The sequence below is a fragment of the Oryza sativa genome, chromosome 12 (genome assembly GCF_034140825.1).
Source record: "Oryza sativa Japonica Group chromosome 12, ASM3414082v1".
In the NCBI taxonomy this organism is placed as follows: domain Eukaryota; kingdom Viridiplantae; phylum Streptophyta; class Magnoliopsida; order Poales; family Poaceae; genus Oryza; species Oryza sativa.
The window spans coordinates 26747616-26817313 of NC_089046.1; the positions used below are offsets into that span (position 1 = coordinate 26747616).

At 41.6% G+C, this 69698-nt stretch overlaps 8 protein-coding genes and 4 long non-coding RNA genes across 18 annotated transcripts in view; 5 read left to right on the top strand and 7 right to left on the bottom strand.

The window, feature by feature from the left end:
• Nucleotides 1–2104: 2104 nt before the first annotated feature.
• Nucleotides 2105–3699, bottom strand: LOC107276612 (phospholipase A1-II 7). The gene has a single exon (XM_015763843.3). It carries the CDS (start codon nucleotides 3650–3652, stop codon nucleotides 2456–2458), a length of 1197 nt encoding a protein of 398 aa, XP_015619329.1. The 5' UTR covers nucleotides 3653–3699; the 3' UTR covers nucleotides 2105–2455.
• A 10373-nt stretch (nucleotides 3700–14072) lies between these two features.
• LOC107276650 (phospholipase A1-II 7) lies at nucleotides 14073–15272 on the bottom strand. The gene has a single exon (XM_026022223.2). It carries the CDS (start codon nucleotides 15270–15272, stop codon nucleotides 14073–14075), a length of 1200 nt encoding a protein of 399 aa, XP_025878008.1.
• An 8363-nt stretch (nucleotides 15273–23635) lies between these two features.
• Nucleotides 23636–25417, top strand: LOC4352785 (protein kinase PINOID-like). The gene has a single exon (NM_001423626.1). The coding sequence runs from the start codon at nucleotides 23726–23728 to the stop codon at nucleotides 25178–25180; it is 1455 nt and encodes a 484-aa protein (NP_001410555.1). The 5' UTR covers nucleotides 23636–23725; the 3' UTR covers nucleotides 25181–25417.
• A 15414-nt stretch (nucleotides 25418–40831) lies between these two features.
• LOC112937500 (uncharacterized) lies at nucleotides 40832–45317 on the bottom strand. 4 transcript variants are annotated; one of them, XR_010738485.1, is made up of 4 exons: nucleotides 44998–45317; nucleotides 44810–44922; nucleotides 41724–42688; nucleotides 40898–41221 (listed from the first exon to the last, which is right to left on the bottom strand). It is a non-coding gene; the product is annotated as an uncharacterized lncRNA (long non-coding RNA). The 4 variants fall into 4 exon arrangements; XR_003240151.2 differs by lacking the exon at nucleotides 41724–42688 and having other exon boundaries at nucleotides 40832–41221; XR_003240150.2 differs by lacking the exon at nucleotides 41724–42688 and having other exon boundaries at nucleotides 40832–41231.
• LOC4352786 (wall-associated receptor kinase 2) lies at nucleotides 41739–44789 on the top strand. Its single transcript, XM_015764032.3, has 3 exons — nucleotides 41739–42696; nucleotides 43065–43247; nucleotides 43442–44789. Exons 1-3 carry the CDS (start codon nucleotides 41739–41741, stop codon nucleotides 44614–44616), a joined length of 2316 nt encoding a protein of 771 aa, XP_015619518.1. The 3' UTR covers nucleotides 44617–44789.
• Nucleotides 45318–50198: 4881 nt separating the features above from the next.
• LOC4352787 (uncharacterized) lies at nucleotides 50199–55260 on the bottom strand. The gene is made up of 7 exons (XR_010738486.1): nucleotides 54871–55260; nucleotides 53611–53768; nucleotides 53372–53512; nucleotides 53133–53246; nucleotides 52409–52458; nucleotides 51538–52320; nucleotides 50199–50541 (listed from the first exon to the last, which is right to left on the bottom strand). It is a non-coding gene; the product is annotated as an uncharacterized lncRNA (long non-coding RNA).
• Nucleotides 51501–54592, top strand: LOC9266348 (wall-associated receptor kinase 2). The gene is made up of 3 exons (XM_015764046.3): nucleotides 51501–52466; nucleotides 52919–53101; nucleotides 53203–54592. Exons 1-3 carry the CDS (start codon nucleotides 51554–51556, stop codon nucleotides 54375–54377), a joined length of 2271 nt encoding a protein of 756 aa, XP_015619532.2. The 5' UTR covers nucleotides 51501–51553; the 3' UTR covers nucleotides 54378–54592.
• Nucleotides 55261–55436: 176 nt separating the features above from the next.
• On the top strand, nucleotides 55437–59074 carry LOC4352788 (wall-associated receptor kinase 5). Its single transcript, XM_015764030.3, has 4 exons — nucleotides 55437–55583; nucleotides 56201–57059; nucleotides 57183–57365; nucleotides 57700–59074. The coding sequence occupies exons 1-4, from the start codon at nucleotides 55452–55454 to the stop codon at nucleotides 58866–58868; spliced, it is 2343 nt and encodes a 780-aa protein (XP_015619516.1). The 5' UTR covers nucleotides 55437–55451; the 3' UTR covers nucleotides 58869–59074.
• Nucleotides 59075–62065: 2991 nt separating this feature from the next.
• LOC136354738 (uncharacterized) lies at nucleotides 62066–63068 on the bottom strand. The gene is made up of 2 exons (XR_010738490.1): nucleotides 62930–63068; nucleotides 62066–62326 (listed from the first exon to the last, which is right to left on the bottom strand). It is a non-coding gene; the product is annotated as an uncharacterized lncRNA (long non-coding RNA).
• LOC4352790 (wall-associated receptor kinase 2) lies at nucleotides 62066–66140 on the top strand. Of its 3 annotated transcripts, XM_015764034.2 has the most exons (6): nucleotides 62066–62289; nucleotides 62392–62524; nucleotides 62639–62697; nucleotides 63024–63890; nucleotides 64393–64575; nucleotides 64782–66140. In XM_015764034.2, the coding sequence occupies exons 4-6, from the start codon at nucleotides 63059–63061 to the stop codon at nucleotides 65960–65962; spliced, it is 2196 nt and encodes a 731-aa protein (XP_015619520.1). In that variant the 5' UTR covers nucleotides 62066–62289; nucleotides 62392–62524; nucleotides 62639–62697; nucleotides 63024–63058; the 3' UTR covers nucleotides 65963–66140. The 3 variants fall into 3 exon arrangements, with proteins under 3 accessions (XP_015619520.1, XP_025878081.1, XP_015619519.1); XM_026022296.2 differs by lacking the exons at nucleotides 62392–62524; nucleotides 62639–62697; XM_015764033.3 differs by lacking the exons at nucleotides 62066–62289; nucleotides 62392–62524; nucleotides 62639–62697 and having other exon boundaries at nucleotides 62707–63890.
• Nucleotides 66141–67340: 1200 nt separating this feature from the next.
• Nucleotides 67341–69229, bottom strand: LOC136354739 (uncharacterized). The gene is made up of 3 exons (XR_010738491.1): nucleotides 69091–69229; nucleotides 68917–68998; nucleotides 67341–67476 (listed from the first exon to the last, which is right to left on the bottom strand). It is a non-coding gene; the product is annotated as an uncharacterized lncRNA (long non-coding RNA).
• Nucleotides 69230–69510: 281 nt separating this feature from the next.
• The window catches only part of LOC4352791 (2-methyl-6-phytyl-1,4-hydroquinone methyltransferase 2, chloroplastic-like), a 2446-nt gene continuing 2258 nt past the window's right edge, over nucleotides 69511–69698 (bottom strand). For both annotated transcript variants that reach the window (NM_001404741.1, NM_001404740.1), the window contains exon 3: nucleotides 69511–69698. This exon is cut by the window's right edge and continues 275 nt beyond it. The gene's annotated coding sequence lies outside the window, so the exon portion shown is untranslated.

Genomic DNA, 69698 nt, shown 5'->3' on the forward strand with positions numbered 1-69698 from the left:
ACAGTCCACCGTACCATGCCTATTTATATAAATATTGTAAGTCATCACCATGCATGGACACAATGTACATGCGTGTGAGCTATCAAGGTTGATCAAGTAACGGTGAATCAGATTAAGAATAACTAAACACGGATATTCATGATAGTGGAAAATCATGAATGATCAAGGGGATGTACCCTTTGTAGGATAAAAACACAAGAACTAAGCCAATTAGAGAGGGATGAATGGTTGGTATACCCAAAAACCCAAACTTTTTGCGGAATTAAAAGTTACCCTCAAATTTGACGGATCGTAGTCTGACCGAAGTAGTCGCACCGGTCTGACCGCATGGATACCACCGTCTGACCGAGGTTGAACCTTCGGTCAAACCGCGAGATCAACCGATGTCGCTTGTATAGCTGCCGCCGGTCTGACCGCCGCAATGCCGCCAGTCTGATCGCCGGTGTTTCGCCGGTTAGACCGCCGAACTCGAGAAAACATAAATCGAAGAACTCTCAAAGTAGATGACAACTTTTTTACTTCTCTCTGTGTTTACAAAGTGCAACAACAGCACTCCTCACGAAAATCTCGACTAAACTCGAAACCCTAACTAAACTCACAACTCAATGCTCTCAAAAGCGATACCGGGAAACCTCACGCTCCCTCTCTATTTATACATGAGGTAGGCAGCCTAAAGCCACGAACCAAACTCATACTAGAAGTTCTAATCCACCTAGGAAACCTTTCCGTACAAGAAACAAACTTTACAAACTCGGGGCACACAATACCTCCATCGTATGCTATATGGAATCTTCACCAACCACGTGCATTGAACTCTAGCCTAAGTATCCCATATGATATCTGACCGTCACGGACGTCGCCTTATCCCCAAGTCAACTCCCGATCCATCACCGGCAATACTCTCCCGAGGCATCAAGTCACCTACACATGAATCAAACAAAGAAACCATATTCCGAGACCAAGCTATCTCCAACTTGACTCATTAGTAGCAAACAACAGTATTACATACACATAGTATCCATCTAGAAGTCATAAACCCGAAACAATCACGGATATCCAAACAAACAAACTGAAACTAAAACCGACACAGAGTCGGCCGGTCAGACCGTGGGCTAAACCGGTCTGACCGCTCGCATAGCGCCGGTCTGACAGGCAACCACTGCCTGGTCTGACCGGACCTGACAAGAAACAGTAACCCTGTTTATCACCTGAAAAAATCAGTCATCTCCAAAACCACTTCGCCAATAATCTCCAAATATCAAAACCAATAAACACAGATGTCAATTGTTCATCACAGAATAACAATAAAAAACGCTTTGATTTTACACCCTCATTTCTGGTATGAAATCCAAACTGTTATATATTAAAAGCTTTTGAAAGAAATTGACAACTTAGATAAAAAAATTGATATATCATCATATGTAAGTTTAAATATGTCCTACGATAAGTTGAAAAAAAAGCTGAACTAGTACATGCACTATTTATAATCACATTCGTTTCTTTTTTTAATTAACTGAATAGCTGAATTGAATTTATACTTACATTTTATGAAGTGATATATTACATATTAATCTATATTGTGATTTTCTTTTAAAAAAATATAATTATTCGGATGACAACTAAGAATGAGGGGACATCGCCTGAAGGTAAAAGAACATCTCCTTGATAGGTAGCTACAATCATGAACTAACGTAGATGACTAAATTTTATAAAAACATCTCCTTGACAGTTGAAGCTGTTTCGGAAGCGTCTTGCCTGCAGCTATATATGTTGGTCTTGCAGCGTCGATCATGGGGAACATGTAACTCGTAAAAAAGGAACTAAACCACTTCATTTATTGCGCAATTCTTTTGTTAACTGGCCAAATGGTTGTAGGAACACTTGTCGATGACTCCCAACTGTGAAATTTAAGATTAGGCGTGGTACACTTTGAGATCAGGATTCTGGTTGGCATTAACAGTGTTGGATAATATATATCTAGAAATGCATTTCTCTGAGGGGAAATGGGTAATGAGAACATTAATATATTCTTCTATTCTTCTGTGTCTGTTAGCAAGGGAAATGGTTAATCTTCAGCCACTGAGAAATGCATGCAATTTTATTGTCAGACTGTCATTGACATGGTATGGTCACATTTAACTTTATTACAGAAAACATCACTGGAAATTATTCGCTCGAAAAAAGATAACATCACCGGAAATCATATAAAAGTACATTTTAAATAGCGATATGCGCCATTATGATTGAGAGGCCGGGTAATAAAAATAGTATGAAAGCATGAAAAATAGATCAGTACTTTTTGCAGGTGAATCGGTGGAAGCATATATATGGCCAAAGTTTGGAAAAAAGTTTTTTTTTCAAACCGTCGGGCCGTTGTCGACATATTTTATATAAAAGAAGAAGGTGTCCCATTTTAAAAAGCCAAAGTTTAAAAATTGCTACCAGTACCGACAGTCTATAATAAAGCGTCGTCCAGATCTGAGACTGGCAGACGCATGAAGCCGTCACCATTGTCTTCTCGCATTTTGATCCACTTGGGCTTGTCGTCGGCCTCGCCATCCGCCTCCGGCGCCTGATCGGTACTGGTCTCGTTGATCTTGAACATGGTGGAGTAGTAGTCGGTGTTCGGCAAGGTCATCAGGATGAGGTGCATGTACATGTCCAGGCTGTGTGCCTTGATCAGCTCCCGCGGCGACTTGCTGGCATCATGGTCGTCGAGCTCGATGTTGTAGTCGCCGTCAAGCACATTGTTCGCCGGCAGCTTGGGCACTATGTCCTGTTTGACGACGACGCGGGACACTTGGACGCGGCGCGCGGCGAGGGCGCCGTGGAACGCGTCGTCGCCGACGCGCGGCGCGCCGAACGTCACGGCTCGGACTCCGATCAACGGCTCGCTGCTGCGGCGGTGGCGGTCCTCGTCTGCCAGCGCCACCGCGGCGTCGTGCGCCGCCATCAGGGCGAGCGCGCCGCCGAGGCTGTGGCCGGTGATGGTGACGCGGATCAGTTTTCCGGGCTGCTGCTGCTTCCGGCGGAGATGCCTCGCCAGCCGCTTCACCTCCTCGACGACCTGCTGCTGCACGCTGAGCTCGCCGTGCTCCTTGTCCGCGTCGTTGGACCTGTACACCTTGTGGAACCCCTCGGCTACCTCACCGCCGGCGGGTTCGCCGTCCAACCCTTGGAACGCCACGCGTTCGACATGGATGTCCATCATGAAGTCGGCGACCGTCGCCGAGCCGCGCAGCACGACGACGATGTCGTCCCAGCAGTCGTCGCCCTGCTGCTTGCCGGCGCCGACGGCGATGTAGCCGAACCAGTACGGCTTGTTCAGGCCGGCGATGGCGGCCGGCAACGAGTCGACAACCCATGGCGGGAGTGGTAGTGGCTCGACGGTGGCGTAGAGGTGGGCGGTGACGACGTACCCAGCATTGGTGGCGAGGCGGCTGGACAAGACGGTCTCGTAGGACTCGCCGGGGTGCTTCTTCACCTCATCGAACGTCTTGTAGGCGGCGTCCACCATGACCGCGTACCTGAGGAGATCGGCCCGGTGGTTCTTATCCTCGAGGTTGATCACTAGGCGCCGCTGATGTACCACCTTACCGCTGCAGCCATTTCCGCCGTTGCCTTGGATTTGGCTCTGCTCACCGCCGACCATGTCGAGGTACGCTGGGACGGACAATCTCGATCTTAATTAGTTTTGCGTGTGATATGATGCCACACCGCAATAGAGATATATATAGGGAGCTAATAAGCACTTAGCGGCTGTTTGGTTGCAGTAACTAACTTTGCCACAACTAACCTTATTAGCTAAAGTGTGGCATGACAATATGATATAAAAGTGCAGTCATGAATTAGTAAGCCACAAATGTGCAGTACGTGGCATGTGGTTTGAAAAATAAAAGAGTGAATGATTTGTGAGCCCAAAGTATAAGAAAGTATGGTAAGCCTAAGTTAGTAAGGTGTGGCAGAGAAACAAACACCTACCTAACAACTGTGGTATGATGCACTGTCCCCTCAAACAAATCTCAACAATTCCTAATTAATTGTCCAAAATTTATAAATTTCATATCCATACTCCCCACAGCTCGGGAGCTTGCAGCAACTCCTAAGAGCAAGTTTAATAGTATAGCCAACTACCAGCTTCAAATCATCTATAGTCAATTTTATAGCCAATTCATACAATAATTACCTATAAACATATAGTACACAATCAATACCTGCTCCCACCTCTCATACACATATATATGACATCCTGGCCCAATTAGAATGAGGCATGTGTGGCCCATGTAAACTGTGTGCGCATGTTTAGTACCACCTTGCTAGTCTAGTAAGGGTGGAACCAATTTATAAGGCCTCATCCCTCCAACCATGTCACTCACAGGTTAACTCTTTTACACGAAGCGAAGACGAAAGTGTAAACAGGGTGGTGTGTGTAAGTGGGTCCACCTGTCAGAGCCCGTTAGATGGGCTGGCTACACAGTTCTGGAGGGAGGTCTGTTACATCACACATGCATCTTGTAGTCTGTGCTACATCTTTTATCTCCTTTGCTACATAGTTCTAGAGAGAGGCCTGTTACAGTGCTACATCTTTTATCTCCTTGGCTACATAGTTCTAGAGAGAGTGTTACATCACACATGCATCTTGTAGTCCGTGCTACATCTTTTATCTCCTTGGCTACATAGTTCTAGAGAGAGGCCTGTTACAGTGCTACATCTTTTATCTCCTTGGCTACACTCCTTGGCTACATAGTTCTAGAGAGAGTGTTACATCACACATGCATCTTGTAGTCCGTGCTACATCTTTTGGCTACATAGTTCTAGAGAGAGTGTTACATCACACATGCATCTTGTAGTCCGTGCTACATCTTTTATCTCCTTGGCTACATAGTTCTAGAGAGAGGCCTGTTACAGTGCTACATCTTTTATCTCCTTGGCTACACTCCTTGGCTACATAGTTCTAGAGAGAGTGTTACATCACACATGCATCTTGTAGTCCGTGCTACATCTTTTATCTCCTTGGCTACATAGTTCTAGAGAGAGGCCTGTTACAGTGCTACATCTTTTATCTCCTTGGCTACATAGTTCTAGAGAGAGGCCTGTTACAGCACACATACAACACATACATCTTGTAGTCCGTGCTACATCTTTTATCTCCTTTAAATATGTTTATTATGGTTCTTGTAGTCCGTGCTACATCTTTTATCTCATTTAAATATGTTTATTATGGCTGACTACATCTTTTATCTCCTTTAAATATGTTTATTATGGTTGGTTTATAGCATGCTATTGTACCTGCTCTAATAGATGTGCTACATCTTTTATCTCCTTTAAATATGTTTATTATGGTTCTTGTAGTCCGTGCTATATCTTTTATCTCATTTAAATATGTTTATTATGGCTGACTACATCTTTTATCTCCTTTAAATATGTTTATTATGGTTGGTTTATAGCATGCTATTGTACCTGCTCTAATAGATGATCGAGGTAGCCTCACTTGTTTTGTCTTAGGGAGTTAATATTCTAGGCAGTCTATTGGATAAAAGTTTTTTTTCTAAAATCCAAAATGCATATTAGAAATTCCTAAATGGAATTTTGGGATTTAGTATTTGAGTGAACTGTTGATGGTGCTCTTACAAAGTGTTAGGTGAAGGTACTTAATTTTATATAATTATTAGTTAATTAGTCATCATGGTATATTAATTGGCGTATAATATATATCTACCGAGAGAAGTAGTATATATATGCGTACCTTTGTGTGTGCTAATTAAGAGGTCGATCAGGTATCTCCTCGCTGGCTCTAATGGAAGACTTCGATCATGTGTTGCAAGATGGAAGTAAGTATATATTAATTAAGGCCTTCTTTGGATTGGATCTATAACTTTTGCCCTAGTAGAAAATAATTTTGAATTATAATTAATCCATTAATTTTTTACATGGTTTTAACTCATCATGGAACTTTTGGTTTAAAACCTCTAAGAATACGTGGTATACAAGTTACATTTTTAATTTTTGTTACGTAATGAATCCTTTAGCTTATAATTAAGCTGCAACTAAAACGCTCAAACAAGCCATAGCCAAATAGGCTCAAACAAGCGTCTATTTTTATCACCTATTATTATCCAAAAAAAAGACTCAAATTAAGAAGCATGTCTCTTTGATTTGTAGAAAAAACATAAAAACTTTAGAGGATGTCAATCCTACAGAAAAATTTCCTATAAAGTCTTTTGAAACAAATGATTAAATTATATCCTATGCTTTGAATTTTCTGTGGTATGGACAATTCTATAGAGATTTTTAAGAAAATTTAGTAATAACTTCAACCTCTTTAAAAGTTTTCTTTAAGTCTATTTTTCTCATCCGATTTTTATGGTCCAATCAAATTGTTACTCTTGCATACGTACTTTTCTATGTAAATGACAGCTGTGCGTACGATATAAACGTGCCTTCCGATCGACCATCGATCGCTAGCTCGTGCAAAGGAATCTTCATTATATTGTTCAGTTAATTACTTTTAGTTAACCTTCATATTGAGCGCTCATGCATAGGAATAGGATAATTAATTTTATCATACCAAGAGGTATTATATTTTCTAGTATAAAATTTAGTATCTTTAGGTACTAAGTATGTCAAGATAAAAAAAATTTAGCGTAAAATTTAGGTATGTCTGGAGAAAAACGTTTAGTAAAGCTACTGTAGTTGTTCTGTATATATAGGGCCTATTTGGAGAACTATCCCAGGGATATTTTTTGGGTTAAAGATTATCCCACCAAAATAGCCCCCTAACAAAATAGCCCTCTTGCTGTTTGGATCCAAAGGCTATTTAGCTATTATTGTACCATCCCAATCATTTGCCTCCACTAAAAGTATACAGCAGCCGGATCTTCTATGGCTAATCCAATACAGGCACATACAAGCATACACAATTCCTTACAAGCCCAAACACATAATTTGTCTCAAATATATAAGCAAGTATGTAAAACAATCATGTCACATAAAAGATACAATTCCATACAACAATCGTCTCACATAAATATACAATTACATAAAACAATTGTCTCACATAAATATTAAAGTCCATACAACAATTGTCTCACATAAATATTAAAGTCCATACAACAATTATCTCACATAAATATTAAAGTCCTCAAACCGTAAAAAAAAATTACAATCCATTAAACAAAGCATTTGCCAAGTCATCGCGGAAGAAATTCATGTTGCTATCCTCAACAAGAGGTTCATCTTCTGACCAGTCAGAGTGAGGTGATGTAGGCATTGGAAAATAATCTGCATCCGCATCACACCTAGCAAATTCCCTATCCCTAATTTTGCTCTCTCGAATGAAATTGTGAAGAACCATGCAAGCAACAATTATTCTAGTTTGTTTTTTTTCCGAAAACGATGGCATGTCCAACAACATCCTCCACTTCATCTTCAACACACCAAAAGACCGCTCTATGACATTCCTAATCCGGGAATGTGCATGGTTAAAGGTTTCTTTCATACCTTGTGGCGGGGGCCGTTTTTCCATTGCTCCACATGATACCTAGTGCATCTATACGGTGAAAGGTAGCCCGGGCAGTTTAGGTACCCCGCATCAACCACATAGTACTTCCCTGCATATACAAACACACAATGAGGCATATAGGTACAAGTTAAAATGATGGAAAGATTTGAAACAAAAGTTGCATTACTTTACCTTGTGGTGGATGTGGAAATTTGTGAGCATGAGTTGTCGTTGCATCTTTGAACACTCTCATATCATGTGCTGAACCAGGCCATCCCGATAGCACAAAGCTGATCCAAGTTTGCTGGAAGTCCTTTAAGCACCTTCTTTAGGTAAGGTTTGCCCTGCAGGAATAATCCAAACATAAGAACACTAAACGCAGACAGATAATAACCCAAAAAAACATGATCAGCAATAAAAAAAATGGTAGAAAAGTACCTCTATGTGACTACTCCAGAAATCAGAATCAGCATCGACTGTTCCATCAGGTTTTCTTCCTAAGCCCGTGTGCGTTTGCAAGTAACGCCAGAAGGAGTACGTGCTCTTGAGAATCCCAATTTGATTCTTTAGCTGCATACGACTGTGCATCAAACCAGTTTTGGCATGGTAGCCCTCGGCTATAGCATTATAGCCATCAGAATTCATTTGGCTACCATTGTAGTGGCCTGCTCTTACTTGCTCTATGCACAATGCTAACAAAATACTATTATAACTATCAGTCCAGTTAGCTCGGTCAGAAGTGCTCACCGGAGGGCCGCCGAAGCTGCCTAATTCCTCCACCTCATCGTCCCATGCACCTTCTTCGTCAAGGTCGACGTAATCGCCGATGGGTGCTTCCTGGGTGCCGACACTCCTCGACGCACACCAACCGCGGCCCCCACGTCCGCGGTCGCGGCCACGGTTGGTTGCCATGGCGCGTTGCCGACGGCGACCCGTTGCCCCTGATGAGGAGCTACCTCACCCAAGGCCGCCGCCGACAATGCCCGACGACGACCCACCATTTCCACCGTGTCCAGCACGGCCACCTGCCGCGCCGAAGTTGAGCTGGCGGGCGCGCGGTGCACCACGAGATGGCTCGGCACCCCCTCGACCAGCCCTCACTCCCAGAGAGCGTGGTGCACGGATGGGAGGGAGACCGGAGCCTCGGCCGTGGCCAGCTCCTTCCTCGCCGCCACCCTGGAGGAAGGCACCATACTCGTGGAGGTGAGGGAACTCCTGGCCCGACGCCGCCTGGGTGTTGAGGTCCAGCGTGTCCACGCCGGCGCGGGGAACGGATCCGTGGGAAGGGCCAGACGCCGACGGCTGCGACGACCAAATGTTGCCGGCGGCGGACGAAATGGGATCTTGGGAGAAGAAATCAAAGCCGTTGGGGTCCATCTCCGCGCGGATCCGGTGCAAGGCGATGCGTCGACGATGGATTTGATGGCCGGCAACGCGGGTGGGGTGAATCGCTGGCGTGGATGCCTCTCGGTGGATCTGAAGGAAGGGCCGCGCGATTCGAGGGAGAGGGCGGCGCGGGTGAAGGGCTGGGCGGCGGCACGGGTGGGGGGAGGGGGAGGCGAAGCTGGGGCCGGGCGGCGGCGCGGGTGGGGGGAGGGGGAGGCGAAGCTGGGCCGGGCGGCGGCAAGGGTTCTGGAGAGCGAGCGGGGGCAAGAGCGAGGGGTGAGAGCGACGATTTCCGCCGCAACTGGATCCGGCACAAGTGGGGGAAAGTGGGAATCGGTGGGGCCCACAGCAAATAGCCCCAATTAGCACCCCTTGAGGGTGATAATTTTTTGGGGTGGGCTATTTGCAAATAGCCCTCCTGTTTGGATCCCCTTGAGCTATTTTAGGGCTAAAAGGGGTGGGCTAAAAAAAAACCATAGGATCCAAACACCCCCATAGATGAGCACATGTATAGAAAACATCGATTATTTCTAGCTCGTAGGACTCTACATGTTATGTTGGGAATACTGTGGAAGCTACTAACCGTTTTCGTACGTAGTGATACATGATCTATCCATTATTTTTTGTCTGCTTTCTCTCTGTCGATCGATCTCAATGTTCATCTACTTAGATTCCGGTTTCTAAGTTGTACAGCGTGTTGCTTTTAATCAATTAAAGGTATTGTTTATGCATGTATTATTGTACGTACTTCTCTACATAAAAATGACAACCATCCATGTGATATGTACTAAATTCGTACCTTAACAAGTGAACTATCCACAAAGAATCTTCAGTAATTGTCAACGTTTGTTCTGGACAATTATAGTTATCCCTTCTTTGGTATGAGTTGTGACGTCACTATATATCAGAATGGAACGATCATATGGTGACGACACTGTTGACGAATTAATGAAACGAGTGCTGGAATAACCAATCAAGGTTGTCAGTATCCCGATTCGTATCCTAGTATCTTACGATACTATGATCCTACCAAGTCGAAATGATACCGATCGTATCTAGTATCCTAATTTTCATAGTATCTCGATCCTACTATTCATTACTACAATTACTACATGATCCTACGAAATCTTAGGTAGTATCCCGATTCTATGATTCATACGATACTACAAAATATTATTTAAAATAAGATGGTTTAAAAATAATGTAAATAAATATGCTTAAGTTTATATAAAAATCAGTTAAATATATCCAAACCAACGTGGTTTCTCTTGATAAATGTCTCTATTTGCATGACATATATTATTACTGCATTTTTATATAGACTGGCTATATGTAATTAATATAAATATTAATTAAACTTAAAAAATAAAATCTCATAGTATCCTGATACTACGATACGATACTACTTTGAGCAAAACGATACTACCTAGTATCCCGATCCTAACAACCTTGGAACCAATGCACCTGTTGGCTAAACTGATTTTGATTTTTTAAAAATTTAATATATTAATTAGGATTAATTTTAGAGACATTCTTAGTCACTTCCTTTGCATGGTTCACTTTTCATGATTGCTAAGAAGATGAGGGAAAACTCTACCTACAATTATTTCTAAATATAAAACTTTAAAATTCAAAATTGTTTTATCCGAATGGCAGGGCGAAAGTAGTTGAGTCAACAAGTAGGTGTGTGTCACAAGACTCAGTTTACTCGTATATATAAGGCCTTGTTTAAGTGTCTAATTTTCTTGCAATAAGAAGTCCACTTTATGTCACTATATATGGATCGAGTTTCATTCACATTTCTCAACCGAAAAAAATAGGTACAAAAGCATCCCCAAGGCCCCAACTGTCTTAATTGTCAAAATCGGTACAAATCAAGCTAGTTTAAGGCACCATTGGGGTCAACAAGCCACATAGACGCTGAGTAAACTAATACCCCTCAATGCTGCCAAGGTACTTGATTTGCATTGGTATTATAAGTTGGGGAAGTTCCATACCTAATTTTGTGTTTGAAGGTGCAAATGAAGTTTATTAACTCATAGTTGAGGGGCAAAAGTGGAATTTTCATTTCCTTGCTCATACTTGTAGGCTGTAGACAACCCTTGATTTTTGGCTTGTCAAATACTAGTAAAGACAGGTATCCGTCTTTATATGCTATAGTTCGAAGGAGAAATTCTTCAATTGCAAATGTTATGAACTTTGTCCCGCTGAGTGTTTCTTTTAGAAAAGCTTTAGTAGGTCAGAATCAATCAATAGAATCTTTTTTCATATTGCTTCTAGTTCTAGTTTAGTTTGTCCATCTTTGTCGATTTGCGCCGTAAATCATCCGCCGCCGCTGCGAGAGTGCGACACCTCTTTGTAGGTTTGTCCTGAAAACCTTCCGTTTTGCCCACGAGACAGGTAGTTATCTACGGTTTCATCTAGATCGGCTCCGCTAGCCGGTTTAGTTTATCAAAACCCATCTTGATCTAGTGCTTACTAGATTAGGGTGGTTGACGACTCTACTATTACCGCAAAGCGTTAGGTGCTGCGATCGTGCTTGTCAACTTGTCACAAAAAGTTGCCAACACTCTTTATCTTGTGTTGGCGTTTACGAGTTTGTGTTCGCTTTATGTTTGGAAGAGTTTTTTTTTAAGTTCTCTTTAAGTTGTACTCGTTTTGAGTGATTTCGTGTAATAATTGGCTGTAACTCGTTTGAGCAAAGGCCGGGATGAATTACTATTCTATTATCTTAAAAAAAAGATGAAGTCCAAAGGATGGTTAGGCACTTAGGTCGAAGAAAAATGGCCTAGGTTTGTGGATTAAGGCCCATAGAACTCCGCATCTTTTTGAACTCTTGGTTGGACCATGCACGCATGCATGGGCCTTTTGAATGGATTAGGTCCATGAATAGACGAACCTTCGAAACTGCACGACACCTTTCCCACAAAAGATATTCCCATGTGCTAACAATATAGAAGAGTATACATTTATATGTCTTATATAGTTGCTTTGCACTAACTTTGCCAGTTCCATTAATTTGAAAAACAAAATGATTTTACCAGAAAAGATCTAACAATGCAACAACTGTTGAGTTAAGATCAAATCCACTTACCAAAGTGACACATGGAAAAAAATTACATCCAACTATTATAAAACAACTGGCAACAAAATAAGATGTCCCCTCGTTTTGTGCATATCGTTTAAAAAGTCATCAAAGAATTTGGTAAGAGATTAAAATAGAGGAGAGTTAAGGGACGACACAGAAGGGGACGCTGGCAACAGATGAAGCTTGTGGCCTGACGGTTCCCGACCGGGATGACCAGCCTCAGCACGGTGACAAGGAGGCATACATGCATGCATACTGTACACGCGCACATGCACGTACAGATCGTTTAAACCAATCAAAGTGCTGGCCATGCGCCATCCCGTGCCGAGTCCTCCGTGCCGATGGTCTTCACCGAGCTCTCCTGCTGTCGTAAGCAACATCAACACACGTTCGTTTTCTCCGACACAACATCACCGATGGTCTTCATCAACATGGAAACACACGCCGCCGCCGACTCGTCCACATAGATGGACACCTCGCGTCCTCTGACGGATTAATCTGCAAGATGCTTCATCGATGACATCGACCGCGTCCTCTACAACGACAACGACCGCGACACTGACGGCAGCATCGATCACGTCATCTACGACGATAACGACTGCATCAACTCGGCGTCACTATTGTGATGACCGCTACACGGCGCGAAAGGACCAGCCAAAATGGTGGCCTCATTGCCAACGACGTCCTCTGACATATGCAAGACGTCTCCAATGGCATCCTCTAACATCTACAAGGTGCAAGATGCTAACAATTCCAGTTTCGTCTTCACACCATGGCGTAAGTATTTTTTTTTCGCCTTCGGCTATTTGCGGCTACATCAACTACCGCGACTACGGCTACTACATGATCGGCTACATCGACGAACGTCTATAACAAGAATCATCTACGGCAACTCCAGTTAAAACGTCCGTGTCATCGCTATCGTCCATGACACTCCCGCTATGACTGCGGGAGGAAATAGAGGAGAGTCAACTGACGGCAGCAGGAGAGCTCGGTGAAGACCATCGGCACGGAGGACTCGGCACGGGATGGCGCATGGCCAGCACTTTGATTGGTTTAAACGATCTGTACGTGCATGTGCGCGTGTACAGTATGCATGCATGTATGCCTCCTTGTCACCGTGCTGAGGCTGGTCATCCCGGCCGGGAACTGTCAGGCCGCAAGCTCCTTCCTGAGTAGATGCGTCCTGGTGTTGCCGTCGCTCGGGCTTCAATACAAGGACTTGGACGGTGGTGCCGTACGCGACGGCCTCGTCTTCTGCTTGATGATGCTGGTGAGCGACGACAAAATCGTCGTCGTGTTTATTTGGTGTATCTAATAGAAGAATCGATCTATGGATAATCTGTAGTGGCTAATTGATGCGGCGCCCCAGGGAAATTATAGGATTGATATCATCTCCCCAGGGCGACGCGGGGATCGAACGACGTTGGTCTCTAAGGCTCTGATACCATATGGAAAATCTAATATGTTATATTTTGGTATTTTCTCCATGTATTGCATCGACCCTCTCATGTGGTATATATAGGAGTATATAGGGATAGAGACTTGGAGTACAATACAAGTAATAGTAGATTTATCTCTAGGATTCTATCTTTAGGACTCTATCTTATCTCTAGGATTCTATCTCTAAGATATATCTTATCTCTATATTTGTATTTGACTCTTATCTCTAACTAACATATTATACTTCTAACAATCAATATGTGATATATTATTCTATAAACATACAAGTTCAAATGTGACTTATACAATTAGAACAACAATAAAAAAAAGACTGCAAATTACGTGTTCTATTCATATTCATATTCTTATTTTTTATTTGTATAAGTTAAATTTAAACATATATATTTGTGGAGTGACATTAATCTATCTTGCTATTTTTTTTAAAATAAAAGGTGATGTTTTAAGTAAGTAAAAACAATGCATAGGATATCTCCATAAGGGATGAACAGAGTTTCACTAAGTTAACAAGATATAGTTTCTTAAACACATATGATTTTAACCGGAGAAAGCACACGCAGGATAACATATCTTGTGTGAGCCTGGTACGTAGAAATAGTTCAGTTAATTTCCTGGGAAAATTGGAGCTTCAAGCCTTTATTTGGTGATGAGCTTGTCCAGCTCGGACAGCGGCAGCCGCTTGTAGCCGTCAGCCTCCTCCTCCATCTCCGGCCACTTGTTCTTCTTCTCCGGCGCCACCTCGCCGCCGTCATGGGGCGCCGCGAAGGCTTGCCCGTCGTCGTCGCACAGGCGCCTGAACAGGTGCAGGTACTGTTCCAGGCTGTGCGACGCCGACAGCGACATGGCGACGGCGGCGTCGTCGACGACGAGCTCGACGACTTTCTCGGTGACCTGCACGTACCGGTGGCCCGGCGGCAGCCGCGGCACCAAGTCCTGCTTGACGACGAGGGACACCACGTCGACGTGGCGGCCCTTGATCAGGGCGTCGCGGAACGCCCCGTCGCCGACGCGCGGCGCGCCGAAGGTCACGGCGCGGACGGGGACGTCGTCGTCGGCCAGCGCCGCCGCGACGTCGTGCGCGGCCATCAGGGCGAGCGCGCCGCCGAGGCTGTGCCCCGCCATGGTCACGCGGACGCCGACGCCGGGATCTTCTCGCCGGAAATGGCCGACCAATCGCCTCACCTCCTCGACGACCTGCTCCTGTGCGCTGAGCTCGCCGCGCTGACCCTTCCCGGCCTTGTCCTTGGACGCGTACACCTTGTGGAAGCCCTTCTCCACCTCGCCGGCGGCAGCGGCGGCGGCGGCGCCGCATCCGATCCCCTTATCCTTCGACGTGTACGGCTTGAACGGCACGAGGGGGAACTGGATGTTCATCGACCAGTCGGCGACGTTCACGGAGCCGCGCCACGGGACGACGACGTCCCAGTAGCCGCCGCGCCACGCGGCGGCGACGTAACCGAACCAGTAGGGATTGTCGACGCCGCGGAGGACGGGGAGCGCCGCCTCGAGCGGCGCCGGGACGGCGTCGATGGTGGCGTAGAGGTTGGTGGTGGCCAAGTACAAGTAGCCGCCGCCGCCGTAGTAGTGAACCTCCTTCTCGTCGTCGTCGCCGGCGAAGGCCTTGTAGGCGGCCTCCACCATGTCCCCGTACATGAGGATGTCGGCTTTGTGGTCGGGATGGTTGTGATCGATCGGCAGCTGATAGTCCTCGCCACCGCCGCCGCCGCCACAGATGAGCTGGAGGAAGGTGGCGAAGCCGGCGAGGAGGCTACCCTTGTCGCCGGCGGCCATGTCGTCGTCGATGCTTAAGAGTGTAAGATGACTCGGTACACCCATACTCCACCATGCATATATAGGGCTCGACGTCGTCTCTTCTCTGGCAGTAGATGCAGGTGCATGTGGGGAGTGGATTTTGATCCTCGAGAGTAGTGTTTGCAAGTCGTTTGAATAGTAATAAAAAAATTAAGAAGATATATTATTATGTGATATATCATTCCACAAATATACAAATTTAAATTTAATTAACTTATACATCTTGCAACGAAAAAACAAATTTAATTATAAATATACGTTAACTAGTTGTAGTTTAATTTGGTTTTTTTTATTACGAGATGTAGAAGTTAAATTTGAACTTGTATATTTATATAGTGATATATCGCATGTTAATATATATTCTTAATTTTTTATAATTATTTAAGTGATATGTAAATATCTAAGAGACATCCTCGAGAGATAAAAAAAAAGTTTCTTATGCATGTGTGCAATAATTGTGCATGCTTGCAGTATGGGGCGGGGTAGACCAAGTCAACGTACGACACACGTACATACACCGAACTTTCTTGGGGTTTGGTGTTTAACTTGACTGATCTCGTCATTATTTTATCTAATTACAGGACTCATATGATGACATTATTCCATCTAGACGCAGGCAGGGAGTACAGGTTATTTGTTTTTCTTGACCAGCATAGGCTAGAAACTGGACTAGACTTGACTAACCAATCATCCTGGGCATTTGTTGAGTAGTAACTGTATTTTATTAAGCACTTGTTTATATATACTCTCTTTTTTCCTAAATGTTTGAAGCCATTGACTTTTTTAAACATATTCGACCGTTCGTCTTATTTAAAAATTTTTATGAAATGTGTAAAACTATATGCATACATAAAAGTATATTTAACAATAAATCAAATGATAGGAAAAGAATTAATAATTACCTAAATTTTTTTAATAAGACGAACGGTCAAACATTTTTAAAAAAGTCAACGACGTCAAATATTTTGGGACGGAGGGAGTATATATTTGCAGATGTTTTCTTGACTAACCAAATCGGTGCATCCCTTCACTGTTCATTCACGCATTGCACCGCATTTTGTCCTTCTCATTGCCGCTGGTCGTCGTTGTCCTCCTCGCCAAACTTCGCTCATCATAGTGCCGATTGCCGTCCACCTCTCTCTCCTCTAGCTCTATCATCACTGTTGCCCCTCGTTCGATCATCCGTTCTCGTCGCCAACTGTTGGGGATTAATTACATGCCATACAAATGTATGAAACGAATGTTTCTTTATTTTTTTTCTCTATTATAAGTGATTTAGAATATATTGAAGTTATCTAAAATTTATATTTGAAAGTTTATTGGGATAGTTTTGAAATTTTTTTGGTATGATTTCGCTGTCATTTTATGATTATCTTTTAAATTTCAGTGAAACATTGTAATACAACCTTTTTCAACAAAAAATTTAAGAACTCTACTCAAACTTTGAAATTTTCAACTCAAATACCCATTTATTGTTTTACTATAGAAAGTGATGAACATATATATAATTAATCGTGACACTAAGCGCGTCCGCGAGCATGCGCAAACTAACCCAAAAGGACTGATTCGCGAACGTTCGCACACGGCGAACTCGCAAGAATACCCTACACTTTCCTTTTTTTTTTGGCACTGCTTGGTAAGTTTACATACTGAAAGTTTATACGTGATAGTAATTCAGATTCAGATTTTCTTATGTAAAGTATATAAAGTTTTTATATATAAAGTTTTATGTATAAAGTTTCTACGTAGAAGTATAATCTTTGGAGACCATCGTCTCATGGTGGACCAAACGTGTTCACGCAGGATGCACGTGGACATTCACCCATTAAACTTACCCAAAGTAGCCTTCTCCAGGATTTTGGGCTTCCAAAATATTAGGCCCTAAGAGATGAGGCCCAAGAGGCCGTGAACATGCTTGGGCCTTGAAAATCCATGGCTTGTCGAGTAGGATTACTCTACAAGGCCCATAGGTTCCCAGCGTCCAAAGTTTTTAACCCTTGGAGACTTTTAGACCAATGTACTGTGTTCATCTCTTTGAGTACAGTATCTGATAAATAATTAAATTTTACCATCTCAGGAATCATTGTATGGCCGAAATCCTGGTCAATCCAGAGTTAGGATTTTAATTCAATTTCATGGTTTATTTCTTTAAACCGGGATTAGGATCCAAAGAAGCTGATTTTTTTTATTTATCGACTCTCTTGGAAATTGAATTGATTTACTAATTACTGATCAAGTACTAGCAAGCATCCACGCATCCATGTTTCTCGCCGTCGAATGCTGCAATTTTTTGACAGTGCACACCTAGCTACGTGCCTGTCTCAAATTAATAAACACTCAGCTTAGTACTCCACCTCTTTAATTAAATTAAATTAATAATGCCCTCTAGCTAGTACTGCATCACTCTTAACATAACATAATCACGGCCATAATGTGGCCACTAATGCAACATCATCCTTCTCTGAATATTATAAGAATATTCAGTAATCTATACACATTTTTTATATTGTACTATAGTATATTTTCAGTGTACTAGTGTTCCAGCCATGCATGCAACCATTGTTTACATTTATATTTTCAAAAGAAACAGCACATTGTTATATAGGCTCATGTGAAAAATTAAACATAAATAAACAATACTATAATCCATATAGGAGTACTTGCCCTAACTAATATTAGTGTCACCCATGTGAGCATGTCAATAGCTGGCCAGGCAAGCAAGCAAGCTCGCTCTGAATGTGTCCTGAAACACCCAGATTAATTAATTAATCTAATCAAACAAAAGCACAGCAAAAGAGGAGAAAGCTCAAGCTGAGCAACACAAGATTCGTTCCTTAATTAGGGTTCCAGTTCAGCTCGAGACAATGGCGATGCTTTGCTTAGCGGCTGTAGGGTTCTTAGGTGATACGGCCTCTGCCACTGTCCCCCTCTTAATACTATTGATTTAATTTCAGCGAGCAGCGCCCTGTCTGTCTGATGACAAGTTAATCAGCTTCTTGTTTAATTAGCTTAGTTTTCTCTTGAGATTCTTCCTGGTTTCTTGGGCTTTGAAACCAAGAAATGCAGTGACGATGCATATGCACACACACTGTGATTAGTTTAATTAAGCTTGGCTTTGATCTTGCTCTCTAGAACAAGTTGACAGTGCATGTGATGCATCGATCTGCAGGTACTGGCTGTCTGTATCTAGATTCTGGAGTCTAGAACACAAATCAAGTTAACAATTGTTACTTCTAGTGTGCTACTTGTAGTTCTTGGAAGTTGAAACTTGTATCTGCAGGTTCAGAGATGTTCTTGTATAATTGTATCTTGTCCAAACTGAACATTGTGGTCCATGCTTTAACTATAGTGCTAATTAATGAAGTTTCAACGATGTTTTTGCTAGTGCTACATTAAGGGTCAGTATATGTAGAATCAGCTTCATTTTGATGATTAATTTACTGACTGAATTGGGTTTTCTCTGAACAGACTGGACTGAACTCTGCCACCGGAAGAGAAGAAAGAAAGAAGCTCTGAACTTTTGTGAACAAAACAAATGCTCTGAATATGATGGCATGATTACCTCCCTCAAGAGATTGGCAATCATGGCTACAGTTACCAGAGAGGTAGTAATTCAGTTACAGATGCTACTGTTAGCTTCTACCACATGAGCACTAATCAAAAGTGTAATAATCACTGGCCATTCATCCTACCTCAAATTCAGGTTCTTCAGTTCTTGGACATAAGAGTCATTGTATCCTCTGAACTTTCCTGCTACTAGTAATAGTACATACAGTATATGATGAAGTTTTGAATTATTAGTACTAACAATTTGTTGCTCAACAGTAATGATCATTCATCAAGCCCTAGAACACAAGGGGACACATGAGGGCCAGCATGCATAATTCTGTCCTTTGCTTGTTGATGACCTACTGACCCATGGGCCCGGCCTGCTCTGCTCAGAAAGCAAATTAAATTACTATTAGGTCCCAATAATTACCAACTGATACTCCCTGATTCACTTGCAGCTTCTTATCATCTTCAGCAGCTTTTCATTCCCTTACCTTTTATGCTGCACTAGAATTTGTCCAATGTGTTCATCTCCTCCCTGAAATTAATAAAGCAGTCAAATTGAAAGAACAGACAAAGCCAATCGATCGGTTGATCCACATGGTGATTGTGCACTATAATTGAAAATTAAGAGCTCTAATCTTTGTTTAAGAAAAGGAAACGAGCCCTAAACATATGTTTAATGTTTAAAGAAATGATCTAACTGTACCAAGCTATATTCAGTAGTAGCATAGATTAATCAGGTGAAAGATACATAGGTCGTATCTTTGGTTGCACAACAAGAATCTTCCAGAGTTAAAGAAGATGGAGAGAAAATAAAAATCCAGGTGAGTTCTTGGAGCGACTTGGGAGTACTTTTGGTTGGCATTTGGGCAGACAAATTTGCAGCAAGAGTGTTCCAACTAATGTTAGTTTAATTAGTTTAATCATCCTCTCTAGTCTACACTCTGCACTGATCACTGAAGAACAGCTATCTTTTTAAGTTAAGTGTGCAGGTAGTCCTACTTTGTCAGTTTGGCACTGCCGCTTGTTGCTGCAAAATGACAAAATGGAGCAGTAAAAAATGGCCCTAAAATTAGTACTATTTCTATTAAGAGGATAGCTGCAGATTAGTTAATCACCTGAATTTGCAGAGAACACTTTGCAAAAGGAAAAGAATTACACTGAAGAACAAATGGTACTACAGTTCTAGTATGTCTGAACTCTGAAATGCACTTCAGTTCTTGTAGCACTACTAATTTAGGCAGATATAGCATCACCTGAATTTGCAGAAAACACATTGAATAAAAAGAGAGGAGAAAACAACATGGAAGAGAAATAGTTTGTCTGAAATACACTTCAGTTGCTGCACTTACAATTATTTGTAGAAAGATCGTGGATAGAACATGCAAGGGGCCCATGCATGCTTAATTTGCTCCAGCTTTAGGACCAGTGGCGCTGATTAAGCTGTCTTAATCTTTCCGAACAGAGATTAAAGTGGGGTTGTGCTAATCGGGTAGGGAGAAATCATGAGCATCAGCAAATTAGTTAAATAATCCTGACCAAAATCATACACATCAGCAAAGCAAAGCCCTTTGATTAATTATCTGCCTTTGTATACATCATGCATGCATGGGCTAGCAAAAGCTAATTCTGACCGAAATCATTAGCTCTAATCTCTGTCATTAAGTATCCATCCATACATGCGTGCCATGTAGTACTATATCTATCAAGTAAGATTGCATATATCTGCAGAAAATCCCAAAAGTTAAGAACACAAAAGTCATGGTGATCCCGGTTTCTTCTCCGAGCATCAAGATACTAACTCTTACTTAATTACACTCTATTACTCTTACTTAATTACTCTCCAAGTTAATTACTATTCATGTCTGTCCGACAATAATTTGGTCCGGCACATGTGGCACGTGATCACAATCTTACTCTCCGTTTCTTCTTGATTATTACTATGAGAATGCTTAGAGTTTAACCTTTTGACACATAGACCTCTGAGTAAGCCTGCATATAAGCAAAAGGCTTGACTAATTAAGCCATTGCCAACTTGTGGTTTCGGTAATTGGAGTTAATTTACAGCCGGTCATGTTGACATTGTCGCCTCTACCCGACATGGTTACCAACCCACTGCATAAACTAATCACTTTGCTTACGTATCAAGCAGCCTTCGTCAACTTCTGATCATAATTAGTGGCGTCTAACCTTGACACCGGTTCATACTGTGTTCTTGAGCATCTCATGCATGCAAGAAAGTCGTCAAGATGGCAATGAAAGTTGAATCTTTTTCGTATATATAGTACTACCATATGCATTGCCAAACATGGGGAACATACTTGACTCAGTTTTTAGGGCTTGTTCGGATTATAGGATAGGAAAAACGTAGGATAGAAAAAGTATAGGAATGTAAAAGGAATCTAAGTATAAAACAGAGAAATGAAAAACAGAGAGGAATGAAAAACAAAGGAATACAAAAGTTGAGAGCATTCGAATCACAGGAAATTGATTGCTTATGATTTGCATGCAGGAAGCAAACAAAAGAGCTCAAGGTGGATGGATTTTTCCTGTACTTTTCCTGTGAAAACAGCATTAAAGGAAACTTTCCTTTAGATTTCCTACAACCAGTTTTTATGACCCGAATGATAGGAAAGGGAAAATTTTCTATGCACAGTATTCCTCCAAAAATCCTGTGAAGTTCCTCTAATCCGAATAAGCCCTCAATGTCTTATACTTGTCTGAATAGTTTCAGTTACTGCGCATGCAGCATGGTTTGATGAAAATGGCACTAAAATTGAAACATACGTACATTCGCCATTCGTCCACTTGTTAGCTTAATTAATTACCAGCCACGGTAGGAATTGAAATTCTAAAACTCAACTTTAGTTGATTTTGGTTTTTGTTCATCACAATCCACTTACCAGCATTGGCTTTTAAACTGTTAATAACAAAAATATAAAGTTTTACTCATAAATTATTTTATTTCTTTGTTCATTTTCTCATAGTTTATCGGCTGTATCTCAAACAATTAGATTTATCGTGTAGGGACCTTTGTATGGACCCTTCAGAACTGAAGGAACATCATGGGATTTTTTTTAGGAAAGAAAAAGGACTATTTTCAAAGATAACTCTACAAAACTCCTATGTTCTTTTCAAGGAAAAACTGTAGAGAAGGATCCTACAGTGTATACATATATTAATATTATATAACTACATATTTTCATACAAATTATCTAGCCATTTTGTCATCAGAGGTTGTAAACTATTTCTTGCTCTATGGAAAACCAAGCCAAGTTCTTTTCGGAATCAGTCTTTTATGAACATAAAAGAAGAATAGGTGGAAAACAAAACTCCTGTATTTCAAAGGAGTTGGCATCGTGCGTAGTGGTATGTGCGCGTGTCCCACCCATGTAATATTCCATGAACAACTCTAGAAAACACATATGAGTAAGGAAACAACATTACATGGGGTCCGAGGCCGTGCAATATTCTGTCACAGGTGAAGGCAGCACAATTGAGCAAGTTGTCGCCTGTGGTACCGAACAAGCGTCCGATCTGCATGAAAACAGTACACGCACTACACTCTTTGCAAACGATGGCTGAACATGCAAGGTTTCTTGGAAGAAATTCGGAGAAAACTTTGGTCTTGTGCGGCAATCCACAGATCTAGGATGGTGACATTGTCTCATGTAGATGATGCATCTCCATGACAAAAACAAAATGCACTAGTGTGGCTTGCACAGTAGTGGTGGACTGGTGGTAGAGTACTCATGTGACAAGGCCAAGAAATTCCACAAGAATTGAACTATTTATGTCAGATAAATTTATATCACCACAGCAACATTAATTCTTATTTATCTGGTTTGTATAGTTGAGGGGATAAAATGTCTGGTTTTCAAATTCAGGAGAGTAATTTAATTTAATTGATCACGATAGTTGAGGGGGTAATTCGTATTTTTTTCCTTAACTCAATGTTACTACTACTTTTTGAAGCATTTGTTGAAGTTTGTTCAGTGCACTCGTGCTCGTCGCGTGTTTTTGGTGGCTTATCAACAGTAACCAAGATTTGAATTTTGAAAAGTAGAATTGATTCAGGAGCTTTTTTTATCGTAGTCTATTATCTAGCCTTGGCTTTTGAATGCTTGTAAACTTCGACAATGGATTAAAAACTTTTGAAGCACAAATTATATAAAACTGATAATAAATTTTAAAAAAACGAATGATGTAATAAATTTTTTTTTTGTTACAATGGATGTTTTTCTTCAGATTGTTAGCCGTGAGCCCGTGACTCAACTTATATCGAAGCATATGTCAGGTGAGACCAAAGGATAGGTCAGATTTGATCAAACTAAGCAAATATGTTCGAACGGATCTGAACGTGAACCCCATCAAACTATTGAAATTCATAAATTCAGCTCGAATTTATCGAATTTTCAATTATACTATCGATTTAAACTAAGTAATGGGAATTGATGGGTAGAAGCACGAGACAACATTGGAGTAGAGGAGAAAAGAGACCGTAGCGTCCAACAGGGCACTTTTGCCTCCAGTGAGCAGCAGTAAAACCCAAAAGTTACTGTCCTCTCTTTTTTCACCCTGATGTCACAGCCACAGCAGCAGTAGTACAAAAGTTGCAGTAAAAAAAAAAGTCTACGGCGCCGTAGAATGACGGATCTACCCCTACCCAACCAGGAGACAAGCTCACGAGCCTATGCGGATCCCGCACACGCCTCCTCCCCCCGCCACACACTATTTACGATTCTGCCACTCATCCCCGCCACGTGGCACCGCCACGTGTCAGATGACGTGGCCTCTCCCCGCCGGTATAAATCGCCCGGGAAACCGCTCCTGCCACTTCACCACCGCACAGCGAGCTCGCCGCGGAGAGCTTTCGCCGGAGAGGTAGACGACGACGGCGACGACAGTGTCACGTGCTCACGTTCATGGTGGCGGCGGTGCGCGCGCCGGTGAAGCCGGAGATGGTGGAGCTCTCGCCGGCGGCGATGGAGAGGTACTCCTCCGACGCCGACACGACGGCGCCGAACTCGAGCCTTAGCTCGGCGGCGAGCAGCACGGGGAGCCTCGCGCGGTGCTCGAGCCTGTCGCGCCTGTCGTTCGACTGCTCGCCGTCGGCCGCCGTGGCGGCGGCGGCGACGTCGTGCTCGCCGCCGCGGGCGTCGGTGCTGTTGCGGCCGCACAGGTCCGGCGACGTCGCGTGGGCGGCCATCCGCGCGGCTTCGACGACCTCCGCGGCGCCGCTAGGCCCGCGGGACTTCAAGCTCGTGCGGCGCATCGGCGGCGGCGACATCGGGACGGTGTACCTGTGCCGCCTCCGGAGCTCGCCGGAGAGGGAGAGCCCGTGCATGTACGCGATGAAGGTGGTGGACCGGAGGGCGGTGGCGAGGAAGCAGAAGCTGGGGCGCGCGGCGGCGGAGAAGCGGATCCTGCGGCAGCTGGACCACCCCTTCCTCCCCACCCTCTTCGCCGACTTCGACGCCACGCCGCACTTCTCCTGCGCCGTCATGGAGTTCTGCCCCGGCGGCGACCTCCACTCCCTCCGCCACCGCATGCCGTCCCGCCGCTTCCCGCTCCCCTCCGCCCGCTTCTACGCCGCCGAGGTGCTCCTCGCCATCGAGTACCTCCACATGATGGGCATCGTCTACCGCGACCTCAAGCCCGAGAACGTCCTCATCCGCGCCGACGGCCACATCATGCTCACCGACTTCGACCTCTCGCTGCAGTCCACCACCTCGCCGTCTCTCGACGGCGACACCGACACCGACGACGAGGCCAGCGGTGGCGCGTCCTGCTTCCCGGACCACCTCCTCCGGTTCAAGCGGCGGCGGAACGCCGTGGCGGCGCCGCGTCCGCGGTTCGTGGCGGAGCCGGTGGATGCGAGGTCGTGCTCGTTCGTGGGGACGCACGAGTACGTGGCCCCCGAGGTGGCGAGCGGCGGCGCGCATGGCGCGGCCGTGGACTGGTGGGCGTACGGGGTGTTCCTCTACGAGCTCATCTACGGCCGTACGCCGTTCGCCGGCGCTACAAACGAGGCGACGCTCCGCAACATCGTCCGCCGCCCGCTCGCCTTCCCCTCCGGCTCCGGCTCGTGCGGTCCCGCCGACGCCGACGCGCGCGACCTCATCGCCCGCCTCCTCGCCAAGGACCCCGCCGCCCGCCTCGGCTCCCGCCGCGGCGCCGCCGACGTCAAGTCCCACCCCTTCTTCAAGTCCCTCAACCTCGCCCTCCTCCGTTCGTCGCGCCCGCCCGTCGTCCCCGGCGCCGGCGCCGGCGCCGCGCCGCTACACCGGTCGCAGTCGTGCAAGGCGGCGCCGACAACGCCGCCGCCGCCGACGACGACGAAGCCGGCGAACGCCACCGCGCGGTTCGACCTCTTCTGAGCATATTGACCGTTGCTGTCTGCTACTACCTACCCGCGTCGTCGCCGACATCGCCGGCGGGAGACACGCTCCGGCCACCGTGACATTAATTTCTCGTTGACCCTTAGCTACCGCGTTGAATGTACACACTGTTAATTAATTACTACTCCTAGTTAATCACTGCTAATCACCTTGCTGTTAGTACTACTAAACTAATATAATCTAGTGGCTTAATTAATCAGCTTGCTTTGAGTGATATGATCACTGGTGATGATTGCAACTGTTTCTGAATCAACTGAGCATCCATTTTCTACCACTTCTTCGGTCCTAAATACTACGAATCTGGATACGATGTTTATTTAAATTTATAATATTATATATTCTATTCAACTAAAATTTTTTATATTTTTAATTGAAGGGAGTAACAAACATAGGAGTAAATAGAAGTAATTAAATAATTATGGGGGTGGGTAATGTTGGTCGGGTGGTAATTAAGCAGGGGATCACATGGATGCTGGAATTGGGTGGGATGCAGGTTAGCGCGGTTCATGGATTAGGGGGTTATGGTTGGTGATTACATTAATGGTCGGAGTTGACCTGTCTCGTCTCCTTGTCTGCTCTGCTCTCATCTTCTCGTCTTCTTTTCTTCCAAATAGTGGAGTGGTTTTGGTTGCTGGGAAGAGAGGTGACATTCCAGCCAGGTTGATGTCCATTTTAATATTTATTTTTGGATGCATTGCATTTTGCAAACAATAGCGTAGGGTGAGGATAAAAACGGTCGGAAGAGATGTATGGTACTAGTATTTCTTTTATATTTCTTATCACAGAAATGTAGAAATGTTTTTGGTATGGTAGGATATTTTTTTATAATTTTTGAATTTAACTATTTAGTGGTGGCATTGATACGACGCTGACATGACAGAAATTAAGATAAACTGAATTTTATATACAGCTAGGAACGAAAAGGGCAGAAACGATATACTAGTAAATTTTGTTCTACTTTAGGGGGGAAACGGATCGATACAATCGGGAAATTGATTAAAAATGTTTAAAAGTTCTTTGAAAAAAAAAACTCCAACGTTGTTATTCTTTACACAAACCTGCATCGTTTATGAGATTTTGAAGCACACCCCGTAATAATCCATTAGCAAGTTAAGTAGTATAACCGCTGAACACATGTGTATAATGTTTCATTTGGAAAATATCTGACACGTGTATATCTGCTACGAACATTTATGTTGTGTTCTTTATTCCTTCTGAACTCATACACCCTCGTTTTCTGAATCACTAAACGGTATATATATTTTTAAAAATATTTAGAGTTTGCTTTATAAATTATATTAATATATTTTTCTAGTTTTTTAATCTAACATTTAACTAAGAATATGCTAATCCCTCCTTCCAAACTCAATCTTACTCTCTCTGTAGTTGTCCCATAAAAAATTAACCTAATACCAGATGTTATACATCTTACTACTATGAATTTGGATATACATATGTTCAGATTCCAGATTCGTAGTATTAGAATATATTCTATTCGGTTTTAAATTTATTTTCCATGGGACAGGGAGTATTTGTTTACACTTGATGCACGGAAGACGTGCAGTATATAAAAGTACTGCTTGAACTCTCAATAGAGTATGCCCTTTTATAATTTCGAACATTTCAATGTAGGGTATGCCCTTTTAAAAGCAGAACCGCAAAATTAAGATTCAAAACATCTCCTTGCATTGCATGGCATTGCATTGCTGGGACACGAAATCATGATGATGAAGGTGTCGAGCTTTGGTGTTTGACCAGGAGGTCCCACAAGGCAGGCAGAGATCGATCGAGACGGTGGCTGCCATGGGTTGGGCCATGCACGCGTGCTGCTGTTTCTTTGTTCGTTCGTTGTCGTTGCTCTCCATCACCTTCCTTCTCGTAGATTAGATTGGTAGCTAGCCTTGCTATGGATCGGGGATCATGGCTGGAGGAGCATGCAAACTCACGGGATCGCCAGCTACTCTAGCTTTAACTTGGACCAGCCAGTGTCTTTCAAGTTTAATTGTTTAGTTGACCCCAGAGTTTACATTACCGGTTGACCACTAAATTTCGAGTCCTATCATTATCACGGTTTTCGATAAATTTTGACTTAATTTTGATCAAATCTATTGTTTAACCTTCGAAATTCCAATCGAAACTTAATCCCAAGCCGTGTCAAAACATTGAAATTTCACGAAATTCGACCAGTTTTTATCGAAATTGTGAACCCTGTTGACCCAATGACAAAGCTAGAATTTTTTTTGGGCCGAACAAACTTCAATATAATTAGTAGTATTTGTTATAGAAATTTTATCACCAATTCATAAATGTCGAGCTCGGGTGGTGGCTCCGCTACTAAGCTGACCTTAAACTTTGCAATTTGAGAAGATATACTACAATACGTACACCATGTGTGTACGAAACCTGGTTTATTTTTCCTATATACCTATACAATTCATCCCCGCTAACTCTAATTCTCTCATCTCACAGCTTGCCACGTCACTCTAAATTAGTCTGACCATTAGATTTGCAATGGATGTCTTAGATTTTCACTGATTAGGATCTGCAGCAAAAACATCTAGCTCTACTTGAGTACCTCCACGTCTCCCAAGCGCTTTATCTTTCGAAACTGCCAATTTTATTACCCACTATGATTACTTCTTAATGTCTGATGTGTTCACAGAATCAACTGGTAGCATTTGTTTCCTCTTTTCTTGCTTTTCCTTTGCCTCTTCCGATCGTTCTCCTTTCTACTCCTAATCTTGGTTTCCTTCGGGATATGTTTCCCCTCGCTAACACTCTTCAGATGAATGCAGAAATCTTCTCGATTCAAGATTGAATGGTGAACTCTCGAGCATGAGAAAAAAGCCCATAAAGGATAGTTCTACTAATCTCTTTGTTTATTAATTTTGCATTGTTTTAGACATGGTAAGCGTAATATAGGTCTATCCATGTTCTCATTTTCTTCAAGTCCTATTTGATAAAATAGACATACTTTATCATCTTACCTGTTTTAGAAGAGCTCTTCAAACAAACCGAAAAGAGAAAATCCCTTGTGTGCCCATGAAAACTCATCCAATCCCTTAGATGCCCTCGAATTTTACTCGATCTCCTCTGTACCCCTCAAATTTCGCTTTGATCCCTTCCATGCCCCTCCCGTTAGGTTTCCTTCATTTGGCAGTTAAGTGTGGTTCCAAATGTCCAAAATACCCTTCTGCAATAGGGTGAGCAATGTGTATCTTCCGTATGAGCGACAGCTAGATTGAAAAAAATAAAACAAATGGTGACTGAACAATGTGTATTTTGAGGCTAAATGAGTGTATAACAAATTTATTGTGGTACTGAAAAATGTAATATATCTTTTTGTTTAGGAAAAATAATAGGATGAGGAAAAGCAACATGCATGAGTTTCCTCTATAGAAGAAATTGGATCCTCTGTACAAGAAAATGATTCTAATACAATAAGAGCATCAATAGCTTCATACATAACTATAGAAACATACAAAAAATCCTTTCCATACATAACAGTTCATATCATGCACACACAATTCCATTTCCATACCCAGTAGTGCAGGAACCAAACCAACTTTTCATTCCATACATCAGGAGCACAATGGCATAAGGTCCATAATAGTATGTCCATAACAGGGACATTTTATGAGAAAGCAATCCTTACAATAGCGAAATGAGATATCAACTATGACTAGAGCACTTTGCAGGGCATCACAACAACAAAACCCAGCAGCCTCCACAAGAGAAATGGCAGTACCAAAATAAAACCTAATCAGTAAGCCATATATATGATTTAGTCCATAAGCTTTCTTTTGCTCCTAGTGCCCATTGCAGGACTCTTATTTTTGCTCCTTGTGCACATAGCTGGGCTATCAGGAGTACCAGAACGTGATGGCTTTCCCTTTGTTTTGCTCTTCGCCTTTTTTGGTGCAACGGTAGGTGTTTTATCTCCAATACATGGCAAGGCTACAACATGTTAGATGGCTCAGGTTGATTAGAGCCAGTAAGTGATCTTGATCTAGAAAAGAGAGTTGAGAATAAATTGTATAGAACAACATAATGCCAGCAAATTGACATAATTGATCTATGTCTCTTGATCTAATTACTTACCTAATTGATATACTTGAACATGAGCTATTGTTCCATGTACTATTGTCCTCAGTGAAATGAAAGTTTTGACTGTGGAAAATAAATTGTTATATACCTAACTGATCTAAATCCATGTAGAATGAAATAAAGAAATTTGCCTAACCTAGGAGAGTATGCCATTATTGGTGTAACTATTGGAGCAGCCATGATAATTAAAAAAAAGGGCTCGCTAAAGCACTAAATCATTCGATAGTTTAACACATTAGGGGAAAAAACGCTGCTCTTGTCGTCTCGGCTGTTGTTAGCTTCAGCTACTGGCTGTAGCGCTGCTCTTGCCAAGGCAATGCGAGTGACCAAAATTTGTCGATGCTAGAAACAGCACAAGCTTGCAACAAACAGCGCGGGGAATGCATGGGAAATTCCAAATAGAGGTTGGACAATGTCGCTGAACTCCTAGTAATAAAGTGCCCTAGGCCTAGGCAGTGTTGTTGGTCTCCAAGCGCTTGCAAGGAAGCTCCAGGAGAGGCAGATCATTGGGATACTCACGCGTCGATTAGGTATGGTAGATCCACCCCCAATAAGAAGTGCAACAAACCAACAGGAAAAGAAGATGATTAACTTACCGGCTAGATGATCCCCAACTGATAAGATCCCCAACTTCCTTTGGGGTTTCTCCTCCTGCTCCAGGGAGGGCGGTGGCCGGCGGCCCGTGTGGCGGGAAGAAGACAGCTGGACGACGACGTGCGCGGCGGGGAGGGCGGCGCGCGCGGTGGGAGGGCGACGCCCGCGCGGCAGGAAGAAGACGGCTGGACGACGACGCGCGTAGCGGGAGGGCGGCGGGACAGCTGGACGACGACGCGCGCGGCGGGAGGGCGACGCCCGCGTGGCAGGAAGAAGACGGCTGGACGACGACGCGTGAGGCGGGAGGGTGGCGTGTGCGGCCGGAGGGGTACGGAACAGCAGCGCTAGCTACTGCAAGCCGGCGGCGCGGGAGGCCGCTCGAGTCGAGTGGATAAGAGGTAGGTTGACCAAAAAGGGGATAAGACTTAGGGTTGGAGGGGCATTTTGGCATTTTTTAAAAATACTGACAATACTACACACGGTTTGATTACCATTTCTAACGGAAACCTAACAGGAGGGGCATGGAAGGGATGAAAGCGAAATTTGAGGGGTACAGAGGAGATTGAGTAAAATTCGAGGGCATGGAAGGGATTGGATGAGTTTTCATGGGTATACAAGGGATTTTCTCAAGGAAAAAAGACTACTAAAGGTAACTCCTTGCCTGGCTTCATGAAATTTCTGCTTTCCCTAGAATCTCACTTTGGGATAATTACGTCTACGCATCAACATGTAAATCAGGCCATTAGTATTAAATTACATTCATATATGTGCCACGTGTTGCTATATTATTTCTTAAATGTATCGTCTGATTCCATAGATTCTGTTAACACTGACACTTCGATGCAAATGATAGTACAAAGTGACCGTTATTTTGCGTGCTTTTGCTATATAACACATTCTCTTCGGATGAATATGTGTTAGGCTTTGTCTAATATTTTTAGATAATGCTATAGGCAAATCATCGAACTGAGAGATACAAGCACCATATTTAATCTTGAGTCAATATATGTTTAATGTTTAGAACAGAGCATGAGAGCATCAACTATTTGGATATTCATGCAGCACATTCACAACAAACTAGCATCTACGTCAAAGAGCAATTGCCAGACCGTACTTTTTTTTTTAATATACGACGCTGTTGACTTTTTAAATATGTTTGGTTATTTGTTTTATTAAAAAATTACGTAGTTATCATTTATTTTTTATGGCTTGATTTATCATTAAATGTTTTGTAAGCATGACTTATATTTTAATATGTTTGCACAAACAAATTGAATAAAATGAGTAGTGAAACGCATATAAAAAGTCAAATGTGTCATATATTTAAAAACATATATAGTTATTTTTAGCACATTAGTATTTTTCTTCTGTAATTTAGTTAATAAGCCATCTTACATTTTCATAAGTTCCCGCTGCAACGCGCGGGGTATTTTTCTAGTTTTAATATGGAAGGAGTACCACATATTATATTTAGACTACTAATTTTGTTTATAACATGATATCAACAACTAGTACTATGAAATTAACATAGTGTGATATTAATTTCTTTCAAACACGGATATAATGATATAGCTAGGAGTAATATGCATGCAGGGGGTGAAAACGGTTGGAATCGGTTGCATCTCTTTGAAAATAACACTCGATCAGTCATTGATCATTGGCCATATTTATCATTTAAACTATTCAGTGTTGATATTAATACGACGTAGAAAGAAATTAGAATAAATGGAATTTATGTATAGCCAAAATCGATAACTTAATAACCATGCTATAAATTTAATTATTTGGGTGGCAGTAAATTATGGTGGCAGCTATAACCTGGCATGCTGCTAGGTGTGAAAATGGTCACGAAAATTCCGGATCGAGTGAGTATCATTTTCGTATAAAGGGTAACGTTTTCCAACAGTTACCATTTTAGCTATATATAATTTTTTTTATTTCGTTTTCTCAAAAAAATCACATCGAATCTTTAACACATGCATAGAGCATTAAATATAAATAAAAACAAAAACTAATTGCACAGTTTGTATGGAAATCACGAGACGAATCCTTTGAGCCTAATTAGTCCATGATTAGCTATAAGTGCTGCAGTAACCCACATGTGCTAATGACGGCTTAATTAGGCTTAAAAGATTCGTCTCGCAGTTTCTAGATTAGTTATGAAATTAGTTTTTTCATTCGTGTCCGAAAACCCCTTTCGATATCCGGTCAAATATCCGATGTATAACACAATTTTTTTTTCGCGAACCAAACACACCCAAAGGCACATATGGTATACAGTACCCAGGCCCTGCAGGCTGCAAGTAGAGACAACAGTTTACTCGTACTCCCTCCGGGAAAAAAGACAAATCCTGGGTTTCCGTGTCTAACGTTTGACCGTCCGTCTTATTTAAAAAATTATAAAAAAAAATAAAAAGACAAGTCATGCATAAAGTATTAATCATGTTTTATCATCTAACAATAATAAAAATACTAATTATAAAAAAATTTCATATAAGACACACAGCTAAACATTGGACACGGAAATCAGGGTTTGTTTTTTTACGGTGGGACCTCTGTGGATCGGCACCGTCGATTCTGGATCCAACGGGCCTGCAGTCAGCAATGGCGTCATCACAGGCGCGGTACGTGGAGATCGAGGTGAAAAGGGTTGACGTTGATCTGACCGTCGGGCAGGCAGGGGTAGGCATACACGGCAAGTCAGCGTCTGTCTCAATCCCTCAAAGCTGACACTCGCCGGCCGGCGTTTGCACTGGAACCCAAATTTCCCAATGGAAACTGCATCTCTGCGTGCATTCGATCACCTCAACTCACCATCAGTATCTTTCCAATTAAGGCTCTCATCGGATGGCCTATTCAGAAAAAAATAATTAAAATTTAAATTTTTAAATTTAATTTTGATATTAATTTTGAGATATTTTCAATGTAGTTTCTTTTTCAGCATTGGCTTTTAAATCACCAAGAATATATATATAAAAGTTTTACCTATAAATTTATTTTTATTCTCTAATAAACCGTTTTGGCTTATTAGAAAAAAGACAAACGATGGGGCCCTAAGGCTGTGTTTAGATTGGCCCAAAGTTTGGAATTTGGTTGGTTGAAATTGGAGACGATATGACTGAAAAGTTGTGTGTGTATGAAAGGTTTGATGTGATGGAAAGTTGGAAGTTTGGAAAAAAACTTTGGAACTAAAAGCCCGTTTAGTTCCCCAAAATATTTTCCAAAAACATCACATTGAATCTTTAGACACATGCATGAAGCATTAAATATAGATAAAAAGAAAAACTAATTGCACAGTTATGGGGGAAATCGCGAGACGAATCTTTTAAGCCTAATTAGTCCGTGATTAGCCATAAGTGCTACAGTACAGCACATGTGCTAATGACGGCTTAATTAATCTTAAAAGATTCGTCTCGCGGTTTCCAGGCGAGTTCTGAAATTAGTTTTTTCATTCGTGTCCAAAAACTCCTTCCGACATCCGGGCACATGTGCTAATGACGGCTTAATTAATCTTAAAAGATTCGTCTCGCGGTTTCCAGGCGAGTTCTGAAATTAGTTTTTTCATTCGTGTCCAAAAACTCCTTCCGACATCCGGTCAAACGTTCGATGTGACACCCAAAAATTTCCTTTTCCCCAACTAAACACACCCTAAACACACCCTAGATAAAATATAGAAAAATTACTTTAAAAAAATCATATTATTATACTATCTTTTAAGTAACTTTAAACTAATACATAATTGCCTACTTAATTAATCATACGCTAATAAGGTATTTAAAAAAAGAGTACTTTTTTTAATGTGTGGAGGAAATATGCTTCCAAGTCCCAACCTAAACCTTCAAACGCACCCTTAACATAAATTTTACTCCTGTGATCCACTCCACCTCTCATTTTTTTCTCCCAACCCCCCTCAATCTATGACTTTGTTTTCATGCACTATGCACCACGCCACTAGCTGACCTCCCCTACTTCTCCTCGATAGCACCACCGACGTCCCCTACTCTTTGGCTGTGTTTAGATCCATAGTTTGGATCCAAACTTCAGTCCTTTTCCATCACATCAACCTGTCATACACACACAACTTTTCAATCACATCATCTCTAATTTCAACCAAAATCCAAACTTTGCGCTGAACTAAACACAGCCTTTATCGTTGTGGCCGTCTCATCCTCCTTGTTGTCAGAGACCACCACATCATCGAGCATCGCCGCCTTTTCTTCTCTTAGGGCTTGTTTAGTTTCCAAAAACATCACATTGAATCTTTGGACACATGCATGGAGTATTAAATATAGATAAAAACAAAAACTAATCGCATAGTTAGGGGGGAAATTGCGAGACGAATCTTTTGAGTCTAATTAGTCCATGATTAGCCATAAGTGCTACAGTAACCAACATGTCATAATGACGGATTAATTAGGCTCAAAAGATTCGTCTCGTGGTTTCCAGACGAGTCATAAAATTAGTTTTTTTATTAGTGTCCGAAAAACCCTTCCGACATCCGGTCAAACGTCCGATGTGACACCTAAAAAAATTCATTTCGGGAACTAAACAGGGACGCCCACGAGCTTGCCGACGGCGATCAGTTTTGCTCGGACTCGTTGTCATGCTTATTATGTCGCCTCAAGTTCGCTATTGCTACGCCATCGAGCTTGTTGGATCCAGTGGCAGATCGAGTGTTTGATGATAGCAGGGACGAGGAATACTGGTTCAGATCGGACAACAACTGATGACCGACATAGCAGGGGGCGAGGAGCTTGGCGGGATGGCGACAACCTTATACTCCTCCGTTCCTCGTCTCTGTCCTGATAATCCACTTATTCTGACAATTAATCTGGTTTGCACCGGCCTATCGTAGATCTATTAGACATATATATGGTGCGACGGGGCGTTACACAATACAGTAAGTTTTACTCCCTCCGTCCTAAAAAAAAGACAAACCCTAGGTTTTTGTGTTCAACTTTGACGGTCCGTTTTATATGAAATTTTTTTATAATTCATATTTTCATTGTTGTTAGATGATAAAACATGATTAATATTTTATGCGTGACTTGTATTTTTAATTTTTTTTATAATTTTTTCAAATAAGACAGATGGTCAAACGTTGGATACGAAAAACAGGGTTTGTCTTTTTTTGAGACGGAGGGAGTACATGTTAGAAGTGAGGTAGGCGTGCCTTGCAGAAGGCAAAGGGAGCCATGTGAAGCCAGTGGCAAAGATGAGCTGGCAGCCACGGTCCGACTTGGAACGAAACGTGGCGACAAGTACGTTCCCTCGTTGTTCATGCCCTAATCAACTCGTACACTAATAGGGAACTCTGACGATCGTACTAATTCGTAAAGACACCTAATGATCGTGTCATTTCATTTGAGCAGCTGGTTACTGCTGTACGACTACTACCATGGAATGATTAGAGTCATTTCATTGAGCCGTTGGTGTCTGTGGATCTGCGATTTGTCCTACTGACGATGATTTTAACCCTCTCCAGCCGAATCTTGCACTGTTTCCTACAGTAAGTTGAGCCTGCCTGCACGGGCACTACAGTCTACTGCTCCTACAGTGCAGGGGAATCTGAAGAAAAATTTAATTGGCCGCACTACTCCTCAGACGGCTTTTCACTTCTTGCAGTTACAGATGAATTTTGGATCTAAACTTCAGTCTTTTCATCACATCAATCTGTCATACACACATAACTTTTTAACCACATCATCTTTAATTTTAATTAAAATCTAAACTTTACGCTAAAATAAACACAGCCTATAGAGGCCAACCTCTCTCTCTTCTCCCCCATCACTGCACGCGTCTGCGAGAAGCAAGAAGCAGAAGCTACTCCTACTACTGATCCGTAGCTGGAGGAGTAGATGGTGATGTCATGGCCATGGCCGCGTGCCTGCATGCATCGAGGAAGCCAGGGCTACTACTATTGTTACCAGCACCATGCAGTGCAAAGACCAGCATCCTGCGGATGATCAGCTACAGCGAGTACAGCCAGTAGCCATGGCCGCATGCAGTGAGCTACTACTCCAGCTAGCGAAGCAGAGAAATGGAGGAAAATTTACAGTAATCAAGGTCGTGGTGTCAGATGGTTCGGCCTATTGGAGAGATCAGCTGCTTCTCTCTGATCGATGGATCAGATCACTATACTGTGCTATAGCAACACTTTACAGGATAGGACACATCTATGTACAGATTCGTTATACTAGGATATATTCCATCCAGTAAAAGATTGTCATACTTTGGGACGGACGGAGTAGCATGTTGTGATCGTCGTGTTGCTCCTCCTAATCGTCGCCATCACGTCGATCGTCGCCGGCCGCCACAGAAAGCTGCTCGCACACATTTATGGTGGATGCAGGGCTACGCATAAGTCCTGAAGTAGGAGGACTCCGTAGGCGTAGTGTGGTGTTGATGCGATGAATCGATGACACAAGCCATGAACCCGGCACAACTTCTTCGTGCCAAATATGCCAATCCCAATGCATCCCATATGCCAAGATCGGTTACTTTTGTACCCAAGGGATTTCGGAATATTTTAACATAGGCGAAACGAGAAACGAGAAAGCTACTCCCTCCGTCACATAATATAATACTCCCTTCGTTTTAAAATGGTTGACACCGTTGACCGTTGACTTTTTAAGTACGTGTTTGACCGTTCGTCTTATTCAAAAAGTTTAAGTAATTATTTATTCTTTTCCTATCATTGGATTCATTGTTAAGTATAACTTTCATGTACACATATGGTTTTACATATTTCACAAATTTTTCTGAATAAGACGAACGGTCAAACATATGCTAAAAAGTCAATGGTGTCAAACATTTTGAAACGGAGGGAGTAGATTTTATGTTTTTGCTTGCACTGTTTGACCACTCGTCTTATTCAAAAAATTTGTGCAAATATAAAAAACGAAAAGTTATGCTTAAAGTACTTTGGATAATAAAGCAAGTCAAAAAAATAAATAATAATTTCAAATTTTTTTGAATAAGACGAGTAATTAAAGAGTGTAAACAAAAACTCAAAATTCCTTATATTATGGGATGGAGGGAGTAGGTACTAACACATGACTAATTATCTATAGATTACTAACTTCGTACTAAAATATAATAAATTTTCTATAAATTTGGATAGATGCTTGTCCATATTCATAGCTGGAAATGATTACATTTTGGGATCGAGAGAACATTATTGAAAAATATATTTACTCGACTTTTTAAACAACTTAAATTCTATATAGATTTTTTTTTTCATAAACACACCATTTAACAGTTTAAAAAGCATATGCTAATGAAAAACAATTAAGTTAAAGTTTAGAGTTGAAGAAAGAACATGATTTTATACTTTGGGATGGAATGAGTAATAATCTTTCTAAGCAATCACATTAAATTAAACAAACTTGCTTATATATGTTGCTTTTCAAATATAGCCACTTAAAGTTTTGAGTATTGATTTGACTTGTACTTAGCAAAAGAATGAAAAATAAGTTCCTGTTGATCTTTAAATTCCCGTGTTTTTATTGTGAAACCTGTAAATAAGGAATTTTTTCCCACTTTTCCTGTATGCTAATCCTTCATTCCGATGAGCGAATAGTTTCAATTTCTATAGTAATTTAAATACTCCATTTTCCTCTAAAAATCCTTCAATCCGAAGGAGCCTTTGCGACCTATTAACTCCACTGTAACAAGGGATGAAGGGAATATGATTGAGAAAAGTTCTACAGATTTGCTTTCTGTACCCCTTCCAAGAGAAAACAAACATGAACAGCTATATGTTTTTATTTCCTTTAAGAAGTCCCATGCACTCTCCCCTTTCTCTAGTATCTCTCTTCCACAAAATTAATTCCACCAAATTTCCTTTGTTTTGTTTCCATCCAAATGCTCAAAGTCAAGACTCCTAAACATTGAAACCATGTAGAAATATGAAGTGTGTAACATATTATTTATAAGTATTTTTTCTTTCTTGCTTGCAAATGATCGCTTAGTATGGTCTAGATGAGGGGACTTGGGACTGGGAGGAAGACATATGTGCAATTGTGACCTCTATTCCAGTTCACTGTAGTACAGCACCATTCGGGCCTATTTATGACGGCCCATGTAAGGCCCGGCACAAGTGCATCTTAAGCCCATATTCATCACTATTCTAATCTTTGGCTATTGGCTCTCTTGAGACATGTATAATTGCATTTATGTACTCAACGATATAGGTAATCACACCTATATATGCTCAATGACCGATATATAGATGAAGGCTGAAACAGGAATAAATTATCTGAATTTTACTTCTCAATAAAAGGTCATCAAAATTGGGTAACTTCTTTTCCTTCCTGTCACACATATAGATGGTTGGAGATTGGTCATGCATATATGATGAGCTTTGTTTATTTCCAAACAAAAAAAGTGCTTAATCTCAACCATTTCTTATTTTCTCCCAGAGGTTATAGACAACTATTTAGAGTGGTTCATCGATTAAGTTGGATTCCACTATGTGAGCCTGACAAACTATATCGGTGTGATTAAGCCGCTGCTCCACTTCGTGGCCGCTGCGCTTTGCACCAATAATTAAAAAGGAGCATCCGTGCAAGCCACATTCAAAAATTAGTCAACCATTACATACAATTTTAGCTGTTATTTTATTTGTAATTAAATAAATATTTCACGATTCATATTGCCCAGATTTTGCTACACAGAAAGTAACAATTTGAGCATAGATCATGTTCTTTGCATGGTAAACCTAATGGAAATATACGAAGAATTGTAGAAAGATCAACACATCACACATTGAGTTATCGTAAATCATTCTACAAACATGCTGTCAGGGTTATAGATACCATATACATAATAGTAGTCGACTAAATCTCGGCAGGACCCACTACATACCATGTCTTATACGAATACAACCTTCGGATATAGGAGGAGTTCCGCATAAGGAAGGATGAATAGGGTTCTACATGGAAACCACAAGGACTACTCGGATTGTATCCATATTAGTTTCTCTAGTTCTACTTGGACAAAAGGACATATGGGTATAAATACAAGACTCCATAGGAGGAGAGGGGACACGGAACAATAGATCAAGACACAAGATCAACATACAAGCCAACATACGCCAAGACAAGACGCCGGATATCGACTTCAGAGATAGACTAGCCAGTCCCCTATGGTGCCTACGGATACCGTCAGGAGAGATATAGCGCTAGCGCTGTCTCTGATCTCGCCGGATGCGGATTCGAGGAGGAAGGCTACCCTGTTGTCGACTACGAGTCAGACCTTCAGACCGCCATGTCGACAACAGTTAGATAGGCTACCCCAAATATTGTACTGGTGTGATTATGATGAACAAGAGCAACGACCGGCTTCGGCCAACAGGTTGTATACACATGCATAGCTAAACTTTATTGACAATGCCTAAAAAAAATACTCGATCCAAAGTGAAAATATTCATTTATAAAAAAGTGAAAATATTAGTTAAATGATAGTTGACAGTAAAATTTAGTCTTTTTTTTTAAAAAAAAAGACGAAGAAGAGAAGAAATAGGTGGCGATGGGTATCGTCCGGCTCTGCGACGGCACTGAGGTTCTGGAATTTCCTCTTTTTTTTTGTCTTTCTTTCCAACGGAAACTTCTTTGCTGTCTCTGAAATGGTGTGGTATAACATATTAAATAATTTCCAGAATTCTGTATCATTTTCTTTCCGAGGAATTTTTCGTATCTTCTCCGGACGGTACATATCGTCATGAACGTGCCGATTATAGACGGACAAATATATACAAGTAGTTGATTAAACATATATGAGTTGGTCTTATATAATTTAGTAAAAACAAAATTATTTGGAAGTAAGTACATATATTGTTGCAGTGATTGATTGAGAAGATTTGTTTTCTTCATAAAATCAGAGGCGGATACACGAACTCGCGTGCCCCATATCAGTGTGTTTAGATTAAGGGTTATATATTTTGCACATTGCAGTGTGCACAATTTTTTAAAGATCGATAGGGAGATGCAATTAAATCAAAGAAAACAACCAAACAACCACATTGTTTCTGTTCGGATGTTCTGGATAAATATGTGAGTTGGTCTAAATTCAGAAAGGGAAAATATATATTTGCATCAAGTTAAAAGAAAAAAAAAGGCAAAATTGGTTATATAGCATCGAAAGTTCACGCTTTTGGTTTTATAGCACCGAAAGTTACCGGTTCATTTTATAGCACCCAAAGTTCACCATGTTCCCATTTTTAACACTTCCGTCAATTCTCGATCGTTTTCCGTCCGTCTTGATCCAGCCACACACACGATATGACGTTTCTACCCCTCACAAGTACAAGTATAATGCATGTCAATGAGGGGTAGAAATGTCATATCATGTGTGTGGCTGGATCAATAACGATCAAGACGGACGGAAAAATTGACGGAAGTGCTAAAAATGGGAATAGGGTGAACTTTGGATGCTACTAAAGTGAACCGGTAACTTTCGGTGCTATAAAACCAAAAACGTGAACTTTCGATGCTATATAACCAATTTTGCCAAAAAAAAAATATGTACGGAATAGAAGTGAGTAGTGAATAGTGAGTAGTGAGAAGTGAATATATATTTGCTTCTGATCTTTGTTAGAAGTATACAAGTGAAGGGAAAAAAAATCAAAGGAAGATATTCATCACAGAAGTCATGCCCAACTTCAGAGTTCAGACTAATGTACTAGGACAGTAGCACAATGCAAAGTATAAGAATTTCATACAGCTTCAAATAGCTAGATGGATAACTTCTCTCTTCTTTTTCTTTTTTACTTTTCGAGATCAATTCATTCCTGACAAAATTTTTATTCTTCCATATGTTTGTTTGTTTGCTTGGATCAACTTGTTTTCTCATGATTTTTCATATAATAAATGATTGTATTAGAAAACTATCAAGAAACGATATACATAGTATCAATAAAACTATCACTTATTCAAACGATAACATATTTATGCATTATGAATCTATGGTGCTTCAGATCGAACAAATTGATCATACAAGGATCAGATCATGTTACAAAGATTAAGGCTTCATCATAACATTGTTAATATGAAAAGCTTAAACAGTTAGCACCCCCATCAAGTTCTGTTTGAATCCACAGTGGAGGTTTTACCTTAAAACATATCAACTTGCTGCAAGTAACTTGACACTTTCAGTTTGCTGCAGCTGATGCAATGCCTCTTTCAGAACACCCAACACATTCTGTAGCAGTTGTGCTTGCCACAGCTGATCCAAATTAACAATTCTCACACTATCACATTCAAAGATAGCAACATTGACCATGGATCGGTAGCGCAGGTTTGAATTGAATTTCTTCTCCTACATGTCACTGAAAAAATATTTAGTTCCTGCAACGAAACAAAAACGATGGAAATCTTTACAAAATAAACTGCTGATTTGCAATATATGATAAAGAATAAGAAGACCATTGACCAAACCAAGGGTTGCTTGTTGCATGATTTAATTCTTGACAAAACTGCATTTAAAAGTCAGATTCTTATTTGTCGAAAGCGCGTTTTTGTTTTCTTGGAAGAAGAGAGACGAATCCCTCAGTTTCAGATAGTTAAACCAAAACAAAATTGCATGAAAGTCACTGTACATGTTTGCTTACGCTGATCCCATATATATGAACATGCTTGGAAACATCTCTACATATAACTAAATCCAACTAGTATTATACTCCAAATTTGCATTGACTTGGGTGGCAAGAAATGACCAAGATAAACCAGTATTATCCTGTTGATTTAAGACTGAGCCTGTGAGGTATATATGCAATTTTAATATTCCCTAAAAAATAGGTATAAATATGCAGTTTTCATACCAGTACACTGAGTAAATGGCAAAGCCAGTGACCACAAAGCACCCAGCCATGCAAGAAGCATTAGTCCTTGCAATGAAGGTCATACCAAGCATCATCTTCCTCGCAGTGGCAGTGCAGGATGCAGCTTCTTCTGGGTACAGTCTGTCGTTGCCAGGATGCCCTGATAAGTGCGGAAATGTTTCCATCCCCTACCCTTTTGGCGTCGGCCCCAGCTGTGCTGCAACCAGCATCAGCAGCTACTTCAATCTCACCTGCAGCAACACCTTCAACCCACCACGGCCTATGGTTGGGGACTCTGAAGCACTCGTCGAGGTCACTGACATCTCACTGGAGCACGGCGAGATGCGGGTGCTCAGCCCTGTCTACTACATCTGCTTCACGGCAAATACCACGTTCACCAAGTTCACCGAAGGGTATGAGCTGAAGCACACACCCTTCCTCCCCTCCCCGTCGCGCAACCGCTTCACAGTCATCGGTTGCAACACCCTGGGGCTCATCGGTGGCTACAAGGGAACCGTGAGCCACTATGTGACTGGTTGCTACTCCTATTGTGAGAGCATCAACAGCACATCTGATGGGGCGCCATGTGCAGGGATGGGCTGCTGCGAGGCCGCCATACCGACTGACCTCACCGCCTGGGGGGCGATGTTTGAGATGAACCAGAGCAAGGTATGGAGCTTCAACCCGTGTTTCTATGCCATGGTCAGTGAGGTTGGGTGGTACAGCTTCCAGCAGAAGGACCTTGTTGGCCACCTTGGGTTCATAGATGACAGAGCTCAGAGGGGAGCACCTGTTGTGGCTGATTGGGCCATTAGGAATGGCTCATGCCCGGAAGAGGGGAAAGGCATACCTGGTGATTATGCGTGCATCAGCGCAAACAGCTACTGCATGGACGCGAACAATGGTCCAGGGTACTTATGCCAGTGCTCCAAAGGGTATGAGGGCAACCCTTATCTTCTGAACGGCTGCCAAGGTTAGGTTCATACTTAAACTGGTAGAATTCTATACCATGCACAGTGTTAATTCAGGTAGAGTTTGTAAGCTATACTTCTACAAAATCATATGAACATTCATCAATAGACAGCAATTCTACATGGTTTCCACCATAATTCAGCATGGGACTGGAAAAAGAAACAGTCAGCTTCATTTGTGGGGTAGATTTTTAATTACAAAGTGAAAAGGTCATTTTGGAACAAGTATTGAAAGGGGAGTTATAGCATTCTTAAGTAAATTGGCTGGTTGACTTTAGCTTACCTATGATAACGAAATTAATATAGATTATATAGTTCATACAAATTTGGTCTGAATTTTATGAATGGATGTTTTTGTTGCTATCTTCAGACGTGGATGAGTGCGCATTGCGTAAGCAAGATCCCAAGTATGAGGATATGTATCCATGCAGAAAAGGAATCTGCCACAACACACCAGGAGGATACTTATGCAAATGCAAGTTAGGGAAAAGATCTGATGGTACAAATTATGGATGCCGGCCTCTGCGCACTACAGCCGAGAAAGTGGTTATTGGTAAGGTCACATCTGCAGATTTTACTTCTGTTTCACCTACATTAGGATGTTCTTCTACTCAAAGTAACACTAATACTATGGCAAGAAGAATACTAATTTTGAACACTACCTAGAATTGTCAATAAAAAATAAATTTAAGAAGTTAGTAGCAGAAAATTATTAGTATCAATATTCTGACAGAGATAATTTTAAAGGCACCAGTGTTTCGGCCATTGCGCTAATGTCTTTGGCATGCGTGTTGGCCATGCAAGTACAAAGGAAAAGGCATAAGAAGGACAAAGATGAGTACTTCAAGCAAAATGGAGGTCTAAAGCTATATGATGAGATGAGATCAAGGAAGGTAGACACAATCCGCATACTCACTGAAAAAGATATAAAAAAGGCCACTGACAACTACAGTGAAGATCGAGTTCTTGGAATTGGAGGTCACGGAATGGTCTACAGAGGAATTTTGGATGACAACAAAGAGGTAGCCATAAAGAAGTCCAAAGTAATTAACGACGAATGGAGGGAAGAATTTGTCAATGAGATAATAATCTTGTCACAGATCAACCACAGAAACATTGTGAGGTTGATAGGATGTTGCCTGGATGTACATGTCCCCATGTTGGTCTATGAGTTTGTATCCAATGGGACCTTGTCTGAGTTCCTCCATGGCACTGATCGTAGATCATCAATCCCCTTGGACATTCGCCTGAAAATAGCCACACAATCAGCAGAAGCTCTAGCATACCTGCATTCATCAACGTCTCGCGCGATCCTTCATGGAGATTTCAAATCGGCCAATATTCTTTTGGACGATCAGCACAATGCAAAGGTTGCAGATTTTGGGGCATCAGCACTGAAGTCCATGAACGAAAGTGAGTTCATCATGTTTGTCCAAGGAACTTTGGGTTACCTTGACCCGGAGAGCTTCATTAGCCACCGTCTAACTGACAAAAGCGACGTCTACAGTTTTGGGGTGGTTCTGCTGGAGCTGATGACAAGAAAGAGGGCAATCTATGCCAATAGCATCAATGAAAAGGAATCATTGTCCTATTCTTTTCTCCTGATGTTTGATCAGAACATTCACCGGAATATGCTGGACAGAGAAATTATGGATAAAGAAACCATGGTTGTGCTCGAGAAACTTTCCATTCTTGCCGCCAACTGCCTGCGACCAAGAGGAGATGACCGGCCAACAATGAAGGAAGTTTTAGAGTGCCTACAGATGATAAGGAGACACCCAATGCACGGCGCTAGTGATCACAAAGGAGACAGCTATGCACATCACAACTATGAAGGATCGCCATCAATGGTTGTTCACTTGAATGAGACCATATACGAGAGCATTGAAACGTCCAGATTGGTTGATGATCTTGTGAGATGATGAAGAAGCTTGTACCAGCACGTTAATTCTTGTGTTGGCGAATGCCATAGTAAATACTACTTGGTTTAGCCAACTGCTGTAATTATTGTTTAAGCAATTTGTTCCTTGTTTGTGGCAATAATGATCTCTTCTATTCTGAATAAATATTCAATTGTATACAGCCAAGTTGATCAGATTTCAGAAGCAAAGTTACCTGAAAAATAAAATGCTTCGATTTGCTCCCCTTAGCCTGCAGCCACGATGCTTTGATCTTGTAAGATAATGAAGACGAATAACTAATCTTGGGGATCATGAATTGATGCCATTCTGAATAGAACGAATAAATAAATAAAAATATTCAGTTGTGCAGTCCGATTTGATTCAGAACTAGAGTAGAGTTACCTGATAACCTCGCCTGAGGTCGCAATGCTTTGGAGCTGGAGCGCCCCGTGTCCTCTCCCACCCCATGACGCGGCGGCGTCTCTTCCTCCCGCCGCCGATTCAAACTGCGACCGCCGCCACCAATCCCGACTGCCAAGAAATGCTAGTCCTCCGGCGATCTCCGCCGCCGCCACCTGAGGCACGCCACCGGACCCATGTCCGTGGCTTCGTCTTGGAAGGGCCGGACCGGGGGGCCGCTTTCCGCCGGCGGCGACTCCGCCTCTCCACGCCGCCGCGGTGTGTGGCCGGCGATGTGGGCGAGAGACTCCATTCCGTCACCCGAGCGGATTACGAGAATAGCCTGGGCGTATTCTAGTTTTCAAAACGTAATCTAATTTGACGCTTTCAACAGGCCCAACGAAAATGGGCCTCAATGACGAGCCATGGGCAATTTGGGGCCTCATCGGTTACTAACGGTTTATTTATTAGCGATAAAAATAATTTATACGAAAATTTTTATATACATGTATTCTTAGCGAATTAAAGTCAATAAAAAACTATGTTAAAATATTTTAAAATCATCTTCTAAATTGAATTTTAAAATATAAATTTGGCATAATTTGTCTTAATTCTTTTTAGGTGTTGTTCTTTTTTCTTGAAGATGAAGTTTTTTATGCAAAACGAGGTGGTATAAACGTATGATTGATTAAGTTTTAATTATTACAAACTTGAAAAATAGATTAATATAATATTTTAGAGCAACTTTCATATAGAAAATTTTCGCACAAAACGAACCGTTTAGCAGTTTAAAAAGTGTGCCACGAAAATCTTAATATTCATCCAGCCCTTGTTAGAGAAAAGAACGGGACCTTAGTACAACCGATGGGGCTCCTGAAGTTATCAAGACTTCTAAACTCCACGGTAGGACAATGTCAATGTGGAGTACTGGAGTCCAAGAGCCTCATCCGTTCCATCCTGAAAAGCAACTTCAAATCGGATCAGTTTAACAAACCCCATTGAGTAATTTTTGATTCAGTAAAACATTTTAACTTGCTGCAAATAGCTTTGAGTTCCCACTTCCAATTTGCTGCAGCTGATGCAAATGCCTCTCTCAGAACTTACCAGTGGTGGTTGCAACAATTCACCCAAATTATCAGTCAGATTATGCTTGCTGTAGCTGATTCCTATTTAACAATTCACACCTCCTACCTAAAATATGTGATTAGAGAGCACGTAGACTACTGCTACTGCTTGATTAGTTGCGACTATGCTAAATGTTCTAGAAAGGCATCACCTGTCCTCTCCCAGGATAAGTTACTTTTTGGTCCGTTTAAATTTCTAGAATTTTTATGGTTTTCTTCCTAATTAACTTCTTCAAACTGTGCTAGAACTATGTATTTGAGATGGCACTTCACACATCTCCCATCTGAGTGAGACATGTTTAACGCGGTTGGTTATGAGAGTTTCTGATTAAGTTCACATTGAAAACCACATCGATTCTCAACGTGATTCTAATAGAAAGGTTGCACTAATACTCCACATATTGTAAGCTTGTATTCTCGCCGTTACACAAAATGAAATCTAAATTTATGTATAAATACTAAGAAAAAAATTGAGAAGTAAAAATATATTAAACATACATTTTTAATAACTTAACTCAAAATTCAGGTATTAATATGATATGATAACTTCCACTCCTCCTAAAATTCAGGTATTAATATGAACATCTAGATCTCCTTAACGGGATAAAGGAACAACTTCCACCCCTTCAGAATTAGAGTACGTCTGATTCAGGTATTAATATGACCATCTAGATCTAACAACTTCCACTTCCACTTCCACTCCTCCTTAACGGGATAAAGGAACAACTTCCACCCCTTCAGAATTAGAGTAAGTCTGATTAGAGTGATAATGTCCTCCCAATTGAAACATGGTGCTACTTTGCATTTCTCCAATGTCTCCAAACAACTAAATAACTATTTACATTGTCTGAAAAACAACTAAATAATTATTGATCTCATTAGTTGATTGATCCTTTATGTTTACTTATTTACTTCGATTTACTATTTATATATAAGCATAGGCTGAACAGAAATTAAACGCTGCAATATAGTTTCAGCGAGAGGTCATCCAGATTTTGTTCTTCCATATCATCCCGATTGCATGTAAGTGGCCGAGATGACCTTTCAGAAAGAGTAGAGAGATGGACACGACTAGAAATGATTATATTCTTGGTCATGCATATATGATGGGCAACGGTTTTTCCAAACAAAAAATGCTACTGTGTCCTTCACTTTTTCGCAATACTTAGCACTAAGCTGTTGAGATGATTCCTGTCATGTTATAAGTGTTTTACTGAACCTTACGATCTCCTGGCAGCATGGATTAGCAGGCTTGCAGCACCTGATTCTAACTTACAAATCCACCTTCTCATATTGAAAATTAGACTGCATTAATCATAGAGGAGTAGTTTCCCGCGTCGACTTTTTATTTCAGTGTTTAATCAACTAGTACAATACATGTCAAAGTTAGGTACTAAAACTTTACACATATATGCGGAGTGGATTTTGATCCCTCGATGGGATATCCCCTCGTTGTTTGCATGTCACTCAAATTGTTATGAAAAAATTTAAGAAGATGTATTAACATGTGATATATCACTCCACAAACATGCAAGTTTAAATTCAACTTCTACATCTTGCAACGAAAAAAAAAACAAATTAATGGATAAACAAATTCAACTTCATAAATATAGAAATTTACGTACCATTTCAGAAAAAATAAAAAAAATATATGGCAAAATTTATCCCAGAACAACAAAATTTGTGTAATTGGCTAGGAGACATCGTAAAATCGTGTCGCTGCTGATGGACACCACAAAATTCGTATGATTTGTTATAGGACACTCGAGACAATATTTTATCATTTCCAGGCAAAAATAGGAGAGATAAAATTCAAAAAACACAATTGTCCAGCCCTATCTAACCCCCATTGGCACGAATGGTGGCGGTAGCGGCGGTGGCTTGGACGGCAGCTAGCTAGCCTGGTGGCGTTTGCGATGGTGGTCAGCAAGTTCGGCAGTGGCAACAGCTTTGACGGCGACGATAAGCCCTGCGACAGCTTCAACGGCAATTGGCAAGCTCCACGACGACAGCTTTGACGGTGACTAGCAAACCTGGCGGCGATGGCTGGCAAACCCAGTGTCGGTGGCTTCGACGGTGACTGGTAAGCCCACAACGGCTTCAACGACAGCTGGCAAGCCCGGTGGCGGCGGCTTCGACTGTGGCTGGCAGCGGCTTTGACAACGGCAGGTGAGCCCTGCGGCGGCGGCTTCTATGGCGGTTAGCGAGCGGCACTGTAAAGCAGGTGATGTCACCGAGGATGAAGTCACCTGTCACCTGTGGGGATTAGATAGGGTTTAGGGCGATTTTGTCTTTTTTAAATTTCTTTCTTCTCTTTTTTACCCAGAAATGATAAAATATTGCCTTGATGTCCTATAACAAATTATATGATTTTGTGGTGTTCATCAGTAATAACGCTGCCACTTTAACAAATTTTGGGTGTTTTGTGGTAAATTTTGCAAAAAAAAAAATCGTTTCTAACCATTTCTGATCCTTTTCATCCCTATTTGGATGAGTCTCATATGCAAGCTGCAATAGGGAAAGAAACAAAACTACAATTTAGTTTCACCAAGAGCTCATCGAATTTGTGCAGCTTTGTTTCTTCCATGTCAATCCATTTCGTAGGCCGCTCTCTGTTTAGGGGAGAGAGAGAGAGAGGGGACAGGAGGCAAGAACATAAGAGATTGTTCATGTATATGTTGTGATGTGCTTGTTATTTATTTATAGATCTCGCACCGTGATCTAATTTCATTCGTTTCTTCATCAGAAGACTCGTTTGTTTTAGTGTGCTCTACTCCAGGTAGTTGGTACCAGGTTGATTAATGAGCAGTGAGTAACTTACGGAAGTAAGAGGACCAAATTCGAATCCATGGCTCGTAATTCAAACTAAGAAATTCACATCAAGCTCTTGATCACTACCAGAAGTATAATATGCATATGGAGACAGAAAAAGAAATTATCAGAAGTGGATATATATCTTAGAATTTGCGCCATATATGAATGTTTAGGTTGCAGGTTATATTTTTGCACATTGCAGCATCGTGCACGGGTAGAAAAGAGAGATGTAAATCAAAGAAAAGAACCACCATTGTTTTGTTCTCATTCTAAATTCAAAAGGGAAAAATATTTGAATATGAGGGAAAGCAAGTATAGTTGCCTTATGTCTCAGATGTATATTGGCATAATCCTGCTAATATGTTTGTTATACTCTTATTCTCTTCTTAACTAGTGTAAAAGGGAAAAATATTTGAATATGAGGGAAAGCAAGTATAGTTGCCTTATGTCTCATATGTATATTGCCATAATCCCGCTAATATGTTTGTTATACTCTTATTCTCTTCTTAACTAGTGTAAACAAATTTTAAAAAACTAGAACACAACCCTAACATAATAACTGTTTTTATTATGCCAACCTAACATAATAACTCTTACTATGCATGGCAAGAAATAGATCAGTTCAAAAACAGAAAATAAACTGGTTTTATTGCTTCTGATTCGACTTTTTTGGATTAGACAAGAGAGAATTTGAAGCCACACTAGCCCACACCAAGTTACACTAGAATTGAGTAGAAAAACAGTTAGAAAAATAATAATGTTACATTTGGTTTTCTCCAATCCCTCGAAAAACTTAACGTATATTTATTTGCTTCCATGTACTATAGTACCATGCCATTTATATGCCTAGGTCGAACAGGCTGCATATGTATCTATCTAAATATTAAAGTTTCAGTAAGGTCATCAACGTTGTGCAGCTTGATTTCTTCCATGTCAGCCCATATGCATGTTTAAACCACAGAGATCGAGTCATGCACTTGTTATATATTTCCAAACGTTCTAGTGTGATTTAATTTCATCTATCCGTAGTTCAGACTTCAGAAGCCTCATTTTTAGTGTGCTGCACTCCAGATAGTCAGATCAGGTACCTGGTACAGGTTGATTTCTATTATTAATTAGTGACTACTTGTTGTGCCGCATATAGTACGAGCATCAAATTCAAATCCATGGCTAGTAATCCAAAGTAAGAAATTTACAGTGCTCCTGATCACTGTTAGAAGTATAATCTATAAATTACAAGTGGAGGAAAAAATTCAGAGGAAGATATACACCTCAGAACTCATACCCAATTTCAGAGTTCATACACTAATTGTCTGGGATATTCAGGCATCGGTGTTAATTGGAGTCGGACAATGACTATTTGTGGAAATGAAATTTTCTTTCTGATCCAATACAAATAATGTGGTATACATTGGAAAAACAACGGAACCTTAAAATTTCGAAACTTCGGTAACCATAGTGTGGGTTGGCTTTATATGTGCTCAGAATTTAGGAGCTGATTAATTAGCTGAAGCTTTCATCGTTTTCCCCTTAACTAAGTCAGCCTTACATAGAGCATCAGTGGTTCCAACTTCCAAGACAACTTCATGTGTAGGGAGCTGGGAAGAACCTATATATCAAAGTGAAATTATAAGTACTAAAAAGATCATGCAAAAGTAAAAGAGAATTCACAATTCATTCAGCCATGATAAGAATGTAAGATTGTGCTACAGCTAATGCAAAGAATCATCAGATAAGTTCATAGAATAACTCTTGACACAACACACAACATAGCGGAAGGAAGAGAACTGATTGATTAGTCACCACACCACAGTGCCACACACGTAGTCTAAAGTCTAGCAAATTCAGGTCAAGGATATCAAATTTAGTCAAGAGTTGACTTCAACTACATACAAGAAAAGAAAACCTTAACATCACCTTTGAAATCACTCAAATAAACATCAACTTTCTTGCCGGCTAAGGAACCAAAATGTCTGATTTACTAAGCTTTTAAACACAAAATGATGTAGTAGTACTTACCAACCGCACCAGCTGAGCTTTTCAATCCAGGTGAATGAATAAATTTTTCACATTAAGGGAAATGTACGGGGTAATTGTTGCCTGCATAGCTTTTTTAATCCGAAAACGTACGGGAAGTATTTTCAGTTGCAGAATGCACTTCTTAATTAAAGCAAAACAGAATGCAAGGTAAAGTTTCCTGTCAAATGCTGATCTCACCAAAGCTAGTTAAGTAACAATCGTTGAAATCAACTCATATGTAACAATATCCATTTGATCAGCATTAGAAACACAACATCTGCAATGGAATAAAGGAGTTGACCTTACTTCTTTAAAACCCTATTACCTGTCTCAATCTAGTATAGATAATCACATAATAAAGCAACGTGGAAGTTGCATAAGCATGAACGTTATTACATGTCCAAGTCTAGTATAGTTAATCACATAATAGAGATACATGGAAGTTGCAGTAGCATGAGCTAGTATCACCTGTCCCAGTCTAGTACTCTAGTATATAATCACATAATAAAGAGACATGGAAGATGCAGAAGTACGAACAAGTAGGTTCAAAAATAGTGCCACAGCAACTAGCAAGTGATCACCATACCTCCAACTCCGCAACCATGCAAGAAGCATCCGTTCTCCTCATGCTCATCGTCTTCCATGCAATGGCGATATCAACCACCACCTCTGAACCTGCAATTTCATTGCCAGGCTGCCCTGGCAAGTGCGGAAATGTATCCATCCCTTACCCATTTGGCATCGGCGCTGGTTGTTCTGCGACCAGCCTGAGCAGCTACTTCACCATCACCTGCAACGACACCTTCCAGCCACCACGGCCTATGGTTAGAGACCTCCTATCAGAAACAGAGGTCATCGACATCTCCCTGGAGCGTGGCGAGGTGCGCGTTTACGGTCCAGTCAGTTACATCTGTTTCTCATCAAACACCACCATACCAGAGAACCATACCACAGGGTTCACCCTGGAGGGTACGCCGTTCGTCCCTTCCACCACCCGCAACCGCTTCATGGCCATCGGATGCCATACCCTCGGCATCATTGGTGGCTACATGCACAGCAACTCTAATCTATATGTGGCTGGCTGCTACTCCTACTGCCAGAGCATCAACAGCACATCCAACGGTGCTCCCTGCACTGGGATGGGCTGCTGCGAGACCACCATCATCCCAGACCTGAAGGACTTCGCAGCGATCTTGGTGATGAACCAGAGCGCGGTGTGGGAATTCAACCCATGCTTCTACGCCATGCTTGTGGAGGCCGGATGGTACAGCTTCAGGCAGCAAGACCTCGTTGGGCACCTCAGGTTTGTCAATGGGAGGGCCAACAGAGGTGTTCCTGTCATCCATGACTGGGCCATCAGGAATGGCTCCTGCCCAGAGGGGAAGAAGGTGCCCAAAGACTATGCCTGTGTCAGTTCAAACAGCAAGTGTGTGCAAGCAAGTAATAGCCAAGGGTACCTGTGCAAATGCTCTGAAGGATATGAAGGGAATCCTTATCTTCCCAAAGGCTGTCAAGGTAACATACATATAAACTTTCTCTAGATTATATTTGGAGACCAAGATAAACAACTCCAGGAATAACAACATAACCAGAACATAATTATAGCCAGTTTTAATGCTGCTGCGTAATATTTATTCTTTTTGTTACTCCCTCCATCCCAGAATATAAGTAGTTTTAGAGTTAGACACGGTTATTAAGAAAGTGTGTAGAATTAAATAGGAAGAGGTTGTAATTGGTTGAAAAGTGGAGGTAGGTGGGAAAAGTGAATGGTGGAGGGTTGTGATTGGTTGGGAATGGAATGTTGGTGAAGAAGTTGCTATATTTTGTAACAAATCCTAAGTGCTAAAAGTTGTTATATTTTGGGACGGAGGGAGTACCTTTTTTTCAGCTTCCGTAACAAGCCAAAATAGTTCAAGCTTTGATTGTATTATCCCAAATACATACTTGTCTGTTTCAATTCTATTCAGACATAGATGAGTGCAAGTTGCGTAAGGAGGATCCCAAGTATAAAGAGCTATATCCCTGCAGACATGGGATGTGCCAGAACATACCAGGAAACTATTTGTGCAAATGCGGGGTAGGTAAAAGGCCAGATGGAACAAACTATGGATGTCAAACTGTGCTTAACCAAGTTGAACGAGTGATAGCAGGTAAGGACTTAATGAGACTCAGAGAGTATACCTTTGGGTGAAACTAATGAGCTTTTTCAGGTTTACGATGAGTTGATTCATCTTGAAAAATCATTCTGCAGGTCTCAGTGTTTCCGCAGTTGTGCTGATGGCTTTGATATGCTTGCTGGTCATGAAATTACAAAGAAGAAAATATAGGAAAGAAAAGGAGGAGTATTTCAAACAAAATGGAGGTCTTAGACTATTTGATGAGATGAGGTCAAGACAAGTTGACACCATTCTTATACTTACAGAGAAGGAAATCAAGAAAGCAACAGAGAACTATAGCGATGATCGAGTTCTAGGATGTGGTGGTCATGGAATGGTCTACAGAGGAACTTTGGATGGTGACAAAGAAGTTGCCATAAAGAAGTCCAAAGTAATTGACGATGACTGCCGAGAAGAATTCGTCAATGAGATAATAATATTGTCACAAATTAATCATAGGAACATTGTGAGGTTACTTGGTTGCTGTTTGGAGGTAGATGTACCGATGTTGGTGTATGAGTTCGTTTCCAACGGAACCCTCTCTGAGTTCCTTCATGGCAATGATCACCGAACACCAATCCCACTGGATCTTCGACTGAATATTGCTACACAATCAGCAGAGGCTCTTGCTTACATTCATTCATCAACGTCTCGCACAATTCTGCATGGGGATGTTAAATCACTCAATATCCTACTGGATGATGAATATAATGCAAAAGTTGCAGACTTTGGAGCATCAACACTGAAATCCATGGATAGAAATGATTTTATCATGTTCATCCAAGGAACTCTTGGGTACCTTGACCCTGAGACTTTTGTCAGTCACCATCTTACTGACAAAAGCGATACCTACAGTTTCGGAGTTGTTCTTTTAGAGATCATGACCAGAAAGAAGGCTCTGTACAATGATACTTTGAATGGAAATGAGGCGTTATCTCATATTTTCCCCTTGATGTTCCACCAGAAAAGGCACTGTGATATGTTGGATTTTGACATGATAGACGAGAAAGTTATGGTAGTACTGCAGAAACTAGCTGAACTCGCCATGCATTGCCTGAACCCAAGAGGAGATGATAGACCAACGATGAAAGAAGTTGCAGAGCGCCTACAAATGTTGAGGAGACTCCACATGCAGCTTGTCTCAAAATCGAGTCCTACCAGAGTTTCTTGCTCGTATGAAGGATCATCAATGCGTATTCCATCAGACCCGATGAAATACCAGAGCATGGAGACAGCCAAGCTGGTACTGGATGCAGATATTGCAAGATGAGAACAGTATATTCCTTTCATCGAGTAGAGTAATAAGTTTCTTCTGGTGTTGCAAGGTCACTCTTTATGTATATTAATTCTTTCTTATGGCTAACACAGCTGTAGTATGTAGAATGTATAATTGCACATCAATTCTCATCAACTATGACGTACTATGCGAAGTGATGTTTTCAGTCATAATGATGAACTATTAAAAATAGAACATTTTGATTTTTTTTCACTATCTGTTAATCAGATCAAACTACACCATCAAAGTATCAAACCATATCCAAGAATGCCTGTTTCAACAGATTCCACATGTCCAGGTAACATAACATGTATGAATGACCAATTAAAAACCATTTCGTCTATGGCAAAAGGAAATGATGCTACCAGTGTAATCTACTAATTCAAATATCTAGATTATCTCATTCTCTTGCATATCGATCCTATTGATTGATTAGCATTAGGCCCTGAAATGTAAAGGTGGTGACACATCTGAAGCAGGTTTTTACCTGATCTGATCTGAACTCCGGAGTTCGCATCCGGTGCCCGAAAGAAACTTGCTTCGCTTGCTTGCTTGATCTGAACCACCGATTCCCCCCTCCTCCCCTCCGTCAATCCATCCAACCGTGGGCCGCGACCAGCCAGCCACCGGAGACCCGACCCCGATCGCGTCGCCGTCGCGAGCCAGTCGATTTCCCAAAGGAAGATCCTGATACCCGAAGAAAGATCTCCACGATTTGGATGGGGAGGAGGCAGCAACGGAGCGAGTCCCAGTAAGGGGGAGATCTGAGAGCAGCTGCGGCGAGCGGGAGGAGAGTGGCCGCCGGCGGCGGCGCGCCGGCGCCGGGAGAGCCACGCGCCGCCGAGAAGAAACAAAAGGCCCATAAATCAACCGGCCCAACAACAATGAGCCTCACGCAAGGTCTCAATCCCATTAGTTGGGCCACACGAAAGTCGAAATATCAAAAAAGTCCATTTCGAGTCCCTCAAGTGGAGGGAGTTAATGTGGACTTTTTTTAAGGCCGCACGTGAGGTGTAATCCTGTTCTTGGGCCGCACGTGATCGAGATCTCGTTCTGGGCCTAACTAGTATGAGGCCGCACGTGCGGAAGCCGCAATCCCCATTGAAGCCGGCAATCCTCGCCGCCGTCGCCGCCCCCGTCGACGGCGATAGCCTCGCCGCCGCCGCCGCCCCCATCGCCGGCGAATCTTCCAGTGGTTTGGTTTGCTTCTCTCTCCCTCTCTGCACTGTCTCCGTTCATCGTACACCACAAAAAGAAATTGGGGGATTTTCTACTCAACTCGGGCAATTTCCACCAAGCTACTAATTTGCCATGTATAGGAAACTTCAAGGTTGAAAATCTCTGCAACTGAGCGCGTATTATCGTACAGGCTGATGTGTTTGCCAAAAAGTAGGGAAACATCAAGGTTGAAATCTCTGAATCTGAGCGCGTATTAACGTACGGATGATAACACTAGTCATAGATACTTGTAGGGTTTGAATTTCTCTAGCCAATCACAATTTACAAATGGGGACTAGAGCAAATTATTAAGAGTCAACTCAGCCCATTTTTCAATTCCAAGTTTGCAGCTGGATATATCTGCTTGCATCTTGACTTGCTTGGATTGTGATGGATGACTAATAACAGATTAAAGAGAACCACACCTAATTCATACATCTATTTAAACTATTCTAGTGTGCATACATCAGTTCATCCCAAGAAGAAGATAACACGATAGGCAAAGAAGGGATAGCCATAGATTCTTGTTGCTAGGTAAGCCAGCTATGGCGCATGCACAGCTGCTTGTGTTTCTGATACCAATGGCCCTCTTCCTGAAGTTGGCAATGCCGGTGGACGGTGCCATGGCGATGCCGGGCTGCCCGGACAAGTGCGGCAATGTGGCTATCCCCTACCCTTTTGGCATTGGAGAAAACTGCTCTGCGACCAACCTAAACAGCTACTTCAACCTCATGTGCAATGACACCTTTCATCCACCAAGGCCACAAATCCGGGAACCGGAAGCACACATCGAGGTCACCGGCATCTCACTGGAGCGAGGCGAGATGCGTGTGCTCAGCCCTGTCAACCACATCTGCTTCACGTCGAACACCACATCCACCAAGTCCAGTGGTGTCGGGTATGACCTGAGCAGAACTCCCTTCCTCCCATCGCCGTCGCGCAACCGCTTCACGGTCATCGGTTGCAACACCCTGGGGCTCATCACTGGCTACAGGGGTGCCTCGGGACAATACGTGACTGGGTGCTACTCCTACTGTGAGGGTATCAACAGCACCTCTGATGGGGCACCGTGTGCCGGGATGGGGTGCTGTGAGGCTTCCATACCTGCCAACCTCACTGCCTTCGCCGTGACATTTGATCTGAACCACAGCAAGGTGTGGACCTTCAACCCTTGCTTCTACTCTGTCGTCGCCGAGGTCGGGTGGTACAATTTCAAGAAGCAGGATCTTGTTGGTCACCTCGGATTCATCAAGGAAAGAGCCCAGAATGGTGTTCCTATTGTCGCTGACTGGGCCATTAGGAATGGCTCATGCCCAAAGAAGGGGGAAAAAGAACCTAGCAGCTATGCCTGCGTTAGTGCAAACAGCTATTGCACGGCCGTGATAAATAGTCCAGGGTATTTGTGCAACTGCTCACAAGGATATGGGGGAAATCCTTATCTTTCAGATGGCTGCCAAGGTTCAGCAATTACTCAAATTTACTTGAATTTTGTTACTTATTAAACATTGATTTAGTAGGCTGAACTGAACTCGTATTTTGTTTGATTTTATTGAGTGGTTATATTGTTCTTGGTATCTTCAGACATAGATGAGTGTGAGATGCGTAAGCTGGACCCCAAGTATGAAGAATTATATCCATGCAGAAAAGGGGTCTGTCAGAACACACCAGGAAGCTACATATGCAAATGCAAGAAAGGAAAAAAGTCTGATGGTACAGGTTATGGATGCCAACCTGCGGATTCTCCAGACTATAGAATGGTTGTAGGTGAGCGCCGTGTATATAACAGTTCACCGTTGTTTCATCTTCATAAATAAGTGTCTGCAGAGTTTCATAAGTGAACATCTAAGGATCAGTTTCTTGTGATGACAAACAAATTATATAAATTGACTTCCTACTGAATAGGAAAACTAATAATGAATGCTCTAGTGCAGTTTTGTTTGCAGCTCTGTATAATCTAAACATTTTTAATATGCAATGCATGTCCCATCTATTTAAGATATTCTTAATATTCAAGTGGCATTCTCAATTTGTTTAATTTATGTCCTATGCATGAACATGGAATAAGAGGAACTCAAACTTAGTATATATTTTTTTTCAGGTTTAAGTGTTTCTGCCATTGTGGTAACCGCTATGGCATGCATGTTGATTATGCAATTACAAAGGAGAAGGCACAAGAAAGAGAAAATTGAATATTTCAAACAAAATGGAGGACTCAGGTTGTATGATGAGATGATATCAAGGCAGGTTGACACAATCCGTATACTTACAGAAAGAGAGATAAAGAGAGCCACTGAAAACTACAACGAAGATCGAGTTCTTGGATCTGGTGGCCATGGAATGGTCTACAGAGGAACTCTGGATGACAACAAAGAGGTTGCCATAAAGAAGTCCAGAGTAATCAATGATGATTGCAGGGAAGAATTTGTCAACGAGATAATAATTTTGTCTCAAATCAATCACAGGAACATTGTGAGGTTACTAGGCTGTTGCTTGGATGTGGATGTCCCGATGTTGGTGTATGAGTTTGCGCACAATGGGACCTTATCTGAGTTCCTTCATGGTACTGACCACAGATCACCAATCCCCTTGGATCTACGCCTGAAGATTGCCACTCAAGCAGCAGAAGCTTTAGCTTACTTACATTCATCAACATCTCGCACAATCCTGCACGGGGATGTAAAATCAGCCAATATCCTGATGGACGATCAGTACAATGCAAAGGTTGCAGACTTTGGAGCTTCAACCCTCAAGTCCATGGATGAAAGCGAGTTCATCTTGTTCGTCCAAGGGACGATGGGCTACCTTGACCCCGAGAGCTTTACCAGCCATCAGCTGACCGAGAGGAGCGATGTCTACAGCTTCGGTGTGGTTCTTCTGGAGCTCTTGACAAGAAAGAAAGCCTTATACACCAATGATTTCAACAAGAATGAATCTCTGTCGTACAGATTTCTGTCGATGTTTCGGCAGAACAAACACCAAGCCATGCTAGACCCTGAAATTGTGGATGGCTCCAATGTGGTGGCGATCGAGAAGCTTACCAAAGTCGTTGTGCAATGCATGAGCCCGAGAGGAGATGACCGGCCAACGATGAAGGAAGTCGCAGAGAGACTACAGATGCTGAGGAAGCTCCAGATGCAGGCAACCTGTGATGGCGAAAACGATCGTGATGTCCATGACAATTTTGGAGGATCGCCGTCAGTGATCCTTCATTTTGATGAGATGACAGATAGCAGCATAGAAACGTCTAACCTTATTCTGAGCGAATGACAGTACATCTTGCAACATGCTGCAACTTCACTTGAATTTGTCTGTGTAATGAGGTAGTAGGATGTAGTTCTGTTGATGTTATAGTCATTCTTTCCATTTTATTGAAATTGAAGTGTTTTAGAGCATACAGTTTCAGCCATTCGGCTTGTGTTGTACTAACCATTTGTTTCTGTCAATCTAATTTCTTCGAGAGGCAGTCGTGCTAATTCTTTTGCTTTCTTCACATTTTTTTGTTTTCTTTGGAGTGCTGTTCCTCACCATTTACCAAACAACCTCTCACCAAACGTCACTAGAACGGGATTGGTCATCTCTAACGGGCTTAAAGCATCATCTCTTTCGGGCAGGGCCCCCGTCACTAAGCAAAGGTCAGTGATGTGAGAAAATATCTCAATCGGGCATCCGGCCGTCACGGATGACACATCTCAATCGGGCCAACACAAAAGCCCGTCACGGATGACTCTCATCTCTAACGGGCCTAGGTTATAGCACGTCATTGATGACTCTCATCTCTAACGGGCCTAGATTATTGCCCGTCACGGATGACTCTCATCTCTAACGGGCCTAAATTATAGCCCGTCACGAATGACTCTCATCTCTAACGGGCCTAGATTATTGCCCGTCACAGATGAGTATAATCCACAAAAAAAAAATTTGTTTGCCTTCCTGGTCGGTCACCCATCCAAACCTCACTTGTGTGCCTTTCCGGTAGGTCACCCATCGGGAATTGCTCTAGACCAAGTACGTTTAACCTCATAGTTTTTTGAAGATTGGCTTCCGAGAAAGAAATTGAATTTGTTGGTATGGGTATTCTATTAATCTTATTAAGCCCTATGCCAGGATGTCACACCCTAGCATCCCCTATTCATATACATTCATTCACATAACACAACCACAATCACATATCACATATTTCACTAGCAAATCGAGTTAATTGGATCAAATATATATTTAGCAAGTATTATCATGAGTAGGAGGCAAATCAGACTTCTAGGAAAAAATAAATTTCGAATTAAATTTTATGATACTAAATGAACTCATATGAAAAAGCTATCAAAAACAAAGTTGTAGAACTCATTGAGATCTACCATTTTTATTTTGGTCATTTCTCCATCTGGGTTTGATTGAACTATATAAAATTTGTATTTTAAAATATAGGAAATTCAAATATTTTTTGGGTAGTAAATGATTTCAAATGGAAAAATCATCAACAACAAAGTTGTATAACTCATCAAGATCTATAACTTTTACTTTGGTATTTTTTTCTATATAACATTTTTTGAACAGTTTGAATTTGAATTTAAAAATATGACAACTTCAAACAACATTTTCAAATACTAAATGATTTCAACTGAAAAAGTCATAAACAAAAAAGTTGTATTACTCATCAATATCTATAACTTTTATTTTGTTCATTTTTCTATACAACATTTTTTTTGAACAGTTTGAATTTGAATTTGAAAATATGACAACTTCAAACAACATTTTCAAAGACTAAATGATTTCAACTGAAAAAGTCATCAACAACAAAGTTGTATAACTCATCAAGATCTATAACTTTTATTTTGGTCATTTCTTCATCCGACAAAGTAATAGTAACATTGTTCACAAAATTCACATATCTTATCTAGTTTTATAAACTATAACACATATATGTAAATTTTGTGAACAATGTTACTAGCACTTTGTCGGATGAAGAAATAACAAACATAAAAGTTATAGATCTTGGTGAGTTATACAACTTTGTTGTTGATGACTTTTTTTAGTTGAAATCATTTAGTATATGAAAATGTTGTTGGAAGTTGTCATATTTTCAAATTCAAATTCAAACTGTTCAAGAAAACGTTATATAGAAAAATGACAAAAATAAAACTTATAGATCTTGATGAGTTATGCAACTTTGTTGTTGATGACTTTTTTAGTATATGAAAATGTTGTTTGAAGTTGTCATATTTTCAAATTCAAATTCAAACTGTTCAAAAAAACGTTATATAGAAAAATGACCAAAATAAAAGTTATAGATCTCGATGAGTTATACAACTTTGTTGTTGATGACTTTTTTAGTTCAAATCATTTAGTATTTGAAAATATTGTTTTGAAGTTGTCATATTTTCAAATTCAAATTCAAACTATTCAAAAAAATGTTATATAGAAAAATAACCAAAATAAAAATAAAAGTTATAAATATTGGTATGTTATACAACTTTGTTGTTGATAATTTTTTTATTTGAAATTATTTAGTATTTAAAAATATTGTTTGAAATTGTCATATTTTCAAATTCAAACTCAAACTGTTAAAAAAAGTTATATAGAAAATGACCTAAGTAAAAGTTATCTCTAACGGGCATCAACAAAAGCTCGACACCGATATGAGTCATCGGTGACGGTTTTAAAGTCATCTCAATCGGGCCATATTTGGAGCCCGTCACCGATGACCCTCGTCTCTGACGGGCTCGGTGTCTAGGCCCGATTGAGATATGCGAGGTCATCTCAATCGGGCCTAAATCTTTGCCCGTCACAGATGAGTGTTATCAGTGACGGGCTATATGTACTTGGGCCTAAAGTGAGTACATCTACAACGGTGCAAATTTAAGCCCGATTGAGATGACTTCGTTCTGACGGCCCAAGTAGTATAGGCATAATTGAGCCCGTCACAAATGATAGGATCTGTACTAGTCCGTGAGTTGCACTGCAGTCCCTTTTCGTCGGAAACAAATTCCTGTAGCTGTCTCTTTTCGACAGAAAAAAAAATCTTCCAACTTCGTTTTCGTCACAATGCTCAAATTATCATACTAATCTCACTATCAATTCCATCATCTAAACTCTTGAACAAGCCGTCACAATTTATTCTCTTTTGCAGTTTTCCTACTGTTTTGAGTTGCAGAACTAAGGTGACTAACCGTGAACTAATTTATAGTCCAAAATAGATCGTAAAACCTATTTATTTTGGGAAATGCTATAGGATGGTATCCTGTTCGGACGGGATGATACTTTTGAGGTATCAACTGATACAGGACGAGATGATATCTTACAGGTATCAACCCATCCAAATGGGATACCATCTTGTACCATTCCCCATAATAAATGGGCCGCATGAAAGTCCATTCCGCACGTAGGGTGTGATCCTGTTATTGGGCCGCACGTGATCGAGATCTCGTTCTGGCCCAACTTATATGGGCCTCAGGGAAGTCGGGATCCCCATCGAAGCCATGGCGACCGCGCCGCCGCCGTCGACGGCGATGTCCCGCCGCAGCACCCAGCCGGCGAGCAAGACGGCGCGCCGGCAAGGAGGCGAGCTCCGGTGCGGCCGTGGTCGCGCGGAGGAGCAAGTAGAAGGCTCCGGAGGCGGCGAACCTGACCGAATGCGTCGCAGGCGTAGCTTCCCCCTTCGTCCCATCGCCGGCGAACATCACCAGATCAGATGGTTTGCTTTCTCTCTCCCTCTCATGTCTCCATCCATCCTGCGGCACGAAATAATGGTATGGATTTAAATCTGATTTTGTTTTTGGTTTCCATTTTCTTAAAGAAACTGTACAAGAGGGGGAATTTTCCTCTGGATTAGTATTCAATTTCCAGTTTCCCACCAAGTAGGGCAATATCAAGGTTGAATTATCCGTGGCAACTTGCGCTGTTCACGTACACACTCATGATAGTTACTGGTATGGTTGGAAATTTCTCTAATAGTACATCATAAATTTACAACGTGCAATGGGAATCAGAGGAAATAAATCATAAGAGTCAAGTCTGGGTTCATTATTCTCTGCAATTTGCAGATGGATACATCGTAAATTTACTACTTGCAATGGGGACTAGAGGAAATAAATCATAAGAGGTAAGTCCGGTTCCATTTTTCTCTGCAATTTGCAGATGGATGTATTTTGCACATCATGTATTGCAATCACTACCTACTTCATATTTATTTAATCCTTTCTAGCATGTGCATATATACATCAGAATTGAACAGGGATATATCCAGTTTTAATATTTCCCCCAAAATAGGTATATATGCAATTTTCATACAAGTACACTGAGTAAATGGTATTAAGCCAGGTGTAGCTACTTACACAACCCCAGATCAAGTGACCCCAAAGCACCCAGCCATGCAAGAAGCATTAGCCCTTGCAATGAAGCTCATACCAAGCATCATCTTCCTTGCAGTGACAGCGCAGGCTGCAGCTTCTTCTGGGTACAGTATGGCGTTGCCAGGTTGCCCTGACAAGTGCGGAAACATTTCCATCCCCTACCCTTTCGGCATCGGCCCCAGCTGTGCTGCAACCAGCATCAGCAGCTACTTCAATCTCACCTGCAACAACACCTTCAACCCACCACGGCCTATGGTTGGGGACTCTGAAGCACTCGTCGAGGTCACTGACATCTCACTGGAGCACGGCGAGATGCGGGTACTCAGCCCTGTCTACTACATCTGCTTCACGGCAAATACCACGTTCACCAGGTTCACCGAAGGGTATGAGCTGAAGCACACACCCTTCCTCCCCTCCCCGTCACGCAACCGCTTCACGGTCATCGGTTGCAACACCCTGGGGCTCATCGGTGGCTACAAGGGAACCGTGAGCCACTATGTGACTGGTTGCTACTCCTATTGTGAGAGCATCAACAGCACATCTGATGGGGCGCCATGTGCAGGGATGGGCTGCTGCGAGGCCGCCATACCGACTGACCTCACCGCCTGGGGGGCGATGTTTGAGATGAACCAGAGCAAGGTATGGAGCTTCAACCCGTGTTTCTATGCCATGGTCAGTGAGGTTGGGTGGTACAGCTTCCAGCAGAAGGACCTTGTTGGCCACCTTGGGTTCATAGATGACAGAGCTCAGAGGGGAGCACCTGTTGTGGCTGATTGGGCCATTAGGAATGGCTCATGCCCGGAAGAGGGGAAAGGCATACCTGGTGATTATGCGTGCATCAGCGCAAACAGCTACTGCATGGACGCGAACAATGGTCCAGGGTACTTATGCCAGTGCTCCAAAGGGTATGAGGGCAACCCTTATCTTCTGAACGGCTGCCAAGGTTAGGTTCAAATTTACCATTGGTTTAGATTTTGAGAAACAAAACTGGTAGAATTCTATGGCGTGCTCAGTGTTTGTTCAGCTAGAGTGTGTAAGATATAGTTCAAAATATTATGAACATTCATCAATAGGCAGCAGTTCTCTTTGGTTTCCAGCATAATTCAGCATGGGACTGGAAAAAGAAACAGTCAGCTTCATTTGTGGTGCGGATTTTTAATTAAATAGTGAAAAGTTATTTTCAGTCAATAGGCAGCAGTTCTCTTTGGTTTCCAGCATAATTCAGCATGGGACTGGAAAAAGAAACAGTCAGCTTCATTTGTATTGCGGATTTTTAATTAAATAGTGAAAAGTTATTTTGGAACAAGTCATGAAAGGCAAGTTATAGCATTCTTATAAGTAGATTAGGTTGATTTTAGTTTACCTATGATAATGAAAGTAATACAGACTAGCTTACACAAGTTTAGTTTGACTTCTGAATGCATGCTTTTTGTCTCTGTCTTCAGACGTGGATGAGTGCGCATTACGTAAGCAGGATCCCAAGTATGAAGATATATATCCTTGCAGGAAAGGAGTCTGCCACAACACACCAGGAGGATATTTATGCAAATGCAAGTTAGGAAAAAGATCTGATGGTACAAATTATGGATGTCGACCTCTGCGTACTACAGCAGAGCAAGTGGTTATTGGTAACGTCACATCTGCAGATTTTACTTCTGTTTCACCTACATTATAAGATGCGTCTTCTACTAAAGTAACACTCATATTGTGGCAAGAAAAATACTACTTCTGAAAGTAATTTTGAACACTACCTAGAATTGTCGATAAAAATAAATTTTAACAAATTTGGAGCAGAAAATTATTAGTATCAATATTCTGAAAGAGAATTTTACAGGCACCAGTGTTTCGGCCATTGCGCTAATGGCTTTGACATGCGTGTTGGCCATGCAAATACAAAGGAAAAGGCATAAGAAGGACAAAGATGAGTATTTCAAGCAAAATGGAGGTCTAAAGCTATATGATGAGATGAGATCAAGGAAGGTAGACACAATCCGCATACTCACTGAAAAAGATATAAAAAAGGCCACTGACAACTACAGTGAAGATCGAGTTCTTGGAATTGGAGGTCACGGAATGGTCTACAGAGGAACTTTGGATGACAACAAAGAGGTAGCCATAAAGAAGTCCAAAGTAATTAACGATGAATGGAGGGAAGAATTTGTCAATGAGATAATAATCTTGTCACAGATCAACCACAGAAACATTGTGAGGTTGATAGGATGTTGCCTGGATGTACATGTCCCCATGTTGGTCTACGAGTTTGTCTCCAATGGGACCTTGTCTGAGTTCCTCCATGGCACTGATCATAGATCACCAATCCCCTTGGACATTCGCCTGAAAATAGCCACACAATCAGCAGAAGCTCTAGCGTACCTGCACTCATCAACATCTCGCACAATCCTTCATGGGGATTTCAAATCGGCCAATATTCTTTTGGATGGTCAGCACAATGCAAAGGTTGCAGATTTTGGGGCATCAGCGCTGAAGTCCATGAACGAAAGTGAGTTCATCATGTTTGTCCAAGGAACTTTGGGCTACCTTGACCCGGAGAGCTTCATTAGCCATTGTCTTACCGACAAGAGTGATGTCTACAGTTTTGGGGTGGTTCTGCTGGAGCTGATGACAAGAAAGAGGGCAATCTTTGCCAATAGCATCAATGAAAAGGAATCATTGTCCTATTCTTTTCTCCTGATGTTTGATCAGAACATTCACCGGAATATGCTGGACAGAGAAATTATGGATAAAGAAACCATGGTTGTTCTTGAGAAACTTTCCATTCTTGCCGCCAACTGCCTGCGACCAAGAGGAGATGACCGGCCAACGATGAAGGAAGTTGCAGAGTGCCTACAGATGATAAGGAGACACCCAATGCACGCAGCTAGTGATCACAAAGGAGACAGCTCTGCGCATCACAACTATGAAGGATCTTCATCACCATCAATGTCTGCCCATTTCGACGAAACGATATACAAGAGCATAGAGGCATCCAGATTGGTACAAGATCTTGTGAGATGATGGTATGCTTGTGCCAGCACTTAATGTGTTAATATCTTGTGTAGATATCATAGTAAATACGGTATAAACCAATTTCTGTAATCCCCTTGTATGAGAAAATTAGCAATTTGTTCCCCGTGGTGATGACTGATGATGAATGCTTCCATTCTGAATAAATATTCAGTTGTACAGAGTCCAATTGATCAGATTTCAGAAACGAAATTACCTGGGATTTCTTGCGCCGCCGATCCAAAGCCGCCAGGCTGCGGCTAACCGCCGCCACCAGTCGCGACATCCATGGCAAGTTTGGAGGATCACCATCGGTGGTCATCCATTTGGACGAGATGACAGTTAGCAGCGTAATGGACGAGATGACAGATAGCATTGAGATGTCTAAACTTGTGCTGAGCGAGTGACAGACAGAGTTCACAAAACTGATGGAATTTCACGAAAACCGGTCGGCTTTCGTGAAACCACCAAGTCTCGGATTATGAAAACCGGTAGGAATTAGCCTGTTTTCGTATGGCGTTGACTAAAAGTCAACAGTTTTTACATTTTTTTCAGTCGGATTTTGGTAAACCGATGAGAAGCGATTTTTACTTTAAAATAGGTCTTGCTACATGATGCAACATCACTCTTAAGTAGGATGTACTAGTTCTTTCTTGAGACATTTCACTTGATATGTCGGACATATGTTATATAAAAACCTTTTTTTTTTTTGGACACGTCCCCCCAGTTGCATTTTATTGAAACTGAAGTGGCAGCAGCTCAGAGCATTCAGTTTCAGCCATTCAGTCTGTGTTGTAGTTGTAGCCATTTGTTTCTGTCAATCAAGCTAATTCTTTTGGTTAGTAGGTCTCTCTACTCGCTACCATCTTTTGCCTCCCCCTCGTTTGTTTTTCTCGAGTGTTGTTCCTCTCCAATCCACTGATCGACGCACCCTCACCAACCATGCATCGCGGCGTCTCGTTTCGTCAGAAGCAAAATTCTTGCAGCTGTCTCTTTTCGTCAGAAACAAATTTACTGCTACTCTCTCACTATCATTTCCAGTTTTCCTCATCTTTTTACTAGTATCGAAACGTGGAGGTCATTCTTCTTGCCACAATATAATCTACTGTATAATAGAGTTGATGCAATGATTCTTTTCAAACCTGCACGAAGAACAAAGATCAAATAATCAAAAGCAAAGAACAATTTAGTCAACACATATGGATATTAGCCTAGTTAAGTTTCACGTTAGTGTGTCTGCTCAAAGCCCAGATTCGCTCAAGCATGCGTTCATGATATTCCAATACAGGAGATTTCTACACAAAGACTACAAGAGAAGCAAAAACACCCAACCAACCAGGTGTTCACAGCATTTCAGATCCAAGGAGGAAACAAGCTGTGTGCTACGCTGCTTGGCAGTGAGATTTCTCACTTAATGCAAATAATGGTGACAAGGAATCAGCCCCTTCTTCAATTCAGATAAACTACTTTAACCCAAACATGTCCAGCGGTAATATTCCTTTCAAAAGTCTCAAGGGAGATCTCACCTGCATTCATAATCAACAACAGTCACCAAAATCTTTTGTAGTTTAACAATATCAGATGCATCATCAGCAGTTCAGCACCCATCATCATCTGAAAAGAAAGTCTGAGATACACCTACTTATAACCCATGATATAACCCCAGTTCATAAGGCATAATGACATCACATGATAATAACGAAAAATGAGAGTGCTAGCTAAGATAGAAAGAATGGAGTAGCAAGTGACCACCATTACTCCCAACTTCCCAAGTCCCCAGCCATGGAAGAAGCATTGTATGGAAATACAACATGTGCTACTACGTGATGCCTGTTGAGGTGTGCAGTTATAAAGGCAATCCTTATCTTCCCAAAAGATGACAAGGTAGAGTATTACTACAATGAATTTTACCCAGAATAGACAAGAGGGCCAATTATGAAGTTGCGCAACTCTTGCAAGTGTTAAAGAGAATCCAGATGCAACTAGTCACAAAACAGATCATATGATGATGCATTACCATAGTGGAGGGTAATCAATGCATATCCCTCGAATGAGATGAACTACCAAAGCAAGGACATGGCCAAACTGATCTTAGATGTCAAGATAGCAAGACGATTTTCACATACTAGTAGTATTTGAGGGTAGTATCAAATATTTGTGATGCACTAGCAGTCTAGCACATCCTTCATGGTCAATTTGATTTCTTCAGGTTCGTTATGTCTAAGCCATCAATGTAACTATGTTATTTTATGTTGAAGCAATTGCATAAAAATGATCATGACTTATGTATTACACAAAGTGGAGAATGTGTGGACAGTTGGGTTCTTAGAATAAATTTCTTCCTATCAGCTCTGATTTTGCCCACTTGTTCAAATAAAACATTTGTTTTGATGCAGGATTTACTTGTCCACATAAAGAGCTATAACTTCTATTTAGCATTTACACATCAACATGGGCAGGATTTCTCCCTAAAACTAATACTTAATGCCTGTTTGTTAAGATAATTATGTGTAAATTCATAAGATGACAATATTGTAGTTTTCAGGCAATGCAAATCCATCTGTACAAATTGGTGAACTCATATAAAGTATTCTTCTCAAGTAAGCCGTTTGATTAATGATATTGGCATATGCAAAAGTTATCCACCAAGATTGGGTTGGATGCGTCTTTTAATATTTCTCATAGAGAGGTTTGCAAGGTCCTGTTTCATTTAAAACAGAGTTTCAGAACAAAGCTAATTAAGCAGCAGAAAAAAGGGGCATATGCAAAACAAAAGAAAAGGCATAATGGGAGATGATTTAAAGTCATGTTCGAATTTGGTATGCTATTGTTTCCAAGACATTAGTAGTAATCAGGGCCAATTAAATGAACCAAGAAGCATAGTTGATCCTTCTACCTCTTCCAAGAAATGAAGGAATGCAAATTCTCGCATACCTTTTACTGTACATACATATCAAGTTACATACCTTATTGCTGTAGATAAGCACATCATCAAAAGGCTTCAATGCCAAATAGGACCTAGTACATCCAAATACGGTTATCCTAAGACTGCAGCAAGTTATGCATAGGTAAGAGCATTACTCCACATAAAAATATGTTCTTGTTAAAAGCATACATTTTGTTTTTGCAGGAAGCCCTACCTTCTGTTCCAGGAATTTTAGCTGCCCCTCCCTGATCCATCTTGGCGTCTCATATGCTGCTCCAGTGAGGAATGCTCTTTTTTGTGGCTGTGGCAGATCTTATTATCAGCGTCAGAAGTGCCATCGGTGCAAATGTTACCGCAATCATTTGATTGTCCACTAGCAAACCAATCTGAACAGGCCAGTCCTCCCCCAACACCCAATAGAAAAGAAGAAAGTAAGAACTGCACCATGGCAGCCTTCTGTTCACATGCTGAGAGGATGATCGCAATATATTGATGAAAAAAATATTATATAAGCAAACATGGTCAACAAATCCATTGTCCCTATACACTGTACAGTTACCAACAAATTTCACCTAAGTTTCTGAAGAAATCAGCTTTACGTACACATGTTAACATCAATAGAAAATAAAATAGATGCAGAACAATAAATGGGGATCGAATTCAGATATTATTTGTTTGTCTACCATTCAGAATACTTGGAATGCAGAAATGTCACATGTCCATTCTAATTATGCTACACACGATCCATTCCATGCTCAGGAGTTCGGATGAGCTTAATCAAGGTCTCATAATATTATTTCCCCACAAACAAGAACCACAGTA

Excerpts from the sequence above, each read along its gene's own strand:
- LOC107276612 (XM_015763843.3), bottom strand. The coding sequence starts at position 3,652 with ATGGTCGGCGGTGAGCAGAGCCAAATCCAAGGCAACGGCGGAAATGGC.
- LOC107276650 (XM_026022223.2), bottom strand. The coding sequence starts at position 15,272 with ATGGGTGTACCGAGTCATCTTACACTCTTAAGCATCGACGACGACATG.
- LOC4352785 (NM_001423626.1), top strand. The coding sequence starts at position 23,726 with ATGGTGGCGGCGGTGCGCGCGCCGGTGAAGCCGGAGATGGTGGAGCTC.
- LOC4352786 (XM_015764032.3), top strand. The coding sequence starts at position 41,739 with ATGGCAAAGCCAGTGACCACAAAGCACCCAGCCATGCAAGAAGCATTA. Across the intron at positions 42,697-43,064 it reads TCTTCTGAACGGCTGCCAAG|ACGTGGATGAGTGCGCATTG; the intron begins GTTAGGTTCATA and ends TGCTATCTTCAG. Across the intron at positions 43,248-43,441 it reads AGCCGAGAAAGTGGTTATTG|GCACCAGTGTTTCGGCCATT; the intron begins GTAAGGTCACAT and ends ATAATTTTAAAG.
- LOC9266348 (XM_015764046.3), top strand. The coding sequence starts at position 51,554 with ATGCAAGAAGCATCCGTTCTCCTCATGCTCATCGTCTTCCATGCAATG. Across the intron at positions 52,467-52,918 it reads TCTTCCCAAAGGCTGTCAAG|ACATAGATGAGTGCAAGTTG; the intron begins GTAACATACATA and ends AATTCTATTCAG. Across the intron at positions 53,102-53,202 it reads AGTTGAACGAGTGATAGCAG|GTCTCAGTGTTTCCGCAGTT; the intron begins GTAAGGACTTAA and ends ATCATTCTGCAG.
- LOC4352788 (XM_015764030.3), top strand. The coding sequence starts at position 55,452 with ATGAGGCCGCACGTGCGGAAGCCGCAATCCCCATTGAAGCCGGCAATC. Across the intron at positions 55,584-56,200 it reads GCGAATCTTCCAGTGGTTTG|TTGGCAATGCCGGTGGACGG; the intron begins GTTTGCTTCTCT and ends CTCTTCCTGAAG. Across the intron at positions 57,366-57,699 it reads AGACTATAGAATGGTTGTAG|GTTTAAGTGTTTCTGCCATT; the intron begins GTGAGCGCCGTG and ends ATTTTTTTTCAG.
- LOC4352790 (XM_015764033.3), top strand. The coding sequence starts at position 62,966 with ATGCAAGAAGCATTAGCCCTTGCAATGAAGCTCATACCAAGCATCATC. Across the intron at positions 63,891-64,392 it reads TCTTCTGAACGGCTGCCAAG|ACGTGGATGAGTGCGCATTA; the intron begins GTTAGGTTCAAA and ends CTCTGTCTTCAG. Across the intron at positions 64,576-64,781 it reads AGCAGAGCAAGTGGTTATTG|GCACCAGTGTTTCGGCCATT; the intron begins GTAACGTCACAT and ends AGAATTTTACAG.